Below are 71,186 nucleotides of genomic sequence, written 5' to 3' on the forward strand. Positions count from 1 at the left end.
TATCTATAACAACACATAATTTATACGGCTTGTTAATTTATTATATATGACTAAAAATTAGTGCAAGTATATCATCAATTTATCATCTTAAACACAAACTTTGACAGCTTTTTGTTGAAAAAAGGCTTAATTTGTTCCGTAAATACTACGTATTAAGGATTATAAGAGACAAAAGTTGGTCAAAAATAAGAAAGTTAAATCACTTAAATGTGGTAAAACTGGGAGGTCGATGAATAACTAGTCAAAATGGAAATGGGGTAGAAAAGAATAACTTTAGTACTTGCAAAACTGAGTTTTAGCGGGTCATGTTGAACCTATCAACTTTTTGCAAGTCCGACATTCATCATGTTAGAGGCCCAAGTGGTTGGTTTGACGGTTTATAGCCCAAAACCGCAAAGTTGGCCTTTTATATACAAAACCCGATCATTAACTAAAATCGTCCTCCCATTGATTAAATTTCGACTCTTAGCAAATATAAGTGTATCTCCAATGCTATGGACGTCTTTAGGCGTTTTTAAGCTGTCACGTTATATCTTAACTTTTTAAAATATTTTAATTTTATCTCAGACCATATAAATGTGTTTACATATACATATCGATCCTTATACTTTAATATCACCGTACATTTTTACATATTTTATATAGTAAAAAATTAAAAAAATACTATAGATGGTCTAATAAGTTGTTCTTAAACTCTTTTTTTCTAACTTATGACTTTTTGTTTGTAATCTCCGTATTTTGCTACCTAGATAGTCACTTACTTGTTTATATTATATTAATACTAATACTATTTCTATAAGAAAAATTCAAAAGTAAAATAAATCGTCATGTTTAGTAGGGGTTTTTCCATCGAGCTTTCGAAATTATATGTCGGTGTCATATTGGATAATGGGTGACCCGACCCGAATGGCTTTATTTGTAAGTTAAAGACTGTAACTGTAAGTCGTAACTGAGAAAGCATGTCTTACCAAACCAGATAAATATAATGAAATAAGCGTGATGAATACTTTAAAATAGTAATCTTATTATAAAAATGATTATTGTTATATGATGATTATCTGATTTTATTTTCTTCAATCCAATGCTTAAGAATAAATTTAAAAAAATGGCCCGTGTTAAGAATTGGTATAATCAATCAAAAGCAGCAGCTTTGATTTGGTTAATTTCCTTAATCACCTTTTACGCTCTTTTCCGTACAGCTTCTAAATTTTCATTTCCTAATTCCACTACAGGTACTTCATACTTCTTTTTAATTATTAGCTTTCACATCATGGGCCTAAGTTAACCAGGTTTGGCGCAATTAGGGTTGTCTGAAAACCAACTTTTTGGACGATAGCGTAGTGATTGTAGATTGTAGTTGCTATAATGTAGTGAAGATTGATATGATTAACCTTACTTCATTGATGATTCGGGCTTAGTTGATTGATGATTACCAATCATTTTGACACAAGTATGACAGTCCTTCAAGTTAAATTAATGTTGCTGATATTAGATTTTGCACTAGTAGATGGAGCACAAGGGCGATTTTTTTATATACATAGTTACTAGAGTGTTAATATAATTGTGTAGCAAATATTCCGCTTTTGAATGGAGAGAGGTCAAGACTGTATGACAGATTGAGCAGGGATTTGGATGAGCATGGTGCACTTTTTCTTAAACAGGGCGAGACATCGCAGTCGCTGTTACTTTCTGATCTCTTTGATGTTAAGAATGGATCTGTGACACCTACATTGAAGGTAGTTAGATAAGTACGATAAGTTTGTGATATTCTGGTTTTGCTTGTTTGTTAATGTTATTGTTGCTGGCTGATACTCTTATTGTCACTGCAGCGTGCCAACCCTCCTGTTCGGGCTAATGTCCTGCATATGAGTACCGAGTATTCGGTTCCTATCTCGTAAGAGACTTGCAATCTTTCTTAACCTTTTATGTCTATATGTAATGCTAGCTTGTGTGTAGATCTAATCACTTGATATGAGGAAGTTATTATCAATTAAAACTTGGTGAAATATCGAGTTTGTATAGTAATTTTGTTAAAACATGAGTGTCATTGGTGCATAAACAAGCATGACATATTGACATGTTGCGTACTCTTGAAGGTGACTTAATAGCGAATATCAAAGACCATTCTATTTTTAACTCACGAAAATCGCACATGGAGTCAAATATTCAAGATGATTTTACACTTTCATTTCACCATCTAAGCCAAACTTTGTCACTTTTCCGTGTTATGCCCAATTAACCTCTGTTTTGTCAGTTTCAGTCTTTTTTCCAGCTCCCATATAAACTGTTTCTCTTCTTATGTTTGTTAAGTAGGCTGCGAGAGTTGCCAAATATAAATAAAGTTGCTTACAATGCAGTTTCTGCTAATTTATATTTCTGTTTTTATAATTGCATAGATTCAGTCAATTTGCTATGACATGTGCTTACACCTGTGATGTTATATGTATCATGTCTTGTCATGTCATGTGCGTTCTCAGAATATCACTATGAGCTATATCAAAAACTTTGATTGGAGAAATTGGAGTGTATAAAGATGGTTATCATGCTAGGACTTAGGAATCCTTCATTGTTACGCCTGTTATAATTCTAAGTATATTTAACCTTTTTGCCTACCTAGAGTCTATTGGAACAGATTGATAGAAGTCATAGAACTCGTGTTATTGGTAATATATTATCCTTTTTCGACCTTTGAGTGGTTATAATGTTCTTTTCGTTTATGCATGTTGTTTCTTACTGCAGGAAAGCAGTGAGGGACATATTTTCTCCAACCCTCAATGAAGGTAAGTTTTAAATGTCTTCTGAAATACCAAGTGTACATTTGGGTTTACCGGAACTTGCAAAAAAGGTCCATTGTTTGTTTGTCTGTCTTTAATGCTTAATCATTTTTGGGTTAGTGATTTGGTTTCAGAATTCCGCGCTCTACCATTTTAGCATGGTCCATGCTTCAAACCACGTTATACCCGTTCCTGCCTCAGAAGAGGAAGTGAGCATGTTTCTGTAGTGCTTTCATTCTTACAGTCTACAATGGTTATGGTATTACTAAACCTGATATTGCAGATCGAGGCTGAAGTAAATGCTGTAAAAGCAGTTGCAGACACACTGTGCCCAATGAAAATTGTATTGGATAGAGTTGCTTTGACTTCTACTGGCGTGCTTCTCGGTTGCTGGCAGGTACAAATAGTATATAGTAGCATTAAAAGAGGTCATTGTAGAACTGCATATGTGTTCAATAGCTTAGTTAGTTACTTGTGTATGGACATTGCTCCATAGTTAATCTTTAATTAGTGCTTAGATGTTTCTTTTATGCTTTTCTTTCTTACATAGCTGATCTCCGGGACAGATCCTGTTACTATTCGTTCTAAATTGAGGAATGCTCTTCCACATGCTCCAAAAAAGCAACTTGTAAGAGCTTTATTCTTCAGCTTTTTGTATAGAATTTCAAATGATATGTGAAAGCTCAAACTGCACACTGTCTTTCTTCTTACAAATTTTATTAAAACATCCTAAAATATGTTCTATTGCAAATAAAAAAGCAATAAGATTCTTATCTGTTGTCAATAAATGACGGTTCTTACAAAATGTGGTTCTAATTATGTTGCAGCATTTGTTATATTTAATGGCATTTACACTCATCTCTTATCGACTACTGTTGTCTTTTATGCTGTAGTATGCTCCTGCCATACTTCATACATCACTTGCAAGAATTCTTGGTCACCCTAAAATTTCATCCAAGGTTGGTATTCCAGTTTTGATGCTTTAAGATTTCCTTAGATGTACAGCTTGTGATTGGAACAATTTTGATACAGTCAATGATTTCTTCTGTTGCATTCAGATTCATTCTCCATGTTGTCTTTTGTTCGTTCTGCTCTATATACAATAATAGTCTTTTTGCTATCTATAGAACTTCTTTTTGCAATTTCTATTAAGCAATTGGATGCTAACTTTCAGGTGGTGAATATTATGAACCATTTCTTTTTTTGGAACATTCATGTAAATTTGATATGGCTTGATCTTAGTTTGGTTTTGCCCCTGAAGGTGGCAAAATGGGCAACTTGACAGGTGAATTGACGGGTCAAAACTAGTAAATTTAGTCAAGTTGGTTTACCTTTTTTAAGAATTATTTTGAGAAATTATCACTCAGATATGAACATTTGATATTTGCTTCAATAATGATCTAGTTTTCTGAATAAAAAAATGATACAGGAGGTTTAATGCATACAAAGTATACTTTGACGTGCTAGAGGTTCATCATAACCCCATTTTACAGTTTTACTTGGTGGTTGTTTTATCAGGTGATCATTTTAATATGCTTGTTCTAGGCAGATTTATGACTAGCTCCAATTACAATGAAATGCATAGCAATTACTTATTTTAGTGTAAACATATTTGGGCTAATGCTTATTTTTTGACACCCCATCTGTATCTTCTAATGAATTTAGGGTAGTTTTGGTGGTTGTCATGGATTGATTGGTTCGTTCTTTTGGTTGCTTTGAATTTTAGATTAGTGTCTAACTCTTTTACTCTCATTGTGACTATAAAGATGCTTGATAGTGCTTTAGAACTGCAACACTTTCATGAGCTAGTAGCTCGTTTGAATAATCGCATCCGTGGAACCAAGGTATATTTTGTGACTTCATATTTCATAGTTATTTAGAGGTTAGGTTCATTATAAAACCCTTTTTTTTCGTAAGAACTGAGAGAACTCTTAAGTTATAGATTACATGTGATTGAATTCATTCATATACAAAACATAATAATAATAATGGTTCATAGAAGAACAAAAAAAATTGTAAAAAACATGTAATTTCATATGTTTACATGTGAATGGTACATGTAAACAAATTCATTTGCATGCCAATTACGGAGTAAAAGCTAATTTTATGGCTAAACCTTTTTTTTTTTTTTTGTCATCGACTCTTCGTATGAATTTTTTGACTTTTCACATGTGAATTAACTCAAAGTACACGTTTTTTCACACAAACTTTAAAAGTTCTCGTTGTTCTTGCAAAAATCTCTACTGAACCACTTGACCAAACCGTAATAGTATGACATTGTTGGCATGAGAAGTTATTGATAAATAATAATCCAGCTTTTTTCTGATCTTGTTCATTATTGATTGTTAAGCTCTTATACTCATTAAGTAAAAGTTAAGCCCCGTTAGTAAACCTAATATACACACCATTGAAATTGCAGAACATAACCAAGGTTTAATAATGATAACTTGCGACAATTTAATGACAACTTTTTGTCCGGTTATGTTTTTCTATAATTTCTGCAATACATGAGTGGTTTACTTTCCTTTTGTTGTTTTAGGCTACAATTTCTGAGTTGTGGTACGTGGAAGAATACGATGTGTTGGCTTTGGCGCTAGATGGAAAAATGAAAATACGTCGTTTCCAATTTGGATGTACAAAAACATGAGAGTTTCTAATAATTTTTTGTTGTATGGTAGTTCCCAATGTTCTGCAGAGTCTAATTGTATCCAATCTTGGTAGTATGTATCAGATGTAATTCATGTGAATATTTTGGAGTAACCTATTTGTGTTTTTAATACTAGTGGTGGTCAATGTTCAGAGTCTAGACTGGCTTATGAGCTCTAAGAGATTTAAATTTTAGAATCCATAATAGGCCAATACCATACTAGCATAATTTCGTGTGTGCAGAGTTCGTTTGGTTATTCTATATGATATTGTAATTTCTATTGGTGGAAAATAGTATTTCTTTCTACATTATCTTTCTAATAAGTAGGGTTGCCAATTAGGTTAGATAGATTCAAGTTGACGGTTTGACATTTTTTGACTTTAACCATTGTTTTAAAAGTCTCAGATTTTCAGGTCAAAAATTTTCGATCTAGATTTGTGACTTATTGATCAGGACTTGAAGCGTATGACTTTCACGGGATGAATTTGGGGTCAAATATGTTGGCTTTGGATAAATGGGTTATACCAAGATGTTTTTCCTTTTGCAATGAATCCCAATGTGGGAATACCTTTCCCTAACAGCTCGCTATATACATCCATCAGACGTGTAGATATCTCATCCATTTTGCAACTAGTCCTATCCCATCAGGCATAATATGGTCACATAAAAAGTTTATCAAAATAATATTCGTAACTAATAATAATTTCCAAAAGGAGGGGAAAAAAAAAAAAAAAAAACTTACACAAGTGTATCATCAAGTTGTACAAAAGAAGAATCAAAGAAAGAGAAGTGGTCAAGTAATGTAAACAATGCAAGTAAAAGCGTGTCCCAAGTATGCAACACCAAACCAAAAACTATATATAATCCACTCTGTAAAATCCGACGTGGCAATATATATCAATACATGTGATACGTACATTACTACTGGCGTGTGCCACACACGCTCCACTTTGCCTTGTATAAACCCACTTTCTTTCGCCGGCCACACGCCTCTCTTTCTTAACTCCGGCGCTTCACAATCTCCCTCTCTCTCTCTTTCTCTCCAACGGTATATACCTATACATATTTCTGTGAATATATATATATATCATATGTATGTACATAACTTTCAGATCGGTAGACTAATCATTTATTTATTTGATTTGATATTGAGCTGTTCCGATTAACGATTCTCTTGTGTTTGTAAGTATATATGTATATATATATATATGCATGTATTTGTAATTAGGTTTTCATGAATTTTAATAATTTATTATTTATTAAGTTTTGAATTGAATCGAGTTAAATTGTGTAAAGTTAGGGTTTCATTTTTGTGTAAAGATGAAATTTAGGAATTTTGCTTGCACCTTTAGATCATGTGCTAAGGTATTGAGCTGGTTCTAATTAAAAATCTATTGAAATTACAAGCTTTTTGTATAATTGTATGTGATTTTGTGTTTGTTTTTGAGATCTTAAAGATTATTGGATTCTGTGTTATATAAAGTAAACTGAATTTGATGCATGATATCTCTCGGATGGAATTATCGATATAGTTATCCGCTATGAATTAAGATTAGCTATGAGATGTGTTGTTTGTTTTGTTACATTGTTATTGAGATCAGCGAGATCTCGAAAACTCTATATCAGTGTTTGCCCATTTTCTTCACATTTCTTCAAAAAATTCCAAATTTGACCTTTTTTTTGCGCTAGCAAATCTATCATTCAATTTCATTTGGTGTTCCGTGTTCATACCTTTGCAATGTTGCATCTTTGAATCTGTTACCTGGTTTTACCTTGCGCATCACAATTTAGATGCACTGTCCGGCTGTTTTTTTAGGAAACGTGTACTGTAATCAATTTTCTTTGGCTGGTTTGTTTCTAGGAATAATGCATGAATTCATGTTATATCCTATTTAGTTCATAGTTATTCCCTTTTATTTTAGTGTCCCTGAATTTATTTTTTCTTTCTCATGATTCAGGAAATTCTGTTTTGACTAGATAAAGGATAAGATTCTAAATTTAGATTTTGGAGATTGACCACGGTGGACGTCTAGGAAGATCAACATGGGAGCAGAAAAATCACCTACGTGGTCAGTTAATTAAAGATTCATTTTTTATTTCTTCCATTAGAAATATGGTACCACCTCAGAATTAGTAGAGTCTGGGCATGGATATTTTTGAAAGAAGTTTGTTATAGGCATATGTAATCGATATTATGAAAACATGCTTAGTTATCTGGTTGTGCCTTCTTGTTCATATCTTTCACCAATAGTCTGCTTTTAGGAGCCCTGAACTTTCAAATGTTTCCAGCATCATACTATGTTATCCACCTTTATATTAGAGTCATTTCCTGCAATTATTTTAGTTTCTGTATACGAATTAAGTCATAACTATACAACCATATACAAATTTGAAATGAAGTGCTATATTTTTTCGTTACTAAAAATAGTGCTTTTGATGCAGCCTGCAGCCCAGCAGGAAGAATCTTGGTAAAGTTCCTAAAAGAATTCATAAAGCTGAAAGGGAGAAATTGAAGCGTGAACATTTGAATGAACTTTTTCTTGAATTGGCTGCTGCACTGGGTAACTTTTTCTTATTGTGTAATTTATTTTTGGGTAACTTTTTCTTATTGTGTAATTTATTATTTGCTATCTGTAGTCGTTTTATTTTGATAATCAAATTAACTGAAGAAAGACGTTCCCAAGTAAAATCTGGTTGTAAAATTAATAATTTATTTCTCATGAATAAATAAACATAAACTACATGCAATGAACTATTGCCATGGGACTATGGGAGTTGATAGGCACGATTACTATAAAATGTATGGAAAACATTTAGAAACATGGGTATTCTTTAGGGATTTGGGATGTAAGGAGTTGTAACTATTGAAGTTTGAACTTCCATATCAATATTTGCTGTATTTTTCTATGCACATAGGAGGAAAAATATACCTAATTGTAAATCATGAAAGCAGCTTAAAAATGGTTATTTAATGTATGAATTTTTTTCTTGCAGAACTCACAGAACAAAACAGTGGCAAAGCCTCTATATTAGGTGAAACTACTCGAGTTGTCAAGGACATGCTTGATCAGATCATGTCTCTTAAAAAGGAGAATGCAGCTTTACTAGCCGAATCACAATATGTAAGTTTTAAGTAGCAAGAGTTACTTCATTAAGCTGATTCAACCGTGTAAAACATAATCCAACCACCCATGAGCCACATCAATAAATACCACCCACTATTTATTGCAGTTTATCTGGACCAGGTCTTATTCTACTATCAGCTGTTAAAATTCACAACTCTTTATCCATTAGTTTGAGATTAAATCAACACCTTTTATGTGGCAACTATTCAGTGAAATTAGAAAATGGCAAACTTTATTCATTTAATAATTTGAAGAGACGAGTCCCCACAGTTATGAGATAACCTATCTCTTGAGTCTTGAGGGATCTCAAACTGTTCTTTGTCAAAGTGTCAAACCATTTATGGGCTGCTTTGAGTTCTGTTCTATCTCAAAATGGTTCAAACACTCAAGCAGTGAAAGTCTTCTGAATTCTAGGTCAAGTGGGAGTACTTGCTGAGTTAAGAATATCAATAACAATAAGCTGAGGAGAAGAAATTTACAAGGATACAGTTTTTCCAAACCGTCTTCTATTAAAAAATATGTAAAATCTGTTAATGTAAGATTGGCTAGTTCCCACCAAAATCCGTTTTGACCAATAACCCAACCCTCACATTTTGCACCTTAAGCATTATGTAACATGTTTTTTCTAAATCAATCTGTATGAAACATACAAATATACAATTGTTGAGTGTTTTGGTTAGCAGTGGATTATGGTAATTAAGGTATTGCATATCCTTATAAAACTTATATCGCAGTAGCTATGAACTTTTAGGAGATTTTGGATTGTGAATTCACTTTGGGTGGATTTTGATCTGTTTCATTGTAGCTATATTTTATTATAATGTGACTAATTGGATCTAAATGGGATAAGATTTTCCACGCATTCTTATTGACCAAACTCTTTCATGTGTAGGTCACAGTTGAGATGAATGAACTTCAAGATGAAGCTTGTACCCTACAGAAGCAGATCGGTGAACTAAAGAGCATGATTAAGGAAAGAACGGTCCAGCCAAACCTCGACCTGAATGCCCCAGCAATGGAATCTCATGAACCACAATTACCACAATATTTTCCTCAGGAAATTATACGGATACCATCTGGCGATCCACTTCTGAATCCTGTTTTCGTAATTCCCACTTGTCACAACGTTCAACTTCACCCACAGCCAGATTTCAAGTTGAACAAACCTATCTCTAATGTCAGTAAACCAAACCCTCGGTATCCCACTCCTTCTGATTCTTGGCCTTCACAACTTGTAAAGCCTTCTCAAGAGGAACAACATAGGGAACGAGTATAGTGTTAATAATCTGTATAACGTGTTATCATAGTTCGTGTTAGTAGTCCCACTTTGTTATGTGATGCCAATTACCGAAGAAACGGCTAACTGTTTAGTGTTAATACCATGTTTTCTTTATAGTTGATTTTGAAGAAGGTAATCCAGAAATCCAGTAACAACCATCCATGTGTTGATTTTAGAATATTAATATTGATAATTTATAATAACAAAACCAATAAATAATGTACTAATGTCATTGCTGTTTAATAGGTCATGATAAATTGATAATAAGCAAGACTGCTCTTCAATGGAGATGTTGATAAAGCTTTTCACTATTATATAAAGCTTTTAATAAAACTTTAATCCATTGGAATATCTTTTTATGGATAACTTATAAATATAAATTTACAAAGAAGAAAAACAATTTTTTTTCTTCTCAACTACAAATATATTATTAAAAAATGTTTCAAAGACTTTTTATAAGGTCATAACATTAAAGAGAAAGCTTTATATAAATCGTTTTTGTAACAAGTTTGAAAAGAAGCTTTTAAAAGAACTACCAGCATTAGAATGCTTAGCATAAATGGAATGGGAAGACTTCTGTAAAGGGAAGTGGATAAATCTACAACTATTAGACATTTACAATAAATATACATGTTTTACTATACAGTTTACAACTACGTAAAACATACATTTACAAATAATTGTTATAGATATATCATTCCCCTTTTGTAAATGTAGAATATTATATTAACTCAAAAATTATACTTTATCTTCTCCTATGCTCTATTTATACTTCTTTATAAACAACTATTCTTTCTTAAATAATGATTCAGTATATCTATAATACTCTATTATTTATTCACTAATTTAAATATTCACATAATACACATATGATACTTTAACAAAATTATTTATAATATACACTCTCAACCCTTGGAATAATTACATACACCCTTTTACATCAACTATTTTTACATCAATGACCACACTCCTACCACCACCACTGCCCCCGCCGCCGTTACCACCACAACCGTTGCCGCCACATTACGCGGGTACATGGATGGTTTTAACAAATTATCATGACAACCGTTAAGGTAATGTTACCCCGTTTAGTCCAACACTTAGAAAGGTAATTCGAGCTGAATGGGCGACAAGATGGGATTGTGTCGACTGCAAGATTCAACACCTCACCTTATTACCGAAATTTCACCCCGGTTTGAATCCCGGCGTTAACCTTTTCTTTTTTCTATCTGTAATAGGCTAATAGCCAATACTAGGGACTGGGTTAAATTTGGCCTATATCCACAGTGAGCCCATTTAAATATATAAAGTTAAAAGGTTTAGGACTTTAAGGCAATTGGTTTTTGTCTTCCACCTTTTTGAGCCGTCGACAACACAATAAGCCCATATATTTATATATAAAATAAATACATAAATAGAAAAAAAAAATAAAAAAGGATTAGACAACTGGTTTTTGTCTTTCACCTTTTTGGAGCCGTCGACAACAAATAAAACCCACAAAGATATTTTTGGTTTTCTTTTCTTATCAGCTCCAAGCCTCTAAACTTCAAAGGAATAGTATCCTACTGATGTTGCTTCATATGTACTAGTATAGATTATTTTCAAAAAATCACATAAGTTTTTTCTTTTCTTTTTATTTACACAGGGACGATCCTTTAATTGGTAGGCCCCGCGTTTATCGTGTTGACGACTTTTGTTATATTAGTGAAAATTTCACTTTTTATCTACATTACATTATTATTTCTACTAATAATTATAACATTTTACAACATTTTGTATCATATTTTCATCCTTTTTACATCTCATTAAGTATGAAAATGCATGTATTACCTACCTTGTCATCCTTTTATATTTCAATAATATTAAAAATGAAAATGCATATATCCTTATATATGCATTATTACGTGTGTGTGTGTATGAGTATGCAATAAAGATTTGTAAGGTTGTGACAAAAAATCAACACGTGTCCTTCTCTCCTGTTTTCGGCCGACAATATATCTTCCTTCATTCCTGTGATACTTATTTTCATTATTATTATTATCTTGTAGAGATAAGTACGTGGTTGCTTAAAAATTAATTAATGGGGAGATCAGGAGCTGCTGCTGGAGATTTGTTACTACTCATTGCTCAAAACATTGACGTTCTTGCTGGGTTAGTTAATTACGACATACCTTTCTTTCTAATATATCTTTCTCATATGTTACATATAGATAGATATATAGATGCAATAAATAGCAGTAGTATATGTTTATTGTTTGCATATATATGTTGGCGCTGATTTTATTTTTGTTTACTGATTCATTTGCAGGCCATTAGTTAGTTTGGCTTACCCTCTGTAAGTTATCCACTTGTCTCTTTTTTTTTTTTTTTACTTTGCCTTGCTTTGAATCATTTACTCCACGAGAATTGAGCTAATTAAGCTGACTATAAATTTACTTTTCCTTGCTCTTTATTGGTGGTGTGGATATGATTTACCTTTTGGCTAATGTTTTTATTTTATAACTTTTGGTATCACTACTTACCATTAAGAAACACTTGTATAAGTTGTATTGCTTCAAGACTCAAGAGTCTTAATATATCAAACTATGGCCATATTTCATTTTTACTTAATAAACTTAAAAGTCTAAAACTTAATAATTAAGTCAAGTTTTATGTTTGTTTTTTAACTTAATATACAAAAATAACTCAATTACTTATGTTTTACTTAATACATATAAACATTATTTATACATTCAGCCACTTAATACATTCAGCACTTAATGACTAAAAAAAGAAACGGGCAAGTCAAGAGATACGTTAAGAACGATAATTCATGCGGTTTTATGGTTTGATGAGGATTAGTGGGATATATCATTTTTCTTGATATAAAATTTAAATCTAACTAGAAATTAACGTACACATACTTTACGAGTGAGTACGTGTTGGCTGCAAACCCATGTCTCACATTGATAAATGTAGGAAACAGTTGTACTAAATATGCAAACCAATAGGCTACTTCTTCGATCACCGGTTGGTTATAGAATGGAACTCTATTGGACTTATATGTTGCCATTATGTTGGACTAAGTTTCGTTGGTCGTAGCAATTGGTATCAAAGCTACCAATTGTACTATTCTGACCTCTTTATCGCTTGTAACCTTGACTTCCTATTTTATGACGTGGCAACTTTTATGGTTGCCACGTCAAAACAAATACTGGTAAAGTAATTGATGAATAAGTCACGAGATACATACAATGTACAATAACGTTGATAGGAAATGTGATACGTAGTTTAGCAAGCTTTAAAATAAGAGAACATATATACTATAAAGTTTTGACTATTTATTTGGATACGTTTAGAAACACATACTGGCATACTAACAAGATTTAACCCACAACTTATTGCTGGCGGGGAACATTTTGTATGGCTGTTGGTTAATTGTGGTATAACATGGTTTTTTCTGTCTGCATTTTCTATCAGATACGCCTCTATCAGAGCAATTGAGACTAAAAATACTGCAGATGATCAGCAATGGCTTACGTATTGGGTCTTGTATTCTATGATCACTCTTTTTGAGCTCACCTTTTACACACTTGTTGACTGGTATTGTCATCCTTCATCCCCTTCTCAATAAGTTATGGCCTGCAACTTTTATGGATATCTAAGATGAAAAATGGTATACTAATCGGGCTTAAAACCTTTTACCCAAAAAAAAAAAAGATGAAAAGTGGTCAAACGGTATAAGAGTATTCAAAAACATCATGTACGTTACTATGTCACTTTGCAGGATCCCATTCTGGTCATACTTAAAACTAGTTATAACGTGCTGGTTGGTTATACCTCAATTCAGTGGTGCTACATATGTATACCAGCACTATGTTAGACCTTTCTACACTGGAGACAAGACTGCAGCCAACCTCTGGAATGTCCCAAGTAAGAAACACAATTTGACACCAATCTCCGCGCAAGATGACATCCTAGTCTCTGGTGACAAATACACTCACGAATACCGCCCAGATGAAACCATTCAATATGTATGCTAACGTCAAATTAATTCTCTCTGTCGCCAACACATAATGTTCCTTTTTCTTAATAAACTGATGTCTATATGTGTCCTTGTGTTTTACAGGCTAATGTTGGTGGGGGAGTTAATTATAGAGGCAACACTTTCTTCTCAGAAGATGACTATGGGTATTGAGGTCAGTGTGGATCATGCGACACCCAATAAGTTTTGGGCTCAGAATACACCTTGATGAGTATATAATCTTTAAACTTTGTTTATGGTATGTCGTTAAGTTTCATAACGTTAGTTGTGGGTCTAAATGTAAATCGAGTTGCAGTTGAGTCTGCATACAATTCAATAATGTATCACTGTCTGTTCTTAAATTAACAGAATTTTGGTTCAACTTAGCTATATGGCGCGCGATTAGTCGGGTACCAGCTATGTACTTTTGGATTTGTAGCTATAAGTTTAATGAAAATCAAACATATGTGTGTGTGTGTGTGTGTGGGGGGGGGGGGGGGGGGGGGGGGGGGTGACGTGTCGTGTATTTTGTGACGTTAAAACAAAAAAAGATCAGTGCGGTTTGGTTTGATCAGTTTGAAGTAAGAAGTTGGACCAATGTGTGGTAATCTCCGTTTTGAAAGACGATAACGTAAACCATGTATATTGGTTCAGTTTAGAATTTTTAAAACCCGGGTCGACCAAATCATTTGACTTGCTTTGGTCTGGTCGGTCGATTTCGAGTTCTTGCTTAAGCATGCGTATAACTTTTCATACGTGTGACATAAGGAGAAGAATTACTTCCATAACCTTTTGATGAAACACAATGACGTTGAAGATTAATTTGGTACGTAGGTTTATATATATGTTTAAAAATTCAATAATTGACTAGTGACATGTGGCTAAGATTCATTAAGAAAAATTGGGTAAAATTCTTCTTAATGTTAAAATTTTCTCTTAAGACAATAAGACCGTTTCGTCGTGTACTAATCCTGTTTCCAAATAATTATATAAAACTAATACGAGTATTATAGTACGAGTATATTATAAACGTATTTACGAGAAAGTTAACGACCGGTGATGGTTGTTGTTGTTGAACCTTAATTTCTTGGATGTGTTGTCAAATTTAATTATCAATATTTCTCCCGAATTTTAAAAATGAAAATGTCAATGCATTTACCAACATTAATTCTGAACCTATGACAACAAATACTCATTTTCCAACCTAAATATTATCAACATCTCTAAATATTAACAGGTGATTGCACCCCTCTCAGTTTCAAACTTTCATTTATATTTTTTGCAAAAGTTTTTTTTTTTTTTTCTTTTAAAATGTTTTTGTAGAGTAATTTTTCCAATTACGATCATATACTTACAGCAATTGTTTCACATTATACTTAGAGGCCTGGTTCTGTTTTATTGTTTGTTGATATGTTGATGTTAGTGATTATGTTGCAAACTTTTACGTTCTTGCTATTGTATGTATCTATCATTTTTTCAGTTTTCGTAAGGTGTTTTTTCTTACGTGGCAACCATATAAGCATAAAGCATCCACATACAAGTTGTAAAAGGTAGATACATCTCGGCGCATTTAGCCCTAGTTTTTTTGCTGATTATGTTCTTAGGTTAATTTTCTGATGGGTAAGCTAATTGCCAATTTAAACAGGTTTTTTAATGTTAGAAAGGAAGTGTGGATGAATGACTGACTTGAAAAAGATTAGCCTTGAGGAGAAGAATGTAGACTTTCTTACTCTTCACTTTTCGACTTTTTTGGTGAATTGGGTTAACAGTTTGAACCATAGTCTGACTTATGCGGTCTGATGTCAGAATATCAGTTTGAAAACCCAAGATGATCCTTCATGTTTGAAGTCTTAAATTGCAGGCTATTGCTTCTTTGAAGAAATGGTCATATTTACTGAAATATGGGCGGATGGGGAAGCCAAAGTTCTGCCCGTTTCAGATTTCCAAAGTGAGTATCAATCTGGTTTATTATACTTAACCAAGATATGGTATGTAATTTACTAATTTTATAAGTTCATTGCAGTATGAATAGCTGGTTAGATATATTTCTGTACCTATTCTATTAAGCGCTAGATCTTGAAACAGTTTTGAGCTATGTATTGCTTGAAGTTATACTGCGCGCGGTCCTTAGTTTAGCCCTGCATGTCAAAAGGTCTTTTCTCCATTTTATATTGCCAAGTAACTTTATATTATCGTATAATCCAGGATGAGAAGACAATAATATGGTGTGTTAAAAAGGAGGAGAAACAACTTCCACTGAGTCGGGTGTCTAGGATCATGCCTGGACAGAGGACCGTAAGTTGTACCTTTTGACAAGTTATGAACTTATTAGGACTTGAAGTTTACAAGTTAAGTTGCTCAGTGTTCTTTTTCATGTTTTTTCTTTTCCTGATATAATAGGCAGTATTCCAACGGTATCCTCAACCTGAGAAGGAATATCAATCATTTTCGCTTCTATATGGAAACAGATCGTTGGATGTGGTAGGCACACATACTGTTGTCCATGATACTTGAAAAACTACAATTCAAGTCGTCTTTTAGACCTTTAGGATGGAAAGTCAAACTCATGGTGTCTTGTAGAATAAAATCATCCTGCTGCTAAGATACAAGCTGTATACACTAAAGAATCAAATCCTTTTGACAGATTTGCAAAGACAAGGGGGAAGGTGAAATTTGGTTTGTTGCCCTGCAAGCTCTTATTTCAAAGAATAAATGCCAAATATCTTTAGATGGTTCAAGCTCAAATACACCAAAGAAGTCTCGGTCAATCACACCATATAGCAGCAGTAACATAGTCAGTGAGGTCTCAACTTTGTTGTTCATAACACTTTGTGAATCCATTACTTGATCTGATGTTCGTTTTGCAATTAACAGGATTCAGGGAAGAATGAAACTTCTTTGGTTCCTATCAAGAGTAATAAAAATTTGGGAAGAGCATTCTCTGATCTGTTAATGTATACTGAGCCAGGAAAATGTTCCCCGAAAAACAAATATATTCTCAAAACATACGGGTCAAAATTTTCCAGGTTACACGATGATCACTATTCTAGTAGTCCTGCAGACAGTGATCCTGTGAGTTCTTCTATGCAATCATCTATTGATGATTTGCATGTTGTTTTCATATGGGGAGAGGGAACTGGGGACGGGCTGCTAGGAGGTGGTGTGCATAGAATTGGAAACTCAAATTCTACCAAAAGGGATTCACTTTTGCCAAAGGCTTTAAACCCTGATAAATCTTTCGATGCGAGAAAAGTTTCTTGTGGAAGTAAACATGCGGTGGTAGTCACCGAACAAGGTGAGGCTTATAGTTGGGGAGAAGGATCCGGTGGTAGGCTTGGCCATGGAGTAGAAGATGATGTGTCAACCCCAAAGCTCATCATTGATATCAGCAGATCAAACATCCAATCAGTATCATGTGGAGAAAACCACATATGTGCTGTAACGCAATCTGGGGATCTATATGTTGGGGAATTTCAAGTTACAAGGGTAAGAAATCAATAACCGGATATCTCTTTGTATCGTGATATCACTTTCTGAAAACAACAATTCGACCCTATCTGCCTGGGTTACACGAATTTTGTTTTGGGATAATACAAAGAGTAATGTTCAAGATTTTGGCAGAAATCTAGAACTCGTTCGCTAAAAAGTATTTCGCGTTTTGTATATAAATTCTCACGTATCCTTCTCGTTATGAGACACCCAAAAGATTGTTAAAAGAAAGCTCAAAAGCTCACAATGTATATTGTTGTACGTATATGTTATTACTTCTATCCCTGCATGCATGGATGCATACATATTTATAAGGATGTGGCAAGCTTTCAAGATAACTAGATGGCATGTTCATAATTGACTTTCCATGTGAATTGAGGTAATCAAGTTGGCAGCATAAAATGACTTTTGTATGAATAAGAAGAAGTAAAATTGTACATGCCAAAATAAGTCAATAACACTGTACTTTTCATTTTCAAAGTTACTAGCATGTAAATATACTTTTCCATGTTTCATGCAATTTGTTTACAAATGTGTCTGTATACATATTGCAAAATCTCATTTCATATTTTCAATGTGTAGATAAAATACCATCAAAATAAGTTTTTATATGATTATATAATTAACAACAATCTTTTGGGTCCGGGATGTCGTTCACTTTAATGGGTGTACACTCCGTACCTCCAAACCCATATCCAAGTGTCATAACCATATCCCATAGTTTCACTAAATTAATAACACTATACACCTGGGGTGATGGAATCAACAGTTCTGTCAGTCACTGGATTCCCAAAAAAGTCAGTGGCCAGATCGACGGAATGCATATATCGTTTGTCTCTTGTGGGCCATGGCATTCTGCAGCCATCACATCAGACGGTCAGCTGTTTACTTTTGGAGATGGAACTTTTGGTGCACTTGGACATGGAAACACTAATAGCACATGTCATCCTAAACCTGTTGAGGCTCTAAACAGACTTAGAACAGTTGGAGTATCTTGTGGTGTTTGGCATACTGCTGCTATTGTAGATGTCGACCTTGAACCTTTGACTTCTCATAACTCATTTTCTAGGAAACTATTCACATGGGGTAATGGAGATTACGGCCAGCTAGGTCATGGTGACAAGAATCCAAGATTAAGTCCCTTGTGTGTCGTCTTATTATATGATAAAAACTTCAGTCAAGTAGCATGTGGGGATGGTATGACAGTTGCTTTAGCTACCTCTGGGCACGTATACACAATGGGAGGTGAAAATAATTGTAACAAAAGTAATTATAATGTTCCTTTGTGCATTGAAGACATAGAAGAAATATCATGTGGATCTCATCATGTTGCAGTTTTAACTTCAAAATCTGAGGTGTTTACATGGGGAAAGGGAGGAAAAGGGCAGTTAGGACATGGAGATAATAAAGATAGAAATATTCCTACACTAATTGAAGCTCTTAGCGAACCACAAGTGAAAAGTGTGGTATGTGGATATAATGTGACAGTTGCCATTTGTGTTCGTAAACAGGTGCGTACTCCCGACCTTCCCATGTGCACAAGTTGTCATGCACAGTTTAATTTAGAAAGGAAGCGCCAGAACTGCTTCAACTGTGGGCTTGCTTTCTGTAAACCATGTACCAATAGGAAATCAATAAAGGCATCCTTGGCTCCAAACACGGACAAAACATACCGTGTATGTGAAGATTGTTATCACAAGCTCCATAAAGATGAAACTGATACGAAAACAAATGATTTACCTCCCAAGACCACTAAAGCAAATAGCAATCGTAGATCAGGCCCTGATGGTGACCATAGATCACCAAGCCTGTTTTCTCGGCTCTCCTCTTTTGATTCATTCAAACTCTCTGGTAACAGTCATGCACTTTCTCCAAAGAGAATATTCGTATACATCAAATCCGTCTCCATTTCTCTTTGAAAACCTGGGAAGGATGTCTGTTTCCCTTCCAGGCTCAGTCAGTACTTCTCGAGCAACATCTCCTGTATCTTTTAAATCAAGTCCTAATCACTCCACAAATCTTGTGCTACCTGAAGCAGAAGTAGATGATTCCAAGAGAAAGGATGACAATGTTATCAAAGACGTATCAATACTTAGGGAACAGGTTATTTCTTGATCTTCATAAAATATTAAATGTATGCCTGGTTGTGCAAAAATCTGATTGACCCTAAAGAAATATTTTCAATAGTATATAGTTGGAAATAACTTGGTCGTTTATATATAGGTCGAGTATCTTATACAGAAAACTCAAATCCTTGAATCTGAGCTCAAAACAACAACAATACAATTGAAAGAAGCAACTAAACAAGTCAGAATTGAAGAGGAGAAAAACAAAGCTGCAAAGGAGGAAATAAAATCTCTCACTGCACAGGTAAGTGAATTGTTGGGACACAATCGATTGACTGGATGCCAGTCGACCTATATATGCCTAATAGTCGTCTTTTGAGAAAATTTAGCTTGCATATACTAGTATATATGATATGCTGGTCATTGACTAGTGCAATGTTATGACAGTTGGAAGATGTACTGAAAGGCCAGGGATCTTCTTCGATGTGCAGAGTCTCAGGTACATATACTGAATGAACTTCTAGGACCAATGGCTGAGCTTCTATCAAAAGGCACTAAACCATTTAGACGATGTACATTCTGTTTAAGGCATCTCCATTGCAATTATCTCTGGTAGTTTTGGAGGTATGTACATACATTTTCGCTTGCTTGATAATGCTATAGAAGTGCCTACTAATGGAATTAGCAGTGATACATCATGTGCAGTTACAGACCCTTTGTATATAATTCCCATTATCATGTAGATGGTTCAACGAAGAGTTGTCTTATATATTTCAGGGGCTCTAGTAGTTCGACCAGTTACAGATCTATCATTGTATTCTTAAAATGGAACACATTAGTTAGCAAAGTAACATCTTAACAGGATTTTAGATTTTGTCAGGTCTATTCAGAGTATGAAGAAGTGAGCTACTAGATCAATGGATAGAATTCACTGCCGGAGTTACATTAAATGACCTTTGTCAAGTATATCTTGCTGAAGCCAAATATATCTTCTTCTGTTACAAATAAGTATAATCTCACACATCAGACACATCAATAAAACTGTGCATATCAGTTCAAACTAAGCAATAATGCACATTAGCCACAAGTTAGGGGGGAATTAGGGAAAGATAGCGAATAACGTCTGTTAACATCAAATGAAAAACCCAGGAACCTTAAGAACTTGAACATAACATAAAGGCTGAGTGCTGGTGCAAATGGTTTGATTATACATCCAGATGATCTACTTGATCAATGCATGTTCTTGTTCATCATGTGGTTAAAGATGTCCTAGTGATAACTTAATTTTACAGAGCAAGTGAATTGAAGATTGTCTCCATCATCATCGCTTTTTCTTTTGGTCAACTGTCATTCACTGATTGGCTGATAAAATTTCCTGAGCTTCGGCAAGTGCAGACCCCTCATCTGCAGCATATAGTACCTTCTTAACGGCCGCAACCATCTGTGCAACGTATATAAGAGAGTTCAGTTAGATTGAAGGTGACTCTTATGGGAATTGGTGCAAAAAATTATATTTCCTTATGAATGAATTGATTCATATAATTTTTCATTTCTTGAAACAAGTGGATCATGTAAGTTTAGAAAAAGGCTTAATAAGACATAGTCAAATGGGCGGAACAAGGTCGTATGGGTCGAACAAGTCGAAAGCCAGCAAAAGTCACCTTTTTGACTAAGGAGTGTGTGGGTCAACCCAACCCAACTTGTTTTCATCATTATATGATCACTCATTTGACCTGTTATCCTACCTCACTGACCCTGTTATCTTTCATGTGCAACTAGAAAAAAAGAAGAATAAGACGGTGCTTGTGATTTTTCGATGCCACAATCGCAATAACATTTTGAGGAAACACTACTCTGCTATAGGATGTAAAGAAATCAAGATACCTATAGTGTTGAAATGGACACCATGATTATGTTACTCCTTGATAAAGATCTAAATGGATTCTCTAGATTTAAGGTTTTGGTTAAAGTTTGATAAATTGCAGTTTCAGCAAGATTTATAGCATACAAAAACATTAGGATAGTGGATAGCTATAAATGGTCGGTTCTCAATTCAATGAAGTGCAAGTGTATCATAGCAATGCTAAGGCCTTTAACACATGAAAAAGTAAACCCAGAAAAATAACATCTTTGCCACAAGTTACCGGAATATGTTCCAAATCAGGCGCCTGACAAAGTATTTCTATGTCTCGTAGTTTTCCAAAATAATAATCTCTTTCTTTCTCCAAAAGATCTACAGATACCTTCAGCTCTGTAATCTGAATCATAATATTAAGAATTGAAATTACTTGTTGAATGAAACATGATAGCATAGGGATGGAAGTTGGTATTCTATTAGGTGTACCTCATTCGACAAAGCCTGGATTTCATCTGAAGAATCAGACTCAACTACTACTGCCCTTGATTTTTGCTTATTCCCTGAGGCAATCAATATTAGGAATTTAGGATCAATGACATCTCTCACACTCACCCACTTAACACATAGTTTACATATTTCAACAATTCTCAATTAGTTTATTACTCCCAAAATCAATTTGACCATTCCCATTCTATTGTTTTGGCCTAGTTCCAGTTCAAGATTATTGAACCGCGTTAATCTAATGAAAGAATAAAGTGTATGAGCTCACCAGTCATCTTCGGAACGCCGGATTTGTCCCCTGAACCAGGATTCTGAGAGTTGTATGTTTGCAGAGACTTCGAACTCTTCTGGGATGCCTTGAAATGACGTTCTTTACATACCTTACCTCTACGCTCTAAAGGATTATAATTCCTGCAAAAATACAAAATAAGTAACCAGAAATGTCTGATCCAAAAGGAACAACATAATAGCAGATGATTGTAACATACTCGTTCATGATTCCGCCATTAACAGACTCACAATAGCGTTTCAACCATTGTAGAAACTCCAAGTTGTCCAATGGTCGACCCTTGACCAGTCTGTTGACTTCAATATGCTGCAACAAAATCAAAAGCCTTTATCTTTTAGACCCATCAAACCCCAAAACTAAAAATAACAAAGAAAAAATGATGCCCATTTACATAAATTTATTAAAATTCTATAAGTTCATCCCAAAGAGAAAACCTTACTTTATCTATTTTTAGTTTGGTAAATACATCTTGCAACACTTTGTAGTTTTGGATCATATCATATTCTGTCCTTGCATCAAAATTAACCTGTAATCAAACCACATTATTCTATCAACACTCGGTTTAGCAGAAAACAACAAACAACAAGATGAACAGTCCGTCATACCTTGTGCATTGGAACAGCCCCCGGATAGGTCATGTCCATCATCTGGCACTGCACAGCACCTGAAGCAACCTACATCACAGCACTCCAATTTATAAATAACAAGCTAATGAACCACAAAAACACAACATGAATAAAGTCGAGTTTAAACTAATTTACTTGCACAGAATATGTTAACAATTCTAGTGTAATCAAGGGACTTAAGTTGAACTTGGTAACACCCGTATGAGTTACCAACATCGTCCTGGACCCAAAAAATGATAGTATGATCATTGTCACCCCAATCACCCGCGCAGTTACACAACTAGTCAACATCGGCTACTAGTTAGCAACGGTTCAGCCACCAAAATGACCACACTAGTCAGGGAATCTACCAACTTTTGACCCACCCATAATCATTTGTAAGTTTTTTGGCAGTTTCAACTTTCCCATAACTTGTAGATTTTTTTGGATGCACTATATATATGAAAAATTCACAAACACGATTCGCAAAGCAGCTAATTTCTTGACTTTGTGCCAAAATGAAGAACATAAACTCCTTGAATTTACTTTTGAAAAGTGATATCCTGTCATATTACAAATCTTACAATTTTCACCCAAGATCCATAAATCTGGGCTTTTGAAAATTAAAAACAAAAATAAATTCAAGGGTCAAGATTTAAGTGTTTTCAAGGTCTGGGGTCAAAATCCTAACTCATGTCCATTAAATTATATTACTACGTTAATTTACTTTTTTCTACCTGGACCTACTGATAAAAGGTCGCTCACACATAATAATAATAATAATAATACAAATATATGTATAGTAATAAAGATGTATGTTTGTACCTCTTCAATACGAGAAAGATTGAGTTGAAGGCTGGCATTGATCCAAGAAAGAAGTTCATTTCTTCCAACAAAATATGCACTGTCCATCATTCCTATCACATTATTGCTGCTTGCCATTTTATTTTCTTCACAAACTCCAACCAACCAGAACCAAGATCAAATAAAAATTTCTGGCATTTATTTGAATGTTTTTTGTAAAATTTGAAAAAGTTTTAAAAAGGAAAGCAAGGGAGGCAAAAGCTGGCAAATGGCGTCAGAAAAAACCACCTACCGGCCAGCCCAGCCCATAAAGATATTTGGCGCATCACTTTAACTTAACTTGTTTCATTTCCTTCTTTGTTCTTTCCTTTTCATTTTTTTTTTTTTCAAATATAAGTTTTTTTAAAAATATTGTTTTGAATTCAATATTTTACAATAAATTTTGTATGGGACCGTGAGACTTGGTCTAGTCCAGCTTCAGCCGGGCCGGTATCCTCGTGAATCATAACTAGATAGTGACCCTCATGGCCTCATGGACTTTAATATTTGTCTCTCATAACCAAATAATGCATCTATTGCTTGTTTTATGCGCTTGTCTTCTAGTAACTTCCTATTCCTATTCTTGTTCTATTTTAGTTAGGGAAGCGATATTATAATTCCTATATTTTTTTGGTAAACATTGCATACTCACATAGTAACACGAGAGAAAAGTATCCGCGTGTTGCGGCGGTGAGATGGTCAGGGTGATAAGTCATAGAGTGTAATAAGTTATAAATAGTGATAGGTTATAGAGTGTGATAGTTAAATGTCTTAGCCGTACAGGCTCTGCCCTTAGATTTAAAAATTCGTCGAAAGTATATCGAATGACCTTTCTAATGAAAAAACATGAAATTTTAAGAACACCCATATAATATTTATAATTTATCAATGTACGGTTTTTGAGATAAAAGATTTTGGATGAATTAGAGTAATAAAATGATTTATGGAGGAGAGAATGAGTGGTTGAGATTTAAAGAGAGATGAAAATGAGTGACTAAAAAGTTGAAAAGTTGAAAATTTTTGACGGAATAAATGATTTATAATGAAATAGAGATAGAAATATACGCTATTCTTTTTAATGAACAACATACATACTATATCTATCTATTCGGTTAAAATTGTATGCGTTTAGGTAAAAAGAACAACCTTCAACTATTGGATACCAAGTTTTTGATGTTTTAATCTTTTTCAAAATTTATGATGTTTTAATTATTATTATTTTGACCAATATATATATTATATTACTAAAGAGGCATCCTAGCAAAATCCTAGTTGTCGAGAAGTACAATTATAATTACAATTACAATCTAGAAGAAAATCAATAAATTCAACAACTATCTAGACTCATCTCGAATCAATAATTGTGAAGACTTTAAAATGAGTGAAAAAAACTCGTGTGAATTGTTTTTATTATTTCCAGCATCATACTTTAATGCCCCTCCCATCTACACGCATGACGGTGTTCTTGTCAGTGTTCTCCCACGATGTGGACGACACAGAGGAATCGTGGGGATGTCGTGGGGGCTTGCATCATGTGGAAGGCGAGATCGATGAGTCGTTTGTGGGGTTGGATAAGTATGCGAGTGTATGTGGTATGTATGTATATACTGTATATCTGAAATAATAAAATACTTGTAGATGAGGCGAAGAAGAGGTATAGTTGTTAAGTGGCCTTCTTGGGGTATTATTAAGGAGGAAGATGTGATTTGATGTTATAATGAAAAATATAACCAACGGGTGTTTACGGATGAAAAAGGGCCTAATAAGCAATATACAATTTTTAACTTTACTATTACTAATAATATTTGTATAAGGCACATAGATTGCAATTAAAAGATTAGCGCCAGCATTTTGTGTAACAATCATGATTCTTGACTCTTTGACTTCGTGTACATTTTGACTAAGTATTTAGTTAATCAATATATGTTCAAGTGCAATTTGTGGTTTAATTGGGTTCAATGTGTTCAAAAAGGTCATTTATCATTTATTTGAAACTAATGTACTAGTGGAGATCATTTTTAGTACTAATTGACTATTATATTTTAGATGATAACTAAATTAGCTAGGAAACATGATATGGATCCTCCATGGGTTATACCCAACTTATGACCCACCCAACAAAACCCCACCTTATCCTTTCCCCACCACCCATCCTTCATTTTCCTTATCTCTTTCTCTCTCTAGTCTCTTATAAGAGCACACACACACTTACATTCACACTCTCTCTCTCTAAAATTCTTACATCAAAATAATTGTTTCAAGCAAGATTTGTGTTAGAGTTATCATTTATATCATCATCTTCATATCATATCAAAAATTTGGGCAATTTCAAGTACAAGAACTACTCATCTAGCAAATTTTCGGATTTGAATCTTGGGTGGAAGATTTGGTAAGTAATTTCTAACTCAAAATCATCATTTAATGTTATTAATCTTGTTTATGGTCAACCCTAAGTACTTTTGGGTCAAAATGGGTTCTTGGAGTCAAAATTAGGGTTTTGAATGAAATTGGGTATAAATTGGTCTTAGATTGTGAAATGAAAGAGTTTTTCATGATGGGTTTTTGTCCAAAATGTGTTGGTAACATGATTATTCGCTTCCAAAATGGTCAAAATGATTTTTGAGTTGAATTAGGGTTTCCTAGGGTTTTTATTTGGGTCAAGAACGGATTTGGACAAGATTAGATGTTATAGATCGAGTTTGTGTTGTGGGTTATGTTCATTTATGCTTGGAAAAGAGTTTGGAAGTGTCTCCTAATTGATTTTGAGGTCAAAATGAAGCTTGGGTGCATACTGGGTCGAAATGGGTGCAGGTTTTAACGGTCGTTAGTTTGAGGACTAATTCTGACAACAAATTAGAACCAAGATCTGTTAGTTTTTAACGACCGTTAATTACAGTCCAGAACCAAGATGAACTAGTCACAACCAAGATGAACTAATCATAACCAAAATGAACTAGTGACAACCAATATGAACAAATTAGAACCAAGATGAACAAATCAGAACCAAGATGAATAAAATCAGAACCAAGATGAACTAGTTAAAAACCATATGTAAAGTCTTCATTTGTAAACATGTTATGTACATTAATAGGTTATGGACGCGGGACGATTGGACGTTTATAACTCAACCTTAACTTCTCTTTTCCGATCAAGGTGAGTTTCGTAGCTCCCTACTCAATTGAGATTTGGGCTGAAAAGTGTACAACTGTTGTGAATTGACTTGTTTGAGTGTGCAATTATATGTGTTGCCTTGATTGATGACATAGTTCAATTGAGCATACGTTAGATTCCCTTGATGATGACATGACTTGATTGTGCATATGTTGAGTGTCTTGAGTGATGACATTGTTTGATTGATGGAATTGTTAACGTGTAAATACGTGGTTATTATATGATTATTGTATGTACATGTTTGGTTGACTTTTAGGTTAGTTGTGTATATATGGAAGACGATAATACCTTCGAAAGGTTGGAGATGTGGTGGGAAGGCTGCGGGTGACCCTATATATAAGCATTAAAGGCCTTTCAAAAGTAGTATCGTACGAAGTATATACACATGGTTTTTGTTTCTAGGTGAACATTGATGGTCATGTACAATTGAGTACAATGAAGTACATTATGTACAATTGAGTACAATGAAATACATCACGTGCAATTGAGTACAATAAGGTACATTACGTGCAATTGAGTGAAATCGAGGGACATTGATAGTCATGTTTGGCATTATAGAACTTGTTAGATACTTATCGATATCATTATTACTTGTTCTTGTTTACTAGGCGTATTCTAAATACCTTGCATAGTTCATTATGTGAATACATATGTGAGGGTCATTGATGGACATTGATTGATTATAGATTATTCGAGTATGATTGATTTATCTATGATTAGGATAGTTGTACATACATGGAAGACGATGATACATTTAATGAGTTGCAGATGTGGTGGGAAGGCTGCGGGTGACTCTGTATACAAACATCTAAGATTCCTTAAATGTAAAGTCGTATGAAATGTATGTGCATTGTGCATGGTTAAGTTGATGGACATGATGGATTTGATGACATTAAACGGGTACTTACGTACTTGATGACATTAAACGGGTACTTATGTACTTGATGACAATATCGATGACAATAGAGGGACAATGTGTGCATGTGCAATAAACAGGTGCTATACGTACTTGATGACAATTGGATGCCAAGAGAACAATCGAGGGACATTGATGGACATGTTTGATATTTTAGAACTTGATGGATATTTGTTGATGTCGACATTCTGTGTTCTTGTGCATTATGTGTGTTCTAGCTATGGTATAATTGTGCAATGGATACATGTGGATCCAGGTTGCGCTACGAGCCAACCTATATTGAGTACTTGTGCCTTTTAAGGGATTACTGTAAGTGTGTTTCTTGTTCATTAGCTTTGTTCATATTGTGAATGGCTTTGGCATTAGATCCTCGTCATTCGCCCCTACGAACTCACCAACCTAGTGTTGACCTTGTTTAGTACACTTTTCAGGTAACCTTGTGAATCCAAGACGTGATGGTTGATGGATGCTTGCGCTAGAGTTTGGGCTTAGTCTTACATGGATCAAGGATTCATTTGCCCTATTTGCATTATGCTTTATGTACTTGTTTGTTGATGATGGATTCACCGAATCCCTTTATTTTCATATAGTTCATGTTCTTCGATAATCCCATGTATACGCTATATCTTTTCGGTAGTATTTCGAGCCTAGCTCAGGGTGTTACATTTTGACTATATTACATGTTCTTTTACAACTACTATTAATTATGACATTTACGAGTATAAAATAAGCTATATGATTTCCATCCACTTAGCTGTTTAATTCATTTTGTGAAAATTTATCCAAAAGGAAAAACCAGATTATGAATTTATGTATTAAGAGTTTCTAGAAAGTCAGTAAGGCCCAACAGCCCAACTACTGTAGAAACCATGACAGATCAATTTTAGGACGATTATGATCGACCAGGGTTCCAGGACTCTGTAGTTTTTGAAAGGTTAAACGGTTAAACCAAAGTAAAAACGTAACTTTATCTTTCGTCACAATTTATGCAACGAATTACTCGTATAAAAAACACCAATGTATCAATTATTAAATTTTACTAACAATAAATGTGTTTCGATGAATTGGAAAGTATGTAATGTGTACTAGCTATTAAAGTGTTAAAAAAATCTTTAAAATAACTATGCCACAACAATGTTGAAAGTAAATATAAAATTTTATTTCATAGTTGTTGTTTTTTTAACAGCTTATTTCATAGTTGTTAGAAGTAACCTAAATGGCTAGAGCTAGACTTATAGAGTGCTAGACCACGTGAAATAGCAGAAGTAGCATGATCCAAATCGGTTTTCATAGTAGCCCAGTCGAAATTGGGCTTACAGCTACCAAGTACCAACTACTTTACAGTTCAATAGTTAGATGATCCCATTATCAAAAAATTTAAAAACCCTTACTCATAGGCTCATTGCGTCGTATGTCAAAATGTTTGAACCTTATATAATTCATACGAAGTATTTGGTTCATATTACTATAAACGAGTAAATAGAAAATGTTTTCCTAGTTCGAATTATTTAGAGATGGCAACCAATTTTTTTTTTTACTTGATCCCATTTAATAGCGTAAACGGTTTCTTTCCTAGCCGTTTCCAAGCAGTTTTTAGGACACCTCTAATATATTACTTATACATGGTTCAGGTTTAGAAACATCTTATAAAGAAACATACTATAAGTTTATCATATATAACGTACAATATAAAGACGTATGAAAAATCATCTCTAAAGCTTATAAAGAAACATACTCACTTCCCCCTATATATATATACTTATCTAACCATAGAGATAAAACATATACTAACTTGTTCATAGAGACGAAGGGACATTAGTAGGAGTGCATTTAATGTACCAACTAACTAACAAAGGGAATAAGATTTCATTCATCGTATTAGGAATGGCAAAAAAAAAAAACTGATCCGACGGAGAAACCCGATACCTGACGAGAATACCTGATACTCGAATCTGTTCGGGGCAGGGAGTGGGGCATGTCCACCCCGACTTGACCCGACCCGATATCAATGACTATATATATATATATATATATATATACACATACACTTATAAGTGATTAGTTTTGAATTTATATTTCACCTTTGTAATTACAATGTTTCACACTTATTTCAACTAATTTGTATCTACATTCCACACTTGCATATCCATTTCTCAAAACATCAAGAGCATGTAGTATCATTTCTCAAATAAACAAGACTTTGGTAACTATTATTGAAAAATAACTATTTTATCGGGTCGGGTTTCGGGTTTTGGGGCATTATTTTACCCCCGACGGGGTCCCCGATAAGATACTCGATGAGTATCGGGTCGGGTTCGGGTCGCATATTCTTTATCGGGTTCGGGTTTGACACTACCCGCCCCGAACCCAACCCATTGTCATTTCATACATGAACTTCTTACTTCCGCCTATTATTATTATTTTGTGTTTATATATTATTTCATTTACTTCGTAGAGAGTATGCACTTTATAGTTTATGGAGTTTAGCCTTTCTACACATATCAGTTAACTTGCAGTGGCAGAATCAAAAACAAAAGTGACGGGTAGCACAAATTTTTCCCACTAGTCTTGTATCGGTGTAAAGTAACAATAACAATGATAACGATTAAATTGTTACGATTTTTAGCCTTTTTTCATGATTTTTCGCTATTTATAATAAATTTTAAGAATTTTTTTTTGCACTTTTAGTAGTTTTTATTGATCATTTAGTTGTATAGATACGTATTTATAAGTTTTATTGATAGAAAAATGTTTCAAAAGTTTAAAGTTGATCACATTGACCGGTATCCCATATTTATTTGACTCGTAACATCAATAAAAAAATACATTGTTTTTCAAAAAAAATTGTACTACATGAATTTAGCGGATCCGTAGCCCCGACTACCCCTAAGTTATATGTGGTTATGCCCCTGCAGTTAAGGAAAAGGAATATGAAAACATCAAAGAAAACTTGTGTAATATTAAAAATAAGATAACGATAAATATGCCTAAATGTATGCCTAAGGATAAGATCATGAGGAAGAAGAATATGAATATGAAGACAGGGACAACTTGTATAATATTACACTAGCTACCCCGTTTAGTATCAATTACTTTTACATTCAGTACTATTGTCGTCCCCGTCATCCGCCGCCACCACCAGCCCTCACCGTACGTTATCTCTATCGCCACCGCATTGCACATGTATATGACTCGTAGTTATTGACTTGTACATATACGAAGTATAGAATTGACTTCAAATACACAGCAAAAACCTTATCGAACCAAATTCTCAAATTCCATACATTATAAATAGAGGCAGAGCCAGGATTATAAGTTGAGGGGGGCTTACATATGGTATATAATAGTACTCATAACGAATCATATATGCGATGATTTCATCGATTTTCAAAGAAACTTGCTCAGATTTGTTAAATGTTATCTACAACCAATTTTGCTTATGTTTATGAATGTCTTGTTCATATTAATTACTACTACGTCATCTCAAGTAACAAATAAAACCTCGCACAGTTATTTACAATATTGTTTATCATAATAATAATGAAATCGAAGTAATCTAATGAAGGATATACATAATTGATTAAAGAACAAAGAAAAAAGGAAAGATCAAAGAAAGGAAACCGTTGATTGTTGTGAAAATTTTCACTGCCTCTGATCTATTTCCCTGCCTCTCTTCTCGTTGGTTCTATTTTGTTGAAAGACACATTAGGGGTGACTAGACAACTAATTAGTGATTATGTGCTGAAAAAGTTTCATTACAATTGGGCTTATTGGCAGGGGCTCAGCACCCCCCTGCCCCTCCCCTCCCTCTGCCTCTGATATTAAAATGCATGACATGAACAACGTCCATTTTGTAAAACACACGATACATTATTTATACACAAAAGAAATCAAATTCAGAAATTATGAAATATAATACTTTGTATATGTTTTGTGCAAGTTGGAACTTTAGGGACTTAAAGTGTAAATATTAGTATAAGTTAGTTAGGAGACGGTTATTGATGAATTTGTGTAACTAGGAGATCACGCCGTCCATTGGGCGGCATCGGTTTATACATATTAGCACGGTTATCTATTTTTTTAAGGTCACTATCACAATAAAGATAACGACGTAAAATATATAACTCATAGTAATTAAGAAATTTATGTGTTTAAAAATAAAAACACTAAAACTTTCAATGGTAAAAGTTAGAAAAATAAAAGTTTAAAAACTAAGTAAAACAGAACTTTCATGCGAAAAGTAAAAAATAAATAAAGTTATGTGACAAAAAGTAAAAAATTTAAAAGTTGTGACAGGAATGGAAAAAGTGATATGTCGTATTTTATGTCCATTTCCCATAGCTTAAGTAGTTGATTATCGATGTTTATGATTCGTTTTCGTTTACATTTGGTGCGTTTATGGTATTTGTTAGTGTTTCAGGTTGATAACAGGTACCTAAGCGGTAATCTGGAGAAAATAACTTTCTGGAGGCAAAACGAGTGCTAACGGATGAATTCTGGAGCGTTTGGGTGGAGAAATAAGCTGGTCAACAAAAGTCAAACTTTATTGCGCCGCAACTCATTGTTGCGCCGCAACAAATATGTCAGAAATTGAAGTTGCGCCGCAATAGGAAGTTTTTGCGCCGCAACACCACAAGTCCTCAGCCAGCTCGAGTCAATAAAAGTCAAAGTCAACGCAAAAGTCAAAACTCATTGCGCCGCAACAAGGCTCGAATATGCAGAATTTTGGAAACATATATAAAGGGTGTTTCATCATTCCAAAACCCTATCGTCTATTCTCTGGACGACGGCAAGTATATTTTTGAAGGGTTTTTCATCTGAAATCATTCTTTGGAGATTACTAACGTGATCGGAGATTTGTTTAGCCATTACTTATCATTATCAAACGATTTTCAACATTCGGTACAATATGTTTTCATATATTATTGTTTGTTTTTATTCGCATTATAATATGAGTGGCTAATCGCCCTTTTTCATCCATCTTGATGGTGTAAGAAAATATGTAAGGATTGCACAATATTTTATAATTCAAGTGATTTGATTTAACGTCGTGTCGTGATCTCAATCTATTAATTCTTTGTTATTTAATTATTGTTTGCGGATAATTTGTATTCAAGCTTAGTGGCAACTAGGGTTGGGTAGAAATTATTTTGATTGTTTGGTTAGGAGCAGTTGGTTCTATGACGGGTACGGTAGAAGGTAATTAATAATTAATAAGAATTAACGGGTTGATGGTTGGGTACAATCAATAGACACAATTGTTATCTGAAATGACCAAAACCATTGTTGAACTAGAGAAGTTATAAAAATGCGTCTCGGGGTACCGGTCTTAATAATGAAACTAGTTTATACAAGAGAGTCAAATAAGTTGTAAACCTGACGGGTACGGGGTTGAAGATTAATTTGAGTCTCGGTCATTTAATCGCTAAATTGAATTTGAACTTCATCAAATGTGCAATCTTAACATGTTGTCGAGCGAAATCAAGATAGATGACCTTTAATTTATTGTTTTAAACAACAAACTCTTCTTTCGATTAATCCTAAGGGATTACTAACCAATTTTACTAACTACTTGCAAAGTGGCAATTCGGCCACAAAACCCCCCATTTTACTTGAATCACCTAATAGTTACAATTGCTTATAAAGTCCTTGTGAACGATCTCGGCTTACCAGTTTTTACTATACTACATGCGATCAGGTACACTGCCTGTGAGTGTACAGTAGTCAGTCTTTTGGTAATTCGTGTTTATAAATTTTATTACTAGATTTCACACATCAAAAAGCTTGACGAAAGTTAAAAAAACAAAAGTTATATGGTGAAAAGTAAGATAATGAAACTTTTTGGGAAAGCATTGGAAAAATAAAAGTATAAAAAGTAAATAAAACAAAACTTTCGTGCAAAAAGTAAAAGAAACGAAAGTGATGTGGCAAAAGTAAAAAGGTGAAAACTTTAGTAAACTTATGTGATAAAAAGTAAAAAGAATGAAATTTTTTTGACAAAAGTAAGAAAAATGAAAGTTTAAAAACTAAATAAAACAAAATTCGTGCCAAAAGTAAAAGAAATAAGGTTTTGTGACAAATAGTAAGATAATGAAACTTTCACGACAAAAGTTAAAAAAATAAAAGTATAAAAAGTAAATAAAACAAAACTTTCGTGCAACAAATAAAAGAAACAAAAGCGATGTGCACAAAATAAAAGGACGGAAACTTTAGTAAATTTATGTCATAAAAAGTAAAGAGAATGAAACTTTCGTGGCAAAAGTTAAAAAAGATGAAATTTGAAAAACTTAATAAAACAAAACTTTCGTGCCCAAAGTAAAATAATTAAAGTCATATGACAAAAAAAACCGTATGCGTCAAAAGGCGCATGTACGGTTCCTCTTGAAGTTCTGTGTAAGGTTGTAAAGTTTGCTTAACCTCTTGTGCTCTTTTTCTCCGAGATGCCGGGAATTCCGTGGCAAAAGTTAAAAAAATCAAAGTATAAAAAGTAAATAAAACTAAACTTTCGTGCAAAAAATAAAAGAAACGAAACTGATGTGGCAAAAAGTAAAAAGGTGGAAACTTTAGTAAATTTATATCATAAAAAGTAAAGAAAATGAAACTTTCGCGGCAAAAATTAGAAAAGATGAAATTTGAAAAACTTAATAAAACAAAACTTTCGTGCCCAAATTAAAAGAATTAAAGTTATACGACAAAAAATAAAAAAAGAGAATTAAAAAAAAAAGCAAACAGACTGACAGACTGCTGCGCAACAAGCAGTCTGCTTGCTTCACTGTTCATAACCACGCATAATGTTATATAGCTAATTAATTAATTGTATTTTCCTTCTTATTTTTATTAATTAATGAAATCAAAATTCTTCAAATTCTCTCTAGTTTTTCCTTGATTAATTCCGCATTATTAATTTCATAGCAATATTGAGATAGACATATTTTTCAGCCATTTAATGAGACTATTTTCCTCAGATGACGACAATGAAACAAAAACCCAAGTAGCAGTTCCATCCGACGAAGATCCTTCTCCAGAACCTCGTAACACCATGGCGGCCATCATCTCCTTAGGTGTTTTCGCGATAATAATTGGTGCCATACTTGCTGCTTCCATGGCGGAAATGGACCAGTCTCGTTTGTCACCCGCGCGTTAACTCTGTGTGTAGTACTGGAGTACTCCCACGACATCCGAGGTACTCGTGTTTCAACCACACGTTGCATCTAGCTTTGAACGAGGCCAAAAATATCTCTGCGTTGCTTAAAACCTCGGCTAATTAGGATGAGTTCTGGTTTGGAAGTTAGTTTTGTGGTGATGAAAGTAATGAATAATGATGTGGTGTTGAGGAAAGAGGAAATGAAGGATATGAAGATCGACGTGGCTACGTGCTGCCATGACGGATCAAGAGACGTGTGTGAATGGATTGGAAGAAATGAGATTATCGACGAATATATAATGTGGATGAAGTGAAAGTGATCATGGAGATAGATCAAGCGAGCTATTGTTGAGTAATTGTTTGTCTATACTCGATATATAATCATATGGATGAAGTAGTACGTACTTGGTAAGTACTTTGGGTCTAATTGGGCTTCATTTGCATTGAGCATACATGTAATTGTCATGAGAAATTCTATTTTAAAAAAATAAAATAAAAATAATTCCACATATAAGGGTTGAGTTGATATGGACCGAGTCATATGAACTCAGCCATTCTTTAATGAAATTTTGTATTTTTTATTTAATTTTTTTGAAAAATATATTATTATGAAAATATTGTTTCTCAAAGCAAGTTATATAACAGTTGTCACTTATAAGTTGCGGCACCAAGAAACATACTTGTTAGCTTTCTCATGAAAGTGCTTTTTTCGGCAGCCAAAAACAGCTTCAAGGCCTATTATTATTGTGTAACTTGAACATCTGATTTTGGTTGAAATAACTGATGTTGGTTTTTTTGTTACTATTTGTGTAGAAAACAAGTTGGTTTTGGCTGAATCCCATGTTGGTTATGTGTGTATTGAGATTGAACGTAATGTGCACTGTGATTTGGGTTATTTTCTAAAAATTTTCAAGTTTGTGCTTCTTTACATTTTATGTTATATGCATTGAACTGGAGCTAAAACAATGTATATGAGATAGGTTGGTATGGCACATCCCAAATCAACCATCTTTTGCTGCGATGCACATTGCTGTCTTCATTGTCTCGTTGATTGATCCTGTATACATATGTACATAACCAAAGATAAAGCACGCCCGTAGATTTTAGCGGATGGTGGTTTCTACTTTCTAGAGGTTATAATGTTATTAGTAATTAAGCCTTTACACTATTGCTAATAAGGGCCAGAAATGTTAATCAGCATTCGAATAGAAGACTAAAAGGATAAAATGAAAAATGCACGACGAGCTATGCTGATGTCCTACACAAAACAGAGAGTGCCTTTATACTCTTTTTGCAGCCAACTTTCAATTAGTGGTAAATTAAGAGCCTACATTCTCTAACTGATTTTAGCAAAAGGCTTTACCAATTGTAGCAATTGCATACCACATTACATAATTACCAACTAACTGAAACAGTAACATATAAGCTTATGATTTACTTTATAAACTTATGATGATGGTTGGTGTCACATCTTCGAATCATCCTTCTTGCACCACTTCGACCTGCTTTCAGATAATACCAGGAACTTAATAATATCTGGGACCACAGATCTGCTCCTCTCCCATGGCTGACATCACTCTCACGGCAAGAGGATGATTCTTTGAAAATGCAAATTTAAGCTGCATATTCAAACATATCGTCAATTTAGGCAACAAATGTAGAGAACTAATAGATATGTAACTAACATATTCATTTAATACATGCATGTGTCTATATACATAAATTAGAAACCGTAACAGAAGTACAGAACCATTCTAAAACTGATTTTTGGTTTTTTGGGTTTCGGATTTTTTCAATTTCAGTTTTTTCTGGTTTCAGATCACTTTTAGGGTATTTTTTTTAGTTAAACCTAAGAATAAGCAATCAATGTAGATTACAAGGTTGGATTACTCAATATACCAGTCGAACGATGTTATCATTTGGCAGCTTCAAGTCAGCCGTAGCAGCCTCGATACATATTTGACAACTTCAACTGAGATAAATTATTACTGTACTAATCAAAATTAAATCAATAAACAAAAATATAATCTACGTGACCAATAGACGAGAAAGAAACATACAGATCCATTTTCATCAATTCCAGTCACCCATAGTCACATGGAACGCGGTACGATACGCTACGCGGAACGAAAACGGGTACGTGGTTCGTAGGCTTCCAAAATCCGGTACAAGAGGGGGTAGGTTCATTCGGAACAACAATTCGGTACACGAAACGACGTACCCTTTTTGGTACGTAAATTTGGTACAACACATATAAATAACTAACATATATAATAAAGACTTTCATACTAAAATCCATAGCAACCCATATAAATAACGAAAAGCCATTGTTAAAAATTGTTAATTAATGGAATGCTTTAATAGGGATTTGTGAAGGAATTATATTTTATGCAGCAGAGTTTCGTGAATATATATATAGATAACTTTTACAAACCTAAATACAAAAGACTCGAGAGTCTAGCCTATATGAAAATTGTATTTTATGGCCCAATATAAGCCTACTCTCTTATCAAACCAAAATATTTGTTCCCACTTTGAATAAAAAAAGAGTACAGCACTGTAGCAGCTACTTTTCTACTTCTGTCATTTTCTAGTTTCTCCCCCACCGAAAAAAAAAAATCAAAAACGATTTCTCTTTGCCGGAACGTCGATTTCTATTAAACGATACGGCGAACTGAAGCTAAAAGGAACGCGAATATCAGCCTTGATATGTCAGATCAGGTACGCTTATATTACCGTTTCAATTCGGATCGCGTTTCACCTTCGTCGGGACGATTTCGTACCGCGTTTCGGTACGAGGTGTACCGAACGAGAAACCCTGCATCGTACCCGTTTCCTGTGACTATGCAGTCACCTTGTATTCGGTAATGTTGACACGAGGAACCTACAGAACAGAAGATTGCATATATCCCTTTAATTTACATACATTTATAAAAAAAAAAGAAAAGAAAAAAGGATGTAACGATTAAAAAAAAACCCATAAATTAGTACAAGTAGTTGTGATTATATACATCACATTGATGGGAAGCTGGTGCAACATAATTGAGCACTGCATCATTGAAGATATCGGTAGCAACAAAGGCACACATGTTATCGTTGGATGTTGACTTATAAATGGATAAAATCTAGCACAATTACAAACAGCAAATCACTTTACAAGCAATCTCAACAAACTAAAACACAACAGTAGTTTTAAAACACTTAGCCCATTGACGCACTACTAACAGAACTAAACAAAGAAAATATAATAAACATACTTAGCATATCACTAGTAGTTAATTACACAAAACGTTCGTACAACGTTTTGATGCATTAGATTGATTCTCTAATTGAATCAAAGCAGAAAGAGTCGGTTTATTGTCAATGTCAAGTTGGACGCCATGCTTACAAGTTGATCACAACCAAGTTGTCAGTTGTTTAGTCTAAATGGCCATAATTTAGAGCATAAGGAAGGTAATAAGATCTTGTAGCTACATCAAAGCAACAAATCAGACTGTATGTTAATGGCTTTCGAATCAAATTTCCATGGTTTTAATCATCGTCTGATTCCTCCTCGAGTACCCATAACTCGGAGGACGGCCGACGTGAGTGAGGCAACATTCGAGTGGGAAATTTGGTCACCATCAGAAAGAAGGGTCTACGTTTAATAAGTTGTGATTAAATCAGCTACACACAATTATACCTTTTTCTTTTGTTATAAATCTAACACTAAAATATCAGTTTCAAACAAATATCATAAAAATTAATCTATTATATCTGCATCTAACAAACAAACAAAGAATTCCAAACATGTATTATAATTTAGAATAGATAGAAGGCCTAATTTTAACAAAATTAGGTCATAAATAAATTAAAGAGTAAATTATATATATATAATTAGTAGGGAAGTAAACCTTGCAGGGGCATTTATCGATAACGATGTAATCACCCGTACAGATATCACCAGCGCTTTGCGGGTAGGTAGCGTCGTCCACCATCGATTCAAGGAATGAGGGGCGGTAGTTTGCCATGTGTTTAGTATAGTTTTCGATTGGATGATATTTAGCTGGGAAACGCCTAAAAATAAATACTGAGGACCGGCCCGTTTGGTCCCGGTCAAAACCATTAGGCAGATATACAAATATTTGGTCGTCTGTCTAGCTTGTTGATTTGGAACGACAATAACTATCTGCACAAGTAACTTGTAGGTCAAACTGACTAATTTTCATAATCAGGAAGGATTTCATGTTAAATTTGTCAAAAACTTTGATGCTGATTCGAGTTAATTTGACAAGTCCAAGTTTTGACCTCAAAGTCAGAATAAGCCTCTATTCAATCACACAAATGCAGTACATTAAAAGTGGATCTCCTTAATTGTGTTGAATCATGGTATTTTTAGGATCAAGTTTGGGCTGTATATCATCTCTTAACTAGGAAGAAATTAGAAGGCACGTTGAAATTCGCCCAAAGTGTATGCATGCATGCTTACAACCCCTAAATCATTTTATTCGTATGAATCATAAAGCTTTTGCAGTCGTACGTATTTGATACATAACTTGCAAGATTCAAAAAATACTTTGATAAAATGGTGTTGGTAACTGCCCCACCCATTTTACCATCGTAAGCTGATAACCGAAGGCTACCATTTGGTTTGTTGAATCAGAACACAATACTTAGACTTATTTTAGTATTTTACACATAAAACTAGCAGTAAACTAAACCAACTTAATTGACTACCAAGTGAAACATTTTGACATCCACTTTCAACATGGTTCACCATCTAACTTAAGTTCATGGCTGAGTTCAGGTCTCGGCTAACTATATTTTTGCTGACACTTTTTTTTGGAAAATTAATGACTATGTTTTCATGAAACCATTTCCAAAACTTCGTACAATGCTTGTCATAAACTGTAAACCTGATCTTGCTGTTTGCTGGTTCACATGACTAAAACATTCAAAATCAACAAAACTTAAATTCCATTTTAAAATTTCATCTTATTGCATGTCAAGGATTTTAACAGTTTCAGTAACTTATCACCCTTTTAATTCATCTTTTAAGATAGATAGCTATTAGTATCATTGCTAGTTTTATACACCATTTACTTAGACAAATAGAGGTCGCAAAATGGGAGCTAATCAAATCAAAATTACGATTCATAATAGGTTTGGGTTGAAACACACTTGTATAGGTTTGGATAAAACCACCTCCAAGCTCACTTAATTATTTACTCCGTACAACTATCTATACTATATTATAAAATAAATCCACTTTTCGACTTTCAATATTCAATTTCAACAATGTATACATAATAATGCATGATGTACCATACATTAATGTATACAACTTTCCCTCTCATCCATAAATCATTTTATTCCTCTAATTCTTTCAAAATCTTTTATCTCAAAAACCGTACATCAATAAATTATAAAAATGATATGGGTGTTCTTAAAAATTCATGCTTTTTCATTAGAGATGTCATTCGATATACATTCGACGAATTTTTAAATTCGAGGACGGAGCCCGTACGACTAAGGCATTTGGCTATGATACTCTATGACATATCACCTCATATGACCTATCACACTCATCACCCTCATCATTTTACCGCCGCAATGCGCGGGTAATTGCTCTCGTTACTTTTTTACACGTGGTCCTTGATTTAAATCCCGCTAATTTTAATCTTGGGGATGGTCAAGTAAAGGTTACGTTAAAGGACACTCAGACTATCCGGAACAAAGCTTTTTTTTTTTTTTTACTTTTTTTGCTCCAGAACGACCGGAACCTTGCCCCGAGAGGCGTTCTATGTCAAAAAAAATGGGGAGGACATGTAAAAATGGACGCTCCATTTGAAAAAGAAAAAGAGCCGTTGGCTCACGACCACACCCCCTAAAAAAAGAAGTCAAACATAAAAGACAAAAAGAAAAATAGTAAAAAAATAAATGAGGGACTTCTATTTTTGAAGACATTGCTCCAAGTAGATTAGATGTCACATGGCATGAGATGCCCTCATGAAGGGGAAATAGGGAAAGCCTTGCGATTCATAATCTGAATACTGAGTTAGGTTGTATGTATCCGAGTTTGAAAAATAAAGAGGAAGCCTTGCTCCTCGTAGCCTGAATACTGAGTTTGGTTGTATATATCCGAGTTGAAAAAATAAACATCTTTTCCAAAACATTTGTTTACCATTATAACTTTGGTTAAATATAATGAGATGAAAGGGATACTGTGGATTTACAATTTGAAATTTGGTTACCATGTATTTAAAATCATAAGTTATTTTAGAATTTTATTCTACATGACATCAAAACTCCATCCATCTATTATTTTTTAACAGCAAGTTGGATTATGACTTGTTCAAACACCTCATGCTAATATTTTCTAGTAGAAATTAAAAGTAAAAAGCATTGTGTGCACACCACGACTTAAATAAAGAAATACCAAAACTAATGCCACACCCAACCTAACCCTATAGAAAATAAGTTTGTACACTTTTTTCGTACAAAAACATATTTTATTTTGTTTTTAACGGCATACAAAATAAAGTCGCCTTTCAACAACCCAATCAATTTCTGAACCCACACGACACAAAGCCCCCAATGGACGAAGAATCAACCAATTTCGTCGCTAAACCCTACCGGAATCTCGATTCCCCATCCTCATCAGACGACGATTTACCCACCGTTCCACCACCAAAACGCCGTCGTACCGTCGCCATCATCGTCATCTTAACTCTCTTCGCCGTCATCATCGGAACCATCCTCTCATCCACCGTAATCAACCGCCCCGACCCAGAAAAACAGTCAGTAAAAGCATCAACGTCGATAAAAGCCGTTTGCGCAGTCACTAAACATCCGGACTTATGTTACACCGACATTTCTTCAGTAGATCCCAACAACTACATAGACCCAGAAATGATTTTCAAGCTCACGTTACAACTAACCTTAAATTCCTTAAAAAACATATCTTCCTTACCTAAAATCTTGGTCTCCAAAACGACAGATTTAGCGACGGGGTCTGCGGTCAGGGATTGTGTTGGGTTGTTTGAGGACGCGGTTAGTCAACTGGTTAAATGCGTTGAGGTGATGCGCGTGGAACCACGCGCGGAGAGGGAGAGGGGTGAGCGCGTGGTGTTGTTGGATGAAGGGAAAGTGAAGGATATGATGACGTGGATAAGTGGTGCGATGACGGATCAAGAAACATGTGTGGATGGATTAGAAGAAATGGGATCAATACATGTTGAAGAAGTGAAAATGAAGATTGGGAAGTCTAGTGAAATGTTGAGTGATTGTTTGGCTATACTTAATAATATGGATAATATTCTTGGTGAATTTGGGTTAAGTTTGCATTGAGATGATTACAAGTGAGATGATTTGGAAGATGTTGTTTGTTGGGTGTAATACTAATAATGTGTAATTTATTGTAATGTAAAGTTTGTGTTTTGTAACTATTATTATGATATTTGGTTAGAACTTAGAAGCATTGTTTTGTTTGTATGACTTGATGTAATTAAATGAAAAGTGTAGAAATGTTGGGTAACATATATATTTTGGTTGTTTTGGGAGGAAACAAGCTTTCATATTGTGACTTCGTGAGTTTAGTTTAGTAGAATTCTTTTCAAGTGTATGGTAGGATGTCAATTGTTCATCAATGATTAGAACATTCCCAGCCTATGTGACAGAAAAGGCTCTAACGTAAAGATCTTATGCGATCGTCATTGGAACTATGCATGATAGCTTCATTATGGTTGATGCCATAGTTGTTGGAACTCGGCGTGATAGTTTCCATATGGTGCTTATTACGCTGTGTACAATGTTTCTTTTTGTTTTTTGTTTTAGAAAAACATTTGTAATGGTTAAGTTTTTTTTTTTGTTAACCTTTTCTTTTATGTACGATTTCAAATTGTCATTCATAAACCCAAGATATCATATATGCCGAAAACATGTTTTTTCACATTATTTTGAAGATATTTTGTCATTTATAGGTGGCATATATTAAAAAATTTTCACAGAAAAATAATTTTTTCTAGAGACGGAGCCACATTGGCATTAGGATGGGTCAAGGCCCACCCCAGCAAACTACTTATACTGTAATTATATGTAGAAGAACGATAAAGTTTTGGGTTTATAATGAAGTTGGTTCATCCCACCATAATAAAATGAAAAATAAGATTGGCTTATCCCACAAATGTCTCTTACTTTGCACAACATGACAAACATGTTTTTATCCGCCATTCTTTCTTGGACTAACAGAGCCTCAACTATAGAAATTTAATAGTTTTCATTCTCTTTTTCTTATTTCAATCTAACAAAGATATTTTAATTTATTCATTCTATTTCTTTCTTTTTTTTTACTACTTCGTAGGTTTTTATTCCAATCAAACAAGTGTATTATTTATATATCTAATAACTAATACTATCTTATAAAGTATTTTGCCCTTTTTGTTTAAGAAAAAATGATTTGAACTACCCAAAATACTACTATTTTTTATTCACTAATTTAAACATCTCCACCTAATAATACCTATAATAACCTAAAATTTTAATCATTCATTTTTTTCGCCTCTGTCCTAAAATTTCAGCCACCAATTTTTTTCTCACTCATCTATAAATCATTTTATTCCTCTAATTTATCAAAATCTTTTAACTCAAAAACCATACATCGATATATTATAAAAATTATACGGGTGTTCTTAAAATTTCATGCTACTGTTTATGAACTAAATTGATGTTATTTCGCAACCATTTTTTGACCACTGTCCAGATAAAAAAAAAAAAAAATTTGGCCCTCCCCATATCAAATTGCAGGCTTCGCCACTTATTTTTCCAAAAGAATTTAACAACTCAAGTCAAGGGCATTGGTCGGTATGGTATGTACTTTGGTACGTACCAATTTATGCAAGATAGTGTTTTACTACCAAGTGATACACACAAATTAGAATATAGGAAGTAGATATCACGTCTTATTAGTCGCGGAAACTTACAAGCTGCCGAAAAGAACAGTTTGAGTTACATGCCCACACAATCTTAATCAACTCGTATTTCATGTTTTAATATAACTACAGATAACTCATAAAAAGAGATCGGTTCCTTTTCTGATGTTGCTAGTTCTTTTGTTAGTTTCTTTATTTTCCAGTTTGTTGAATTCTTTCAAAACCCTTCATATGCGCGCACCAACACCAAGATTTGGGATACCTCTTCCTTTTCTGATCTCATTTAGGTATTTACTTTAGGGCTGTAAATGGTTCGGTTCGGTTAGCTAGAAATTTCGAATCGTTTTTCGGGTTTCGGTTAGTTAGAAATTTTGAACAGTTAATTTCGGTTACCCGAAAAAGTCGGTTAATTTCGGTTTTATTTCCGGTTAACCATTTATTAAAATTATGCTAATATAAAGTTTAAGTTTTCAATTATAACTAGATTATAACCCGCGTGAAACACGGAAAAACGTATAAAAAATTACATTTATACGTGTAAAAAGCTAGCAAAATGCTATAATAAATACTTAAAAACTATTTAGAAATGACAGATTAATAAATAAAACAAGAATCATGAAATAAACTGGTTGTTTATTCATAAATCAACCATAGTATAAATATAATTTTAAAGACTAAAGTTTGACAACGGTTTCTCATCCACCTGACAAGTGTTTTTTAGTTTTATGTAATATTACAAATGATTATATTTTTAAAGATTAAAACATATAGTGAATTGAAAGCTAAAACAGTTGGTCCAATACATGGAGGTAGTTAACTACGTATAGTTTAAAACTTATAAGGATTCACGGTATCCACAAAATAGTTAGATATGCAAATAGTAGTGGTTTTGTAGAAACTGATTTTATGCCTATGATCCACAAGCATGTAATCTCCTTCATTGAAGCCAAGACAATTTTAACCCAAATATTCTAAGATTCTTGAAGGCATCGATGTCAGCCATTATCGAATACAAGTTGATCTGCCATGATATTGTATATAGTGATATGGAAGCAAATATGTAATCTTTATTATGCTAATGTGTAGTTGATGTATAATATTCATACATTTTTCATATCACGATAATGACTGTTTGTCACAATATCTCCTATGAGCTATTTCGGCGCACTTAGCTCTAAACAATAACAACCCTGTATTTCAACCTTAATCATATATCATCAAGTGTATAGTTATACTTCATAACATAAGGTTAATTTAAATCATAATCCAATACAAAACTATTTTGTTATTAATTATTTGTAAGAAAATCAAATACGGAAAATAAACTATGATGAAAGATGTATCATAATATTACTTGACACAAATTAAGCAACTGGAAATATAATTACTAATACTTATTAGAAAATCCAATATTAAAAAAGTTATAAGATGTATCGACATAGTTTTTTGAAACAATCATTATTTGTTAATAAATCAAGAAAGCGTATTTTTGTTAATAGTATTAATCTATAAGAAGATTTAGAAGAAAAACATATATGAAATCAAAAATAAAATTAAAAATGATTGTTTAATAAATAAATAATATGATTAGAAAAAAATATATAAAACATGCACCTAAACAACAAAAGATTCTACTCCTTTTTTATAATGGTTACATTCGGCCTTTTTTTATATCTAAGTAATATATTGAATTAAATTAAATTAAATTTATAAAAGGCAAATGACATAAGCAATTTGATCTAAGGGTTTTAATTAAATATTGAATTTCATCCAAAGGTCTAGATTTTTTCATTTCTAAACTAAGGTTTCTCTTTTAATATATATGTTAGATAGTCAATTTACATTATATATTAATTATTTTTTCTATGTATAATAGTATTTAACTATATTAATATTTTGTTTTATAAATAAATATACATTACATCTAATTTTGAATTACTTTTTTCTATCTATGCAATGCAAGTTTCTGCTTAAAAGTATCATGATTTACTACTTAATTGTCTTCTATATGATATTACTAATATTTTTATAGATATTTTAAACAAAGTTAACTTTTCTTAAAAAGAGTATATATATATAAGAAAATTACTTCAAATATTCAAAACTAATCATAGATTGTGAAATAAAGTTAGTAAAATTGTTAATATTTTAGGCAACAAATACAAAAATTTAGCTAAATAGATATGTAAATGATGTATATATATATATATAGAATAGAGATCAAATAAGAAGGTACCTTTAGGAGAGAAAGGAGAGAAGGTTCATTTTTTTTTTTAGCTTGTTTTATTGAACTTTTTTTTCCGTTTTTCACTTTTTTCGTTCTCTTTAATTAACCATTTTCGTATAAAAATTTTAAAAATATTTTAAATTTTTTTTTTTTCAAATGGTGTAGCCCGTAGGCGAAGCCTCTCAGACTATGGCGGAGCCATGATAGCTAAGGGCGAAGCCCGTAAGGTAGATCACCCCATCACCGATCACCCCCTATGACCTATCACCCTCAATGACCTATCACTCCCACCAGCTACCCTTTATTAATATCCTTAAGGGTGAAGCCCGTACCGTACCCTTGCATGTACAACTCACTAACTCGGGTTAGAAATTATTTTTTTTCTAAATGTTTTTTAAAATTTTTTTATGGATTGAGTTAATTAAAAAAAGAACGAAAAAAGTGAAAAAATGAAAAAATATTAAAAAAATAAAAAATGGATTTTCTCTCCCTTCTCTCCTTAAGAACCTTCTTTCTGGATCTCTACCCTATATATATATATATAGGGGAAAGATAATTTGAGACCAACTAAAAAAAGTCCAAAAAAAGACCATTGATTTTCGTAACTTACACACCACCATCATCATATACTACGATATACAAAACTTTTTTGTAAAACACTAAGACTTTCCAGCGACGGGCCCACAGAAAAATCATATGTAAGTTAACTTACACATGATTTTCTGGTGGGCCCGTCGCCGGAAAGTCTTAGTGTTTTTACAAAAAAGTCTTGTATATCGTAGTAGATGATGATGGTGTACAAAAATCAATGGTCGTAGTTGGTCCTAAAATAAGAGGTGGTCTCAAAATATCTCACCCCTATATATACAGTATAAATATATGTGTGTAAATATACATATATGTGATTATATGTAGGTATATATCAAAATTCGGTTGGGTTCGGTTAACCGCGGGTAATGAATATTGATAACCGTAACCGAACCGTTAGACATCGGGTTTTTTGTTTTCGGTTTTTTTTGGGTTTTGGTTTTTTCCGGTTTCGGTTTTTTCGCTTTCGGATCACGCGGTTCGGATCGGTTTTTCGGTTTTCCGGTTCATTTCCTACACCTCCATATTCAAGTAAACCATAATATCTACCAATAAACTAAAACAAGATTGAGATGTTTTTGAAACAAGTGGCGTAATCCTTGATCGACATTTGTCTTTTTAATTTATTTATTTTTATTAAATTAGTTTTTTTAGTTGTATATAAATTCAATTTTCATATTATAATTGGAATTAAACTCTAACTTTTGGCTTATAAATATAAAACAAATTATAACCTTATTTGGTTGATATTTTCTCATTAATAAAATTGTCTCCTTTTTTTTCTTCCTCTTCAACTCCTATTACTTATAGAAATAAGTTATTAATATGCAGATTCCAAAAATTTGAGTTTTCGATCCGAAATCACAAAAATATTTGTCGTAATTCACTATACTTACAAGTTCCAATTTTGATGTGATTGTAAAAATTTAAGGTAAAATTAAAACTTTAACTAAACATGTATTATATTATCATTACTCATTACCTTTTATTATAACTTCATTTCGATCATCGGTTTACTCATTACCTTTTATTATATCGTACATCGTACGGGTATTAGGACTAGTTATACCATATACCTTAAGTATATAATTTGTCTTCTACTCTTATTTATTGAACGACATGTCTCTACTCTTCCATACTTTTAAGCTTTTATCAATTAAGTGGAGTTGAGTGGAGTGACGGTGGTGGTTGATGAGTGAATGGAGATATGGTAATGGTGGATATAGTAGAAGTGGTGGTGGTTGTAGTGGGTCTGTAATATAGAGATTTCTGATGGCGAATAAACTCGCAATCTCGCTATATGCAAGTAATGGGAGACTACGAGGATGCACATGATTCGTTTCCAGCAAGCTTTCCATTTTTTGCTAGCCCGGGACTAAGTGTTCAAGTTCTTTTTAATTGAAAACATCGGACCGGAAACAGTTTAAAGTTTAAGCTGGTTCGAAGTAGTTGCGGTTTCTAGTGCTAGATGCTTTGCCAACAGCGTCAGCAAATAAACCAAGTAGCATCCAAACCCCTTGCATACTTGATACTCATAGCTAATGTGAAAAGGGCTATTAGAATCTACATTTGCTGGTGTGCATATCATATAAACTCAACAGAAACAGACAAAAAATTAAACTACAAATTTCCAAACATGTGTGCTGCTGAAAACTGATCAATAGAAACTATATTATATAATATCGCCCAAAATATAACACCAATCTAAATTAATTAATGATAAATTTGAGCAACAAATGCAATAGACATTAAGAGGTAAAGAGAACCTCTACCATACCCCTTACCAAATACTCGTAATAACAAGGTATCTTCTAGGTGGCACTTACACATCTAGATTTACTTATGATGGACCCTCAATTTACAACCAACACGTGTACAAATCAGGTTAAATGTATAACCGAAACGGGTCCCAAAATACCCTTAATTGGAAAGACCCTTAAATGTTGTGGGTCCATAAAGTACAACAGAGTGAAACATTTGGACCCAGGGCAAGATTATATAATCAACAGCAGACAGAACTGTTGGTATGATTATGGTATATTTCTAACTAAATTTGTCTACAAGCTACAAATGCCACTGCCTTTTTAAGCTGGAATTGGTTGCAAGAGTAGGATAGAAAAACATACTTGAACAAAATCATGTCTGATCGAAGAACGAGAGGTTCTAGGAACAGAGAAGACGAGCTTGACAACCTTGTCTTGAAATTACAATCATTACTACCCTCATCAAGTTCTAGCTGCAATAAAAGAAAGGTAATTTGTTATAATTTATGAGTGGTTTGCTAGCACTTGTTAGCATGACATGCATCATACTTTTATAAGGATACTTTCTATTTTTGGGAAACTGTCAAGCAATGATAGCATTTTCACCAATGTTCTTGTTACAAATGAAAACAAAGATATTGAATTGCGCTCGTAAGATTATTTTATTGCTTTTTTAAGATGATGCTTTAGTAAATTGTAAAATAATCATACACCTACCTCAAACTACAGGGTCTAACGATGCAATTTCAGGCGACCAGATTATATCAAAATATTAGACTCTATATATGCAAGTTATATGTTAAACTGATTTGTAATGATATGATGAAAAGGTACCAGCATCAAAGATTCTACAAGAGACATGCAATTACATAAAAAGCCTCAGAACAAAAGGTGACAATTTGGGAGAAAGACTATCTCAACTACTGGACTCCATGGAAAACAACGGCATAGATGTGAACATCATTAGAGATCTTCTGCAGCAATAATGTGTCGTGTGTCGGCGTGTGTGGATGTCACAGAACCACACAAGTGCATATTGTATTCGTCTTATTATCTGCTTGTAGCATGTATAAAAAACTATGTTTTGAGGTTGTTGGACTCAATCAGACAGATATTAAGCTAATTAAATACTCCAGTTACTAATATAATATCTTGTGGTGTTTCTTGTGTCTTTCTCAATGGAAGAAGTGCCTAGAGAATATTGATATTTGGTCTTAAAAGGAATAAAAGATGTAGCTGACTAACGATTCAACTTTATCAGCAACTACGTTAAATGATAAAAATATGTCAATCAATTAAGGTGAGAGTTTATCGGCCCAACCCTTCTCAGTTTCCACCTTTCACCAAACGCCGCCACCTTCTGTGATTACCAAAGAAGACTGAAGGACCAATACAACTGTATCTAAAATAAAGAAAATAATGACAAAATATATAATGCTTGCTTTATAGAGGCAGCCATCTCTATTAGTGACGTTCAGTTTAAATCTATATTGATAATCGAATCAAGAAACCACAACCCATTTCCCCTACTTAGAATGTTGTCTAATTATGGATAACAATATGGTTAGTTATTGAAGAATAAAAATAAAAAGGGTAAATGGGTGGGAACCCTCTGGTCCCATGTACAGAATAGGTACCTTGAGTCACAACCACATAGACTACAGCTTGGTGACTCCCTAGAGAACTAGGTGGGAGGGATTCTGCTTAGAAAGGAGATTCTACTGTTGCCTATTTTACTAACTGACTCTGAAAAACACATCTAGCAACAGCTTCTCGTAAAATATGGTGGACAATGGAAGTTATTAGTAGCTCGTTTTATTGGATTGTAGACGGAACTTAATTTTCGTCAACTAATGTAGGATGCAATCTCAGAGCTAGAGTAAAGTGATTTTACGATAATAACATTTTCAACATACAGTTGTTTCTCCTCTGTTCACGAGACAAATCATGTTTATACATGATATTCCATCTAGAGTAAACATAATCATCTCAGACACTATATTATTAGGCAAAAAGCTAAGTTCATTACTGCACATTTGGTGTGGAGGACTGATATATTGTACACAAAAATTTGATAATGGTATAGCTTTAAAACTTAAATATGCGGACATGAAACTCTTTCAGATTATCTGATTTGCTATAGGTGTTATCCAGATAAGCTTAAAACAATAATGTGATTGTCATCTAGCAAACTTTCAAGAACTTCAAACTAATGGGAAGTTTAGCATGCATACATGAACTTAAAGTTAGTAGAAGAACTCACCTGACTTGCTTGATGAAACATCATCTCTTCAACTGTTGTAGGTATTACCTCAAACATCATCTCATGAACTTTTTCTTGATACTTTCTCACAGACTTGGCTGGATGTTCTTGGGCTCATCGAGTCTCAAACTTAATCAGAATAATATGCCAGATTCTAAACTTGGCCTTTGTGTAATCTCTCCACAAACAAAGAGCCTTACTACAACTCAAAAAATTACATTTGAAAGCAATAAATACTGCAACAACCTCTTTACATCTGATGTGCCTCTTGATCTAGATTAATTAATAGATCTTGACCATAGTTAGTTTGAGACCAACGCACAGACAAGTCACTCGATTACAATTAGATTAATTAGCCACTAATCAAAGAAAAGATATGTGTTATAAAAGCGATGCAAGTAATAAATAAACAAGCAAAGTAATTCTCACAATATAATAGAACTGTACAACATAATCCTTCAATTTTCAGAATTAAAACAGAGTAGATACTCAAGTGTACCCGTTAACAATCCTAAGTTAGCAGCACCTGGAAAACTTGAAATGTTCATCCAAATATCCTACTTTTCACAATTCTTTCCGCCTCACTCACAGTCAAATGCCTTATCAAATTTTTATTGAGCCACCTATCCCCTCCTTCTTTGCTGCCACGCAGTTGTTTATCCTCCATTGTCAATAACTTTAAACCCTCACTTAATTTCGGGAAGAACCCTTCAGGTCTCAAACACCATGCTTTGAAAACACCAAACAGAACTGTCACATCATTAGCAAGTCTTTCTACACCGCCATCACTAAACTTTGCATGGCTCATAAGAATGCCACTGAAAAGAAGTGAATCTATAGCAGTTGCCAGGTTTCTCCAAACTCCAACAAAATCCATCTTATTTAGATTTACTTCTAGTATTGTCATTTTTGCCTGCAAATAATCAAGCGCCCCAATGAATGATTTTGACACAGCCCAACCTTCTTCAGTCTTTTCCATCCATTGCTTCCTGTTTTTAAAATATTCACGACAGCAAGCATCAAACCCCCTTAAAGTAACAGTGGACAACTTCTCAACCCATTCAATTCTAAAGTTCTCCAGCTTACTAATTTCCTCATCAATTATACCACCAGAATCCATTTGCATTTCAAGAAAGAACACTTCCTCACACCATTCCTTTAATATACACTCAAAATACCGAGAAGCATTGATAGACTTTGTCACTTTAATCAAAGCATCATCATCTGTCAGAGCGGTCAAACCTTCGGCTTCTTGGCATCTTGAAAGTAAGATATCCAAAAAATGATTTATAACGGATGCACCTGTCAATCTAATAAACCGTGCTTTCAAAGGAACACTTGGAATTGATCGGCACCGTTCAATGATAGATGATAAACGCCTGAGAAAAGCACTCGAGATTGCAGGTGAGCGATATGATTCTGAACCTGAAACAAGACCTGACTCTTGAACTTCCATCAACCATTTTTTCTCATCCTCGATTTCAGGCATCAGTTTATCAATTGCATCACTGAGTTCTATTTCAGCCCACAAATCAAGCCAGTCCGGTCGATCACAGAAAACAGATAAAGAAGATATCTTTTGTGTATTCTCATCTTCCTCAAGGGATAGTGTAACTCCAGACTGTGCTACAAGGCTTTTCACTTTTTTATCAAAAGAAATCATTAAATCGATAAAATGTAACCATGATACTTTAGCTAGTGATTGATTTTCAGTAGTGCTTTCTTCATCAAGCTGACTTATATAAATAGGGAATATTTCCTTTGCCATATAAGTAGACAAGGATGATACCATGGCTGAAATCCATTCTTCCCTGCACGAATAACCTGACAACATTGCTTCATCAACAAGTGGCTGCAATAACTCGTCCATAGAATTGACATAATCTTGAGTTATTTTATAAACTAAAGCAAAAATCAGCTCCGGTTTGTCAGACCACTTTGAAAAATGGCGTTGAGATGCAATCGATATAGGATTTACAAGCTCTTCAATGGCCCAAAGTGGCTGATGTAAAGTAAATTCATGGTTCTGCCCTTGAAGTTGTCTGGATTTTCTTTGCATTTGTAATTCTTGTATTTTGCAAAGTGCAAGAAAACTGTCACAATATTGTCGCTTGAGGTCACCACGCATTGTGAAAAGGGGATTAGTAGATTCAGATGAGGTTTTTGCTTCTGCATTAGAGTGGTTTAAAGTGGACAGAGGTGGTGGCCAGTTAAGGGAGGTAAGAAGGGATCGATAATCAGCAATTGCTTGAGGCCGTAAAATGGCTAACGCTCGATCCACTCTGTGATCAACAGCTGAAACGAGGCGGGACCATTGAGGGCGTGTTCGTGAAACTTTAGTTAGAACATCTTCTGCTAGTTTGATAGCACTAATAGCAGCAAAACGTGCTTCCTGTCACAAATCAGAAGCTTTATAATGTGTTACGTCATAGTAAAGGTGGTAAGATGGGTGGGTTAGCTGTAAACAGGTTTGAGTTGGGCCAAAAACACTTTTTATCCCTTTCTTAATAAATACTTGATGCATAAAAATGTGATAGCCAAATTGCAAATAGAATATTAGAACACTTGGAACAGAACAATTTGAGAGGCTGTATGCATTAAAAAAACACTTCAAGCGACTTTTAACCTGTTTGCCCCATCGAACTCATTTCCTTTTTAAGCTAACTCTATTTGACTCAATTTAAGTATATAAAAAAATAAAATGAGAAATTCATATCATATTTGGTTTTAGTAAAAGTTGTCGCCCCTACATCATAACAATGCAGAATCCAGTCCTATTTTATATTACTTGCTCACCTCTGAGTTCTGGGAAGACGTCTGCTTCCTTAAATTTCTATTTACACTAAAAGAAACCGCATCTTCAATGTCTCCGACCAAGGTGTCAAGTTTCAATGCTGTTTCTGCAAGACATAATAATATCACAAAGTTAAAATCATAACAAAAGCTAGGAAAACTTGGCATTGAAAGACATTGTTTCAAGTATATAGTAAAGTGACTACAAATGGACCTCTGAATAGATGAAAACATGTTCAACTATTGAACTAATAACTCGAAACAGATATTAACTCTCTCTGCCCACCCCTCTCATTTCTTACTAAACTCGTAGACACTATCACGTACTATAAAAAAAGGAGAAATTTGAAAAAAGATAAAAACTAGTATTCTAAACTAGAAATATTAGCCTCGCGCGTCGCTGCGAGCACAAATTTTTTTAATATTGCATAATCAAGTAATATACAAATCAAAAGTTTTTGTATATTTTTTAAAATACGAAGGCCTATTAAAAATTACATCATGTTCGTAAGCATTGAAATGTAATACATTTTGACAAAAGTATTCTAAGTTAATGCCAAAGTGGAAGCTTTAGCATGGCAATACGTATACTATATCACAGTAAACAAATGGGTAGATAAAATTGACATAAATTTAAAAAGATAAAACCATTACAGTCCTTAACATTATTTTTTGTAATTTTATAGTTAAAAGAAAGTCTTTATTTTGTTATGTATTGAGTATGTAAACCATCTATTGTACAAAACCATGTGTTGTGTTCAAACGGTGGATAACACTACCATTATTAAATTACACAAAATCTCGTTCTCCCTTTCCTCCTTTGACTCTCTTTTCCTCCCATCCAAAAGCATCTTTCTGTAATCTCTCCCACTTCCAAAACGAAGATTTAGTAGATGTGGAGCAACATTTTTGCAACAGCATCGTGTTCAACATGTTTATGGAACGATGCTAACTTCTGTCGCCCTGAAACCATCGCTACCGTCACCAGTTTTCGGTAGCCTCCATCAGGCCCCATGTGCCTCAGCAACCCAGAATCCTTTTGTGATATTTCATCTTTCTTAGGAGGCGAACAGGGAAGATGACAAATTCCGTTTGTAACATTGGCGTCATCGGAACTGGATTGCCGGAAACAACCTACATGCATATAAACGTAATCTAGCAATTGTTGATCCCAACGGTGGTTTTCGTTCCCCGGTGTTGATTTCAAATTTGATGGGTTATGTTTATCCGTCTGTATCTGTGTTGTATATGTATACGTATATGTTTTTTGAGGGATTCATATTTGGGCATACGAAGCTGCCATAAAGTAATTGTAACAGATGCAAAAAAAAGTAGTACATTGTACATTATGCATAAATAGTTGTAAAAAACCAGTTGGTTTTTAGTATATAGGTTAATGGCTTTAGGGTGCATTTTGGTACAGAGAAATGAGCTTAGAGAAATGGAATGAATAGAAATCCTTTGTTTGGTAGGTTCAAGATACAAAAAACACAGAGAGTTAATTGCTCGATAAATCCTATACTATACATTTTGATTTCCACCTAATTAGAGAATAAATTAAATTCCCTCACACAAATTTCTCTGCGTTCTATCTTTGAGAAATGGACCCGGGCTAAAAAAGGGGAATATAAATGGGTATTATCATGTGCAAGTTACGAAACCTCCGAATATTGCGACAAAAAAATTCTACCCATAGGATTGTTTTTTTTCTATAGATACTCCTAGCACTATCTCTTTAGTATCAAACCATAGGATTACTCTTTTTAATCGATTTCTTCTTTGTAAATCAGAATCACATCAAGGATGACTATATGCTATATTTTCAAACTTTATTTGTTTAACCTTATAAATCAGTTCAACGAAAACTGTATTCAGCATAGCAATCTGTGATATTTGGGATTACTGTACAATATAAAAATCATGTAGGATGTCATTCGCCAATTTCTAAAGTAATATTCAGTGTTGGTTATCGCAAATTGATAGTCACTCTAAGCTTTTTTATAGTTAACTGTATCTAATGTGAAAACTTTGAGTATCTATTTTATTTTTTCTTAATGTGACTATATACATCTTCCAGATCTTACAAGAGTAGGGTGTCATGAACTTTTAACTTACCAAGAGATTCAAATTCATTTTTCTACATTTTGATCCTCTGTTTCATTTTATTTCCAAGAGATTCTCCATCCCAAACACACCCCTAGAGTTCTTGGCAAAAAATTTAACTACTTTTTTATGAAAAGTACAAGATAAATGACAATGAGTCATATAAACATCTAACTTTATCAAATCCAATTTAGCAAGAATGTAATGAAGCAACTCATACAGTGTCAGCGGCATGGATGGATTTCTATAACAAGAATATTCCGAATAACTTACCAGCATAAATTCTAACTGCCGCAACCCTAGCCACTTCACGAGCAAGTGCGGGCAACTCCTTCCCCAAGAAGGTTTCTGACTTTTCCTTTTGCTCTCCACCCTCTCCATCTAAACATCCCATTAAAAGTAAATAAACAGAAACTATAAACATAAAAAAGAGAGAGTATTGTCTATTGAACATTCGGGCGTTATGTATGGAAACCTTACCCGATAAAGAAGACTGAAAACTGCTTAATTTGGCATTAATGTCTTCAAAGAGGGCACCAACTTCATCAGAGTACGTAGAATAAGCAAACAATGAGGTACCAAGCCTTTGGTTTAAATCAATGAGGCTCTGATCTAAGAGACGACAATCATTCTGCAACTCAGAAACAAGCCTCGGAGCTTGCTGGAGATCATCGGCAGTGTGTAGTTCAGCGTCAAGGAAAGAGAGAACCGAAGGAGAAAGAGACGAGACTAGAGGCAGAGGTTCAATCATAGTGCCTCTGCCGGGATTGATGACTACCACTTTGTTTGAATATATTGATTTTAAGGTGCTTAAAAGTCGGGCAAAAAGTAAGTAATTTCTACTGTTTTTCGTCCACTTGTAAGAATCAATGTGACAAAAAGCAGCTAATGACAGCAACACTCCTGAAAAAGGTCGAAACATCTGAGTATCGATTTAATGGTCGTTAAGACAATGAAATATAATCGCCGGGTGCTCGCCCGAGCAAAACATAAGATGTAATTTATCATTTTCCTATTATTATGAAGGACTATTTCCTATCTGAGGGGAAATCTTTAGATATTGGCGTTCATCAAAAGATAAAAGTAAGATAATATTATTAAAAAATATATATATATATAATTAATATCTAATCAAAAACAACTCGATTCAACAAAGATATAGTCTGATATACTTTAGACCTATTTACATACACAAATTTAAACAAACTAAAAGCTACGATTGATGGATTATTTATTAATAACGAATGATTTTCATCTATAAAATTTAATAAGTATATATACCTTATATCATAGCTTAGATAGATAGAGATTGGAAGAATTTGTATCTCTTCCGTTCCGATCTGATGACTGATGGACTCGGAGACACTTCTTCACTCTTCTTCTTCTTCCTTGTGTTGGGATTTGTTTTTTAGTATTTCATCCGTACCGTGAAAACACGTTAATATAGATATGGGCCTTAATTTGATTAGCCCCAAAGCGATATTTTCTATAAACATGTTTGTTTTATGGTGGCCCAACGCACTTGTTTTTCTTTAGGTCCAAAAGTGATTACTAACCGTATTTTAGGGACTTACAGAGTTACAGAGCTTGAAGTATACTGTTGGGTTTAAAAATTTGTTACAAGCAAAATACTCTTAGAAAATAGAAACATATTTTTTTCCCAAGATATATTTTCAAAGAAGTTAGGGGCGCGTTTAGTTCGAGAAACACCTTATGTTTTTTATTTTCATTTTTCAAGTAAACATAGAACAAGAAACGAGTTCAAATTTTAGTTTTTTTAAAAATGTTTTCCAAGAAAACAAAAACATTGTTTTCCACTTTTCTATGAGAAGCTAGAAAACATTTTTTTAAATTGTTTTTCATTTTTCATTTTCAAAATTTAAAAAACATCATATTATATTAATTATCACCTTACGCCCCCGTCACCCCCCACCCCTAACCTCCCACTTAACCAAGTATATTAGAATATGTTTTTTAATGTGAAAAATAAAAATAGCATATTTTAGTTTTGAACGGGTTTTCAAAATTTTCATGATATACATGTAGCTTTTTGTTACCTGATATATGCGTAGTTTATTAAAAATCTATATTCATAAATCATTTCAATAGCGTATGAATATACTTTCTTAACCTAATAGGGGATATTAAGCTTACATTTAGTTTATCACCATCCATTTTGTTTATGAAAGAGGTACTCGAGTGATAGAGTCTCCATACATATTTTGTTCTTATTAAAACTAAATTTTCATACATATGTCCCTCGATTGGAAGCTAGCCATAATATTTTGTTTAATGGGCTATACCTTACCTTAATATATTTAATTTTTCACCGACCATTCAATAGACGGTTTGATGATACAATCCTATTGTCCAAATAGGCAGGCTGCAGTTGATATCAAGAAAGTATGAGTTATAGTTATAAACATAGCACATGACACAATAAAAGTGTTTACATTGCCTCATACTTTCACCATATCATGATACGACATTGGACCATGCATAAACGGCAATCTCAATTGGAATTGTCTCTTCATAATTTAATTTTGTCCTTTTAATATTTAAGACATCTTCAACATGGTCAAAACAACACATACCTTCACATGGGAATCAATATTTTTCCAATCATACACAATCTAATAAATTAATATGAATTAAATAATATATATATAGGGGCCAATCAAATAAAAATATCCTTAAATAAAGAACACGGTAAAAACACTTAAAAAGTTTATATTGATACATTAAAAGTTTATAAATTAAAATAGTGTATAACTTATCATCATTATTTAATTGTCTAATAATAAAGTAAACTGTTAATATACATATAGTTAAGACGTTTTTTAATTAGTGGCTAGCAAATTTGCCTGGAGAAATTAATGACGGGTTTACTTAAGAGCTAATTATATTATATATATATATATATAGGTAGAAACTGTAAGTAGCCTCTCTACTTAGGTAGAGGTAAGGTCTGCCTACATCTTAACTTCCCCCATATACCGTCAAGGTATTGGGGCTCAAAATCCGCGGAAGGCGGCACTGAGCAGTTACTTACTTACTTATATATATATATATGTATATGTATATATATCATTCGAAAAGTTACTTTTTTGATTATTTAGATTTCGTGACTTTCAGTTTTTTCATAACTTTTCTCAAGATCCTTCATTGCTGTAAATACAGGGGCATGAGCTTAATTAATTCTTACTCCTTGCATAATAGACTGTATAAATGTTAACAGTAAACACAATATTGAGAGTTTACTTAACTTTATGCATATATAAGGATAGAAATTAAGTATCCAAGGTTCCAGGTGTGCACAAGGTAGGCAAGAGCACATATGTAAACAATTAAAGATAGACAAAACGTATCAAAAGGACACCATATATCTTTTGTAATTCTTTATTTCGATCACATGTCAGACCTGAAATACCAACTAGATGTTAACAACAAAACCACGTCATCATAACTTACACAAATACTAGAGTATCCTTACTACTCATAACACGAAAATATCTTATCTACTAATAAACTAAAACAGGATTGACATATTCTTAAAACGACATATGGCGTCATCCTTGATCGACACATGTTCTTTTAATTAACTTATTTTATTAAATTAGCTTTTTTAATTTTGTGTTGATTCAAATTCTTTATAAATAATACAAAAGATATAATAACTTTATTTGATTGATCGTTTTCTCATTAATAAATTGTCATTTTTTCCTCAATTATTCAACTCTTATTATCTATATTACTTATAATAAGTTATTAACATGAAAACTTAAAAATTTTGAGTTTACGATCTGAAATCACAAGACTATTTGTCGTCATCCACTATACTTACAAGTTCCGTTTTTGATGTGATTCTAAAAATCTAAGGTAAATATAAATTCTAAACATATATTATATTTATCATTACCGTTTTTATTATAATTTAGTTATTGGTTATTGGGGTATTGTAAGATATAATTTTAGAGGTTATTGTTATAAAAGTAGTGTGGCCGTAGTGTGGTAGTGGTGTGGTGATGATGTGTCGCTACCACCTTGGTGTGGTAGCAATGCCATTATAACAGAGACGTTGGAAATAAGAACAAAAATTTACACATACACGACGTCATATTCTCCACGTTGGAAACGTGGGAAGAGGGATCAAGCAGAACAATAATTGATCAACTAGTTAATCAACTCGGGTTCAACTCGGACTTGTTAATTAAAATTTTAAAATTATAAAATATATTTAAAAAAGTTATGTAATGTTTGTTCTTAAAACATTATAACTTGATATAAATCTAATAATTCAACTAACACAATAATTATATAGTTACTAAATCAACTAAATAGAAAAAGACATTTTATTTATAATATTATATAAGAGATAATTTTTATTCTTTAAATAAATGATTAATATTTTTATTAAACATGTAAAAGGTTATTTCTATTTTATTTATATATGATATTATAATTATATAAAAAGTTTTTTAAGATGATATATATATTTGACACATCAAAAACTTTTTAAAATTACCTTGTTTTATTATATATAGAGATAGAAATGTTGAAAACCCACTTGGCTTGCGTTTTCATACTAAATAAGGAGCTCTTATACATAAACATGCATATCCTCATATTTTATTTGTGACAATAACTTCGTCTTTTACATCAAGGCCCTATACTTTTAAGAAGTATAATTTTGAGTGTATTAAGTGGTTGAATATATAAATAATGTCTGTATATATTAAATAATAAATAGGTAACTGACGGTTATTTTTATTTATCAAGTAAAAAAAACACAAATTTGGCTAATTTATTAAATTTTTAATTATTATGTAAAAAAAAAACGGGGATACAGATCACTTTTATATATGTATAGAGATGATGTTTAATACACAACTTTATCGAATATACATAAAAACAAACGTTATAATAAAATAAAGAGAAAACCAAATGTTTCAAGGGGTTGTTTATAAAAAGGGTATTTTTTGGATCTAAATAAAGCTTATAAATAAAGCCTACCTTGAAAAAAAAAACCTCTTTATATAGTGAAGCTTAAAAGTTTTATTTCAAACGAAATAGCTCCAAATGGTTAAAAAAATGAAAGCTGTTACAAAAAAAAAAAAAAAAAAAAAAAAAAACTGCCTATACGATCAGCCTATATTTTATGCTTCACTAAAATAATTTATGCTTCACCAACAAAAATGGTTAAAAAATAATAATATTTTATGCTTTAGTATTGCTAAAAATAATACCCTTTGATACAATTGTTACTTGCCACTTAAAGTATTCACATTCAATTCGTTTTGTTGTTTCGTTTTACCTCTCCTAAATAGATCTTCGGTTCTAATACAAAAGATATAAATATTTAGTAAACCCAAGATTCTTCTAAGTTCTAAGTTCAAGTATTGAGTGAAAATTACTAGCAAGTTCTTGTTACCCCTAATCATTTTAATTAACTTATTACTTTCTTATTTCTAAAATAAAAGGGATAATGTCTATATAGGCTACCTAAATTTGTAATTTTTTCCATTTACATTAATTTAGGCTAAAACTACAAAAGAAAATATTGAAAAATGGAAATGACAAAATATCTTTTATTTAATAAAATAATTTATATACATAATAAATATACACTAAAATACCAATTATGCCCCTTCATTATGTAATAATTAATCCTCATGAGCAATCATGTGCCATAGTTGCATCAATATATATTAAAACGTCACACATAACAAACAATATATATAGAAATCCCATAAAAATGAATTGTATTAATATCATAAAAATATGGCTATAAATCACGATCGAGGCAAAAATCATGTGCCATACTTGCATCTTTTACATTTTTATAAAACATGAGATCATAATCATTTGTACAAACCCAAAAAAATATAAAAACGAACAGATCATCTTCAGATGTTATAGTTGCATTGACTTCTTTGTGGATTAACTTCAATACCTAAGAAAACCCTAGTCTTTCTAATAATTATTTTCACATTTAAACCGTAAATTTATTAAGGGTATATTGGTATTGTCATATTTATAAGGGTATTATTGTTATAACAAGTAATTTTAGCTAAAAATATTATAATTGAAATAAAATAATATTTTAGTCGACCTATAAATCTTTTATAATAATTTGGTGGTCTAAAAAAAAACAATTAGATTTTTAGGTGACCTTTATAGATATTATCTCAAAATAAAATGATTGTTGTAATATTAGGGGCAAAAATATAATGCCAAATTTATATATATATATATATATATATATTAATTCTTGACAAAAGAATGGGTCACTCACAATTTATCATATGGTCTTCAAATTAAGATGTCAAAATTGGTGTAAGGAACCAATGGAGTAAAATTTTACCAAAACTCAATTACACAAAAGACTAAAAAGGTATGCATAAAAATCATAATTATGTATGCAACCAACGTTTACTTTCATCGACCAAATGGTGTCGATTCAATTGAAATTTGCCAAAGCCAAAAAATGCTAAAACATGTGGTGTAAGGGACAAGGGTGTAGTGTCAAAAGATTAGCAAATTGTCAAGTTTTGGCAAGAAATTAGCCAATGGTAGCTTGACATGTTGTTTAGCCAAAAACAAACCAAAAGTAGCCAAAACTAGTGGTGTAGTATAAAACTTGCCAATTTTGTGGCTAGAAATTGAGGGGGGAAATTTAAAAAAAAAAAAACAAAACAAAAGTACACGCTCCCACATGCCAAAAGTGGCCAGGTGGCCTTGCCCAACGTTCACTTTCATCGGCCAAAACTAGCCACTGGTTCTTGCCAATGTTCGCCGATTAAACTTACCGATACAAGCCGATGGAGATGCTATAGTGTAGCCGAAATGCCGATGTTTGCCGATGTTTTTTGCCAATAAAACCAGCCGACTACACCCTTGCCCCTAAGAGAACCGTTCTTCCAAAATTTGCCGATGAAATCTGTCAATAGAATTGTGCTGACTACACCCTTGCCCCTCATATATATTAAGTTATCAACCACAAGTGTTTATGTAAATACTCTTTTCGACCCATTTTAATTGTTCAAATCTGATCAAGTCTTTTATCTTCAACTTTTACTGTAAATGTTTTTGTTTGAATTTTATAACACTTGATATAAATACTCCATCTGTCTCACTAAACTTACCCACTTCTAAATTTTTAAAGTTAAACTTTACGAATTTTGACCATAAATATTTTTGTTTGTGTTATATAATATTTGATGAAAGTTAAATGAACTGATTGTGTTTTAGATGTGTGTTGTATTGTTATTACTTTCATCAACTATTATATAATACAAATAAAAATATTTATGGTCAAAGCTGGTAAACTTTGACTATAAAATTTTAAAAGTGGACAAGTTTAGTAGGACGAAGGGAGTATATGAATAGATTGAATTTTAAATATCATTTTCATTGACATAAATTTCATCAATTAACATGTAGCAAAAAAAATATTTATAATCAAAGTTTGAAGAAAAAAACTTAAAAATCAAATTAAGACAATTAAAATGAGAAGGGGGTACTAAATATTACTCGTAGTTATTTGCAGTGGCGTAGATGTAGATATCTTTCAATAAACTAAAACATGATTGAGATGTTCTTGAAATGACACGTGACGTAATCCTTGATCGACACGTGTCCTTTTAATTTATTTATTTTATTAAATTATCTTTTTTAATTGTATGGAGATTCAATTTCCTTATTAGAATTAGAATTAAACTATAATTCTTTGCCTATAGATATAAAACAAATTATTACTTTATTTGATTGATCGTTTTCTCATTAATAAAATTGTCTCTTTTTCTTTCTTAGTTCTTCAATTTCTATTACTAATATGTCATTCACTTGCTAGCGCAGTGGTTGGACACCCCGGATGTTGTAATAAGGGTCACATGTTCGAATCTCATCTCGAGCATTGTTACTGGCCAATATTCTTGGCATGTGAGTTAAATTTACCAGGTGGGGCGGGCAGGGGAGGGGATTGGGTAGGCCCTCGGTATCCAGTCCGGATACCCGTGGTCCGACCCTTCGCTATTCTAAAAAAAACAAAAAACTTCTATTACTTATATAACTTATGTATATATATATATATATATACACACAACCAAGGAAAAAACACTTACATATTCTAAAAAAAAAAAAAAAAAAAAAACTACGACCAAAAAAAAAAAGTCGATTACCAAAAGGTTAGAGCTCCCCCTATACAAGGTAACATATTTTTAGTTTTTAAAAATAATCACTTTTATGAAATTCAATATATTATGAACTTAAATTATTATTATTATTATTATTATTATTATATCTCTTTTAATTTAGTTTGTTTTTTATTATAGGTTCATTACGACTTCTTTTTCAACAGCAAAAAATAAGACAATATTAGTTTATCTTGAATATCTTAAGCTAATACATGTTAACCATCATCTACGACTATGTGTTGTGCATGTACGGACTGTTTCGGAGTGGAACAACCCGAAAAAAATCAAAACGTTCGAGATGATCTTTGTTGATGAATTGATATGTATTTTTCAAATTATGTAATGTACACTTTTTGTTGAGCTTAACTCTAAATCGCTTAGTCTAAAATTATTGTTTGTGTTTGTAATAAGTTTAGATATAACAAACTGTAAATTTTTTATTTAACTAAAGTTGGGAAAAAAAAATGTAAACTGAAATCAATATTTATATTGAGTTAATTTTTATATGTTTTCTTCTTTAATTTTTGTATTGATTAAATTGTAATATTGGTCATGAAGATTTAATATACTTGAATTTTAATTTTTTAACTTTGATTAATATATTTTGATTAATATATTTTAAGATTAGTTATACATTGGACATGACAAAATTGAGAACTAGTATCTACAATATAAACAGAGAGCTATCTTATTCTCTAGCCTATGGGTTTGTGTACGAAAGATTAACTAAAATTAATACATGGACAAAAGGAATCCACCTCCCCATCAGTCCATCACCTCGATTCCTGCTGCTAAAACGTTTTAATTATATATAATTATCTTCGTACATGCACGTGCATCCTCTTTCCAACTCTGTTAAATTAATGTTGTCTCACTTTGATGATGATTTTGTTTGGATTCTTGCATGCAACTAAAAATCGGTCGGTCATCACTACAACTAACTTATACTCGTATAATATACACTACTACATTCACGCTAATATATTCCGGTTAAAAACTATATTGGAACCCACTTCATTGGCGAGTCCTATTAATAAACAACCGGCTCCTTTTATACATATTAGAACCCGTTTTTTCAAATAGAACTCACTTTTTTTCTTGGCGCCAAGTTTGTGATGGAACCCGTCTCTTTTGTTTTAAATCCCGCTTTCCACCACAGTCGAGTTCTAATTTAGTTTTGCTAGCTTTTCCATATATAGATAGTAATCTACTTGAATATTTCTATAATTCTAACCCTTATACTTTTAACTTTTTGGGTTTTTAGACCTGCATATGCTAATTAACATATTCCAAAATGAAACTAGTAATTCACATAAAACTTGTAGATTATAAACACCAATTGTACCATTGGTAATTCGAACATCGAGGAACTTGTACAAAACATATTCAAGGGGGGAGAAAAGAAACTATGCTATAATATTTATTCAGCTTTGCTTCAATGCTAACATGTACGAAGCAACCAAACACAGACCTCTTTATGGTTATACTCGCTGCATCATTGCAGCACATTGTCTCCCCATGGTTGAAACATGGTCTTCTATTTGGCCTCGATTTTGTAATGAGTTAAAGGTAATAAAAAACACGATCCATTTCCCTTCTAAAAGGCCGTCTACTTTATGATGTTGAATTGCATCAATGTCAAAGCCGTTTCAGTTTCCCACTGACTCAACATGGCCCTTCAGTGTAAGTACTAATGAAGCCTGTATAAGCGATCCAAATGTTAAGTACTTTGAAATATTATAAGGAACCTCAACATATCAAACATGGCTATATAAGATTTAATATTTAAGTACCTTGCAACTTCAGCAAGTCTTTTGGCCTGTTCACAACTTCGCCCAATTCCTTCAATTCTTGCAAATTATTTCCTGCCTGCATACACTGCTATCAAAGTTCAGACCTGAAACATACGATTACCATATACAAGTTTTAAAATATGCAAATATTAGCTGTCAAATAACCTTGAAGGGAGAAAAGTCAAACATACATATCAAAGTAATGAACATAAACCCAAACAACATATGGATGGTGATAGAAACCGCATAAACATGAAGAAGTAAAAAATTAGTTAATAAGTACATGTTGTCTTCACTTGTCAAGGTTTTACTGAATGTCTAAATACGAGAAAGATTGCAACTGATTGTGTAGTTTTCCATTCTTTGGAAAATAGCTCTACTAAGCACAACACTAATAATCAACAATTACCATAAAAAAAACATAAATAAGTTCTCTTATGAATAAAACATATCACTTGTTATATATGCCAAGTCAAGTGACCGTAAACCTCTTTTTGCAAACTTATCAATGACAACATGAACTCGGGAAACCACAATAAGTTATGCAATTCCACTCTTTCTACCTAGAAATAGCCCATTTACATCTTTCACATCACGAGATACAAAAAACCATATTAAGTACTTTTCGCCAAATTTGGATAAATGCTTTACCTAAGTTTATACTTTATACATCATGCTTGCAAAGGCTCTCGATCTAATGTATTCATTACGCTCAAATTTCCCACTATTGTTCGAAATTCCAATTTCACCTGCAAATCAACATTTTTTAGATATAGAAATTTTTAATGAAACAAAGTACTCAACTACAATAAAATACCAATGTTTAAACATAATCAACATATGAATATGGGCTTAATATCCATACCTCTACAGAGGAATACGACTCTGTACCAACTCAAAAACGAACCACTATTACCCAACGAGCAATATGTAGGATCACCTGCGTGCATACATTAATACATACAACAAGAAGAATTTTCAAAAACACGAAACCGACAAGCTTGAGTAATGATTTTCTTGCATTTTTTGACTACTTTAGGTGGTTATAGGTGGTGCTGTCAAAAAAATTTGAGAAGTTACAAGGATTTTTTGAAAGGGAATTAATATGTAAACACGAATGTCTAATAAACATAAGCTTTTCATCTGATCTTACTTAAAAGAACTTGATGATATGTAAATCGTAATGATTGATACAACTATACTAAACCATTTATCTATTTAACCTAAGGGAAAAATTTTATATGGCTTTTGATCTTCATATATATACAATTTGATAAATTTTAATTTCACAAATTTTAATAGTAATTTTTTTAGTCATTTATATACGAAATAAACATAAGAGATAAATACAAATGAAATAATTACCTTCATAAATGAAAAGTTTAATCGTGGTTGTGCTCGTAGTAAGATGTTGTCTGGATAAAACTAAGATAATATTTTTAGTTTGATGAAAACACGTCTAGAAAAACTGTTTGCTATTCAAATTTGAATGTGATTCCACCATTTAGTTTGATATTTTTAAACAACCGCCTCCTAATTTATTGCAAATAAATTCTCGGAAAAAAGAGCCCTTAATATGACTCGGTCATTTTAATAAGGGGGTTCTATTTTAAGGTTGCGAGACTTATTTGGGGGGCTTTATTTATGAAATTGTACGCGGCTTTAAAACGACACGGTATTTAAGTAAGCAATCTTAATACGACACGGTTTTTTTAGTAAGCGGATTGATTTAGGGGGTTCTATTTAAAAAGTGGGTTTTATTAAGGGAGTTCTATTTAGATTTGTGTAGTAGTGATAGATCTATTAGCCTAATAATTAGACAAGAAATTAGCTGAAAGCCTGAAAGTACTTACTAATTAGTGTTAACTCATGTGGTAATTAATTAATGAATAATTGGCCGGATCAGCAAAAATTAAAAGAAGCATGGTCACCAAAGTACGAATACACGCAAATAAACAAGTTTGGTAAATCGTTCAAAATTCTTTTCCGCACGAACTTGAAAGAGAACCTGCTCATGTAAATACAATCATACGTTGTCATTATAAGACACATATTTGATTAAGATTTAAGACAATTATACAAGTCATTTCCAAAAGTGGTCACTTTAATTTGTGTAAGAAGGATTCCCCAATTTTTCTTTCACACAAAAACAAAACAAAACTAAGGAACAGATAATATAAGTTAAACGCATTAACTAGTATCATTGTTCTACAATGAACTTCTAAGATATTTTTTATAATTTTTAACAAGGAATTTCATCATTAACGCCGCTCAAGCAAGACGATAGAATCACATTTACAACATACTAAGTAATTCATTATAACATACTAAGTAAAACATTATGTAACAATACCCAACAACAATTCAAATTATTTTTACCACACCAATTATAGTAAAACCTTTATAAATTAATAATATTAGAACCAACTTATTTTTATTAATTCAATGAGATATTATTATATCAATAAATTAATAAATTATTAACTTAATTAAAGAGATTTATATATGACTTTTAAAATTCCTATATACAAAATGAATGTAAATTAGTTGTTGAAGTATCCTAGTAAAAATGATGAATGTCACAAGGGTTCAATATATTGAAGCGATTGTGGTGGATGTTGTTCAAAATCCCAATGATAACGAAGTTGAGGATGATTTTGTAACTTTGGAAACAAGCATTACAAACTACAACAATTCTATATAACTTTTTGTTTCAATACGGGAAAATAATTCCTCAACCCTTGTAATGGAGAGATTTAAAAACAAATTCAATATTTTTAAAATTATAAAGAAAACAAGTGATTATAGATTCATTATTTACTAGACCATTTTAAAATATTGAAATATTTTAGGAATTATTAATTTATAATTTATTCGATCATTTTGTTGTGACTAATATATTTACAATGAGATTTTAAAAAAGTTATTATTCTATTATTTTATTGATTGAGGTCTAATTTTATATTGGTTCCAAGTTGGACCAGACAAATTATTAATTTTATCGAGTCCTAATTTATAAAGTTACTACTGTATACAACAAATAGGCAATATCATAGAATTTTATTATACACTACAAGTACATCTTATAGGAAACTCTTAAAATGTGTTCTTCGTTAAAGTAGTTAGCTATTTAGCTATTAGTGTTCTTATCTCGTGTTAGAAAAGTTAGATATATAGTAATTCTATATCAATATATCTAATATAAATTACATGCTATTAAATTGTTGATTTGTGTAGGGATTAGTTTCCTGGAATGTAACTATCTTTAACCGAATGTCTATAGTAGGAAAAAACTAAAGTTATGTGTATTGTATGTAAGCAACTTAAAAAAATGTTTATTGTATGTAAGAAAATATACGTGGCAACCATATACAGGTGCCACTTGTTAGATTTTAATTGGTTGAAACGAAATTCTTACATACAATAAACATTATTTCAAAGTTGTTTACATACAATACACACAACTTTAGTTATTTCCTACTATAGACATTCGTTTAAAGTTTCTTACCTTTGAGGAAACTAATCCCATTTGTGTACATCATATATTACTTTGATTAAATTTTTCAGAAAACTTTATAAGCAAATTAATTACCGGAACAAAAAAAATCAAAACCTTCGTTGACGGAGAGAACTCAGAGCTGACAGTTGGTGGTGCGTATCTAACAAAATAACGATTATTATAAGTTCTGATAATATAGTATTACTCGATGAAGTTGTCAGGGTGAATTGGATCCTGGCCACCAGTTTATTTATACAGTAATCATATCACACTTGGAAAGTTGGAATGCAATAAAAAATTACATACTTAATACTCGTATTTTTGAAACAAAAATAAATAACCACGTTTATGCAATAATGATGTAGATTTATGCAATAATCATCGTCCGCGCGATGCAGCGCTAATAGTGACAACGGCGACGATGTGGTGATGACCGCAGTAGCTACGATAATGATGTGGTTACTAGTATGAAATTAAGATGTAAAAAGGGCAGTAATTAAATTGATAAACATACGTAAATTTTTACGTGGATTCTTTATATTAAAGCCTCAGCCAACCTTGCAGCTCTTTCTGGCTCTTCCTTACTGTCACATTATCTTTTCTCTCTCCTTAATTCATCTCTTCCTACTCACTACTAACTCTACCTCTACCTCTTCCTCACATTTTCCTCATCTCTCCCTTCACTTTTATTTATCTATATTAATTATCTTAAAATAAAATAAACTACTTTTATTATATATAAAAAAAACATTACATTAATAAAATTAATACATATTACATCTAAACAAAACAAAAAAACGTGATACATAAATAAAAAAAGGAAAATTTTACATATTATTAAAAAAAAAAAACAAACTTCAACGTTGACGATGGTGTTCCGGCAAGTTTCAAATGTGTTCGACTAGAGCGCCTCGTAGACGGTTGTGAGTCGCTCGGTCACGTAACTCCCCCATCATATGTAACTGTGTTCCAACTCGTTCGTCCCATGTACGAACTTGTAACACCCCGATAATTTTAAGGTAATAAATTAACCCTTTTTGTAGTTTTGATATTAAAATAAGTTCCTAATATTTTGTTTTTGAAAAGGGGGTTAATTTAGTTGGAACTTTGGCGGATAGCGGGTAAATTTTACCCAAAATGAGGTATGGGGCGTGGCATCACCTAAGGATGCCAGCCTTTTTGATTGTTGACCCACCTTATTCCACTACCACTCTTATTCTCCTTTCACCATGCATTCCATCAGAAATCAAATTTGTAATCTTTAATCCAAAGCTAAAATCAATAATAATAATCATCAAGAACAATTTATCACTCCATCTTTCAAGATTAAAAAGTTAGGGTTTGGGTTAATTGGTTGTGGTGGTGGTCGAATTCATCAAGGGAAAAGGGGAAAGAAGAACTTAGTGATTTCAAGTATTAAATTTGTTTTGCATTCCTTGAGGTAATTACTCCCTAACTTAATTTCCTTTCCTTACTAGAAATTAGGGTTCTTGAAAATAAGAATTGGGGGTTTTTGCTAGTGTTGAGCCCAAGTATGAATTTCCCCCAAGTTATTGGGTATTATGAGTTAGTTATTGAGTTGCTTATGTTAATTTTGATTTAAATGAGAATGTGGGTAGAAAAGCTCCAACTATGAAAAATGGTGATTTTACTAGTAATTCAAATAATGATGATGATGATGAAATCTTGGAATATATATGAAAAGTTTGTTAAGTAAGCGACTCAATGACTTAGTGGAATGGGTTAGAGGTTAGAATGTTAATGAAAGGGTTGTTTAGCTATGTTGAGATAGCTAGGAAAGTGAACATCTTCTTATGTATGCATTATGATATATGATAGGTTGAAAGCTTGATATTGTGCTTTTGAGGTTATCTTGATTATTTGTTGTTTTCGCGAAGGAGGTGAGTATACTTGCATATCTTGGTATAATTGTTGGGTCAATTACCATTCGATGTCGAGTGTGTCCATTGGTGGTAATTGATTTGGCGTTAAGTCCCACGTTTGTGGTTGAGTTTGATTACAGGCCTAATTGGTGGTCGTGGCTCATGTGCAACATTGTTATTGTTATATTGATTGTTAATGTAATCATTTGCTTATATGGATCTATGTAATGCCTAGCCCAAGGGTGAGTATTATGGATATGACATGACGGTGTCCATATACAACAGTCCCTTGAGCATTGCCCTCCTTCATTTATATGATTATATGCAAACATATTCACTAGGCATTCGTTTACTTTTCAGATGTTTACCCTTTGATTATAGGTAGTTCCGAAAGAAGGAACTGGGTTTGCTTGTCTTGAAGAATAGAGATTGAAGTTGCTAGTGATTTTAGTATTTGGAA

At 32.9% G+C, this 71,186-nt stretch overlaps 7 protein-coding genes and 1 long non-coding RNA gene across 13 annotated transcripts; 6 read left to right on the forward strand and 2 right to left on the reverse strand.

The window, feature by feature from the left end:
• The first annotated feature begins 1,005 nt into the window (after nt 1–1,005).
• LOC122578901 lies at nt 1,006–5,649 on the forward strand. 4 transcript variants are annotated; one of them, XR_006320562.1, is made up of 12 exons: nt 1,006–1,232; nt 1,570–1,736; nt 1,830–1,894; nt 2,740–2,780; nt 2,895–2,983; nt 3,058–3,171; nt 3,325–3,402; nt 3,668–3,733; nt 3,949–4,059; nt 4,204–4,292; nt 4,541–4,618; nt 5,314–5,326. XR_006320562.1 is itself a non-coding variant. In XM_043750950.1 (10 exons), the coding sequence occupies exons 1-10, from the start codon at nt 1,082–1,084 to the stop codon at nt 5,419–5,421; spliced, it is 957 nt and encodes a 318-aa protein (XP_043606885.1). In that variant the 5' UTR covers nt 1,010–1,081; the 3' UTR covers nt 5,422–5,649. The 4 variants fall into 4 exon arrangements, 2 of the variants coding, with proteins under 2 accessions (XP_043606886.1, XP_043606885.1); XR_006320563.1 differs by lacking the exon at nt 3,949–4,059 and having other exon boundaries at nt 1,007–1,232; XM_043750950.1 differs by lacking the exons at nt 3,949–4,059; nt 4,204–4,292 and having other exon boundaries at nt 1,010–1,232; nt 5,314–5,649.
• A 696-nt stretch (nt 5,650–6,345) lies between these two features.
• Nucleotides 6,346–9,953, forward strand: LOC122579082 (transcription factor bHLH47). Of its 3 annotated transcripts, none has more exons than XM_043751174.1 (5): nt 6,346–6,469; nt 7,380–7,490; nt 7,864–7,982; nt 8,416–8,543; nt 9,439–9,953. In XM_043751174.1, exons 2-5 carry the CDS (start codon nt 7,465–7,467, stop codon nt 9,820–9,822), a joined length of 657 nt encoding a protein of 218 aa, XP_043607109.1. In that variant the 5' UTR covers nt 6,346–6,469; nt 7,380–7,464; the 3' UTR covers nt 9,823–9,953. The 3 variants fall into 3 exon arrangements, with proteins under 3 accessions (XP_043607109.1, XP_043607111.1, XP_043607110.1); XM_043751176.1 differs by having other exon boundaries at nt 7,399–7,490; XM_043751175.1 differs by lacking the exon at nt 6,346–6,469 and adding an exon at nt 6,522–6,603.
• Nucleotides 9,954–11,416: 1,463 nt separating this feature from the next.
• LOC122578943 (HVA22-like protein a) lies at nt 11,417–14,214 on the forward strand. Its single transcript, XM_043751002.1, has 6 exons — nt 11,417–11,487; nt 11,874–11,976; nt 12,134–12,160; nt 13,285–13,407; nt 13,592–13,838; nt 13,934–14,214. The coding sequence occupies exons 2-6, from the start codon at nt 11,906–11,908 to the stop codon at nt 14,000–14,002; spliced, it is 537 nt and encodes a 178-aa protein (XP_043606937.1). The 5' UTR covers nt 11,417–11,487; nt 11,874–11,905; the 3' UTR covers nt 14,003–14,214.
• A 1,291-nt stretch (nt 14,215–15,505) lies between these two features.
• On the forward strand, nt 15,506–19,432 carry LOC122610657 (PH, RCC1 and FYVE domains-containing protein 1-like). Its single transcript, XM_043783627.1, has 8 exons — nt 15,506–15,544; nt 15,690–15,776; nt 16,034–16,123; nt 16,229–16,309; nt 16,473–16,631; nt 16,703–17,284; nt 18,058–19,168; nt 19,269–19,432. Exons 1-8 carry the CDS (start codon nt 15,506–15,508, stop codon nt 19,430–19,432), a joined length of 2,313 nt encoding a protein of 770 aa, XP_043639562.1.
• Nucleotides 19,433–20,411: 979 nt separating this feature from the next.
• LOC122578358 (microtubule-associated protein RP/EB family member 1B-like) lies at nt 20,412–23,786 on the reverse strand. The gene is made up of 8 exons (XM_043750306.1): nt 23,462–23,786; nt 22,637–22,705; nt 22,471–22,557; nt 22,231–22,337; nt 22,011–22,153; nt 21,728–21,801; nt 21,528–21,641; nt 20,412–20,824 (listed from the first exon to the last, which is right to left on the reverse strand). The coding sequence occupies exons 1-8, from the start codon at nt 23,576–23,578 to the stop codon at nt 20,735–20,737; spliced, it is 801 nt and encodes a 266-aa protein (XP_043606241.1). The 5' UTR covers nt 23,579–23,786; the 3' UTR covers nt 20,412–20,734.
• A 17,500-nt stretch (nt 23,787–41,286) lies between these two features.
• Nucleotides 41,287–42,039, forward strand: LOC122610658 (putative pectinesterase/pectinesterase inhibitor 26). The gene has a single exon (XM_043783628.1). It carries the CDS (start codon nt 41,287–41,289, stop codon nt 42,037–42,039), a length of 753 nt encoding a protein of 250 aa, XP_043639563.1.
• A 6,441-nt stretch (nt 42,040–48,480) lies between these two features.
• On the forward strand, nt 48,481–49,342 carry LOC122579666. Its single transcript, XR_006320680.1, has 2 exons — nt 48,481–48,686; nt 49,028–49,342. It is a non-coding gene; the product is annotated as an uncharacterized LOC122579666 (long non-coding RNA).
• A 1,517-nt stretch (nt 49,343–50,859) lies between these two features.
• On the reverse strand, nt 50,860–56,749 carry LOC122579665 (RINT1-like protein MAG2). Its single transcript, XM_043751881.1, has 5 exons — nt 56,638–56,749; nt 55,837–56,259; nt 55,630–55,737; nt 53,257–53,360; nt 50,860–52,852 (listed from the first exon to the last, which is right to left on the reverse strand). Exons 2-5 carry the CDS (start codon nt 56,105–56,107, stop codon nt 51,005–51,007), a joined length of 2,331 nt encoding a protein of 776 aa, XP_043607816.1. The 5' UTR covers nt 56,108–56,259; nt 56,638–56,749; the 3' UTR covers nt 50,860–51,004.
• Between the last annotated feature and the right edge of the window lie 14,437 nt (nt 56,750–71,186).

Source organism: Erigeron canadensis, chromosome 8, assembly GCF_010389155.1.
Source record: "Erigeron canadensis isolate Cc75 chromosome 8, C_canadensis_v1, whole genome shotgun sequence".
Lineage (NCBI taxonomy): Eukaryota > Viridiplantae > Streptophyta > Magnoliopsida > Asterales > Asteraceae > Erigeron > Erigeron canadensis.

Coding starts and splice junctions, on each gene's coding strand:
- LOC122610657 (XM_043783627.1), top strand. CDS start 15,506: ATGACTGACTTGAAAAAGATTAGCCTTGAGGAGAAGAAT. Junction 15,777..16,033: donor GCCCGTTTCAGATTTCCAAA/GTGAGTATCAAT, acceptor CGTATAATCCAG/GATGAGAAGACAATAATATG. Junction 16,632..16,702: donor GCAGTAACATAGTCAGTGAG/GTCTCAACTTTG, acceptor TGCAATTAACAG/GATTCAGGGAAGAATGAAAC.
- LOC122578901 (XM_043750950.1), top strand. CDS start 1,082: ATGCTTAAGAATAAATTTAAAAAAATGGCCCGTGTTAAGAATTGGTAT. Junction 2,781..2,894: donor TTCTCCAACCCTCAATGAAG/GTAAGTTTTAAA, acceptor TTTTTGGGTTAG/TGATTTGGTTTCAGAATTCC. Junction 4,619..5,313: donor ATCGCATCCGTGGAACCAAG/GTATATTTTGTG, acceptor TTGTTGTTTTAG/GCTACAATTTCTGAGTTGTG.
- LOC122578358 (XM_043750306.1), bottom strand. CDS start 23,578: ATGGCAAGCAGCAATAATGTGATAGGAATGATGGACAGTGCATATTTT. Junction 22,558..22,636: donor GGGCTGTTCCAATGCACAAG/GTATGACGGACT, acceptor GTTTGATTACAG/GTTAATTTTGATGCAAGGAC. Junction 21,642..21,727: donor TCCAGGCTTTGTCGAATGAG/GTACACCTAATA, acceptor ATTATGATTCAG/ATTACAGAGCTGAAGGTATC.
- LOC122610658 (XM_043783628.1), top strand. CDS start 41,287: ATGGACGAAGAATCAACCAATTTCGTCGCTAAACCCTACCGGAATCTC.
- LOC122579082 (XM_043751174.1), top strand. CDS start 7,465: ATGGGAGCAGAAAAATCACCTACGTG. Junction 7,491..7,863: donor GCAGAAAAATCACCTACGTG/GTCAGTTAATTA, acceptor CTTTTGATGCAG/CCTGCAGCCCAGCAGGAAGA. Junction 8,544..9,438: donor TACTAGCCGAATCACAATAT/GTAAGTTTTAAG, acceptor TTTCATGTGTAG/GTCACAGTTGAGATGAATGA.
- LOC122579665 (XM_043751881.1), bottom strand. CDS start 56,107: ATGATTGAACCTCTGCCTCTAGTCTCGTCTCTTTCTCCTTCGGTTCTC. Junction 55,738..55,836: donor TTTTCAGTCTTCTTTATCGG/GTAAGGTTTCCA, acceptor TGGGATGTTTAG/ATGGAGAGGGTGGAGAGCAA. Junction 52,853..53,256: donor CGTCTTCCCAGAACTCAGAG/GTGAGCAAGTAA, acceptor GATTTGTGACAG/GAAGCACGTTTTGCTGCTAT.
- LOC122578943 (XM_043751002.1), top strand. CDS start 11,906: ATGGGGAGATCAGGAGCTGCTGCTGGAGATTTGTTACTACTCATTGCT. Junction 13,408..13,591: donor TTTTACACACTTGTTGACTG/GTATTGTCATCC, acceptor GTCACTTTGCAG/GATCCCATTCTGGTCATACT. Junction 13,839..13,933: donor CAGATGAAACCATTCAATAT/GTATGCTAACGT, acceptor TGTGTTTTACAG/GCTAATGTTGGTGGGGGAGT.